Genomic DNA, 72,089 nt, shown 5'->3' with positions numbered 1-72,089 from the left:
TTGCCTGGAGAATTCCTTGGACAGAGGATCCTGACGGACTACAGGTCATAGGGTCGCAAGGAGTCGGACACAACTGAGTGACTTTCACTTTCACTCTGAGTGGCAGCCTGAAAATTCCTTTTAACAGATGTAGGTGTTTGGAACACTATCCAGAGTCAACAAAGTGAATTGGCAGGGTTAACTCCAGTGACTGGTGTGCTCCTCATCTTAAACTCCTTCTCTCATGCTAACTATGGCTTATGCTTTAGAACACTAGTCCCAACCTTTTTGGCACCAGGGACCGATTTTGCGGAAGACAATTTTTCCATGGACGAGAGGGAAGGAGATGATTTGGGGATGATTCAAGCGCATTACACTTACTGTGCACTTTATTTCTATTATTATTATATCACCTCAACCTCAGATCTTCAGGCGTTAGATCCTGGAGGTTGGGGACCCTTGTTTTAGATGATCCCAGATGCAGTCACTGAGCAGGACCCTATGAGGCCTTCCCAGAACAGACCCCCACCCATGTTCTCTACCTGCCTTCTATATGTAGAAAAACTGCTGTGCTTAGCCACTCAGTCGTGTCCAACTGTTTGTGACCCCATGGACCATAGCTTGTCAGAATCTTCTGTCCAAGGGATTCTCCAGGCAAGAATACTGGAGTAGGTTGCCATGCCCTTCTCCAGGGGATCTTGCCAGCCCAGAAATTGAACCCAGGTCTCTGACATTGCAGGTGGATTCTTTACCATCTGAGCCACCAGAGAAGCCCAAGAATACTGGAGTGGGTAGCCTATTCCTTCCCCAGGGGATCTTCCTAAGCCAGGAATCGACCCGGGGTTTCTTCACTGGATTCTTAAAATAAGATCTTCTAAAGTTTCCTTAATACCAAAGTGAACCTGCATTGCAGGCAGATTCTTTACCATATGAGCTACCAAACTTTAGTCAAAGAATAAATTTAATCATAGAGGCGAGAAAATGCAGAAAGGAAATCAGTCAAGCAAGACAAAAATAATAATTTAGGCATTCAATGAAGTCAAGGATCTTTAGTTCTTCCTCTAGAATTATAGACAGCTTTCTGAGTCATGTCTTTTGAGTTGTTGTGCAGATGCTGAAACTCCCTCCAGGAGGGAGAAAACTGTATGCTGCCCAGAAGCACATGCTTCCCAGATGGCCCGGTGGTAAAAGAATCTGCCTGCCAATGCAGGAGATGCAAGACACTCACGTTCGATCCCTGTGTTGAGAAGATCCCCTGGAGTAAGAAATGGCAACACACACCAGTATTCTTGCCTGGAAAACTTCACGGACAGAGGAAACTGGTGAGATATAATCCATTAGGTCCCAAAGAGTTGGACATGACTGAGCACCACCACCACCACCATGACACCACCCTAGATCGGTTGGAACCAGAAGCCTGATACTGATTTCCAGTGATCTCACCACCAACCATTCAGAAGAATATCTATGAGCTCATCACGACCTGCTCCTTGAAACAATACTATAAAACCCTACTGGGGCACACAGTTTTAAGGGCATTAGCCCACAGTGGCCCCCTTTGACTTAACAATAAACCTATTTCTACTTCACCCAAAACTCTTGTCTCTGAGATTCAAGTCTGTGTCAGTGCACAGAGGCTCAATTTCAGCAGCAGCATCTATAATCTTTGACAACAATACAAGATGCAAATGAAATTATTTTCATGGTCTGTTTCAGAAATATCTAAATCATATCTTCTCTGTAGAAATTAAATACCTATCGTGTTATGAATTGCTGTGTGTACATAAATTCTGCTCAGGTCTAATATCTGTCTAGTTCTCTCCATCATCCCTCCAACTCCTATTGGTACCAAAAGAGTGTCTGCGGTCCAGCTGCTCACTGCTCAAAAGTCAATAAACATGCCAGGTTAGTGGAAAGGAAAGTTTGCTTTATTTCAAATGCCGGCAACTGGGGTGGGGATGGGTGGTGGACATCTGTCCAAAGGCCTACTCCCCCACCTGACCACTGGCAACCAGTGGGGCAAGAGCTTTTATAGACAGAAGGAGGGGGCTACATGCAGAAACAGCACAATCAGTTCTGACAGTCATCTTCCAAGTTCCAGGGTCTATTTGTTCCCATTTCTTTGGAGCCAATTCTCAGAACTGTGGCAGCTCATGTTCTGGGTACAGTCGGGTCATCATGTAGTTAACTTCTCCACCTGGTGTTTTAGTATCTCTAAAACAGCTCATAGGATATGGCTCAGAATATTACCTACATCCCTTGAGAAAGAACTAAAGGTCCTCGGTTGCGGGGAACAAGGACCATACTGTCCTGCTCCATTTCACTATGACAAGATTATATCTAATTAGGTGTCAATAATAATGACTTTATATTGAGCTCCTCTAATTCTCTACACTGTGGCCACAGGTTTCCTGTGGCAAACCTTGTTTTCCCACTTCCATGCTCTGGTTCCTCATTTGGAAAAAAAAAAAAAAAATTTAAATTGTTGGGACTTCCGTGGTGCTCCGGTAGCTAAGACTCCACTGCACACCCAGCGCAGGGGGCCTGGGTCTGATCCCCAGTGAAGAAACTGGATCTCACATGCCCCAACTAAAGATTCCTTCATGCCCCAACTAAGACTCTGCACAGCCATATAAATATTTTTTTTTAAGTTACTCTTTTAATACTATTTATAAAGCCCTATTTTCCTAAGTCCCTGTTTAGCAATCCAGCCTCATTTTTTACCATGATCTCTCAACTCATCCACACTTCGCGCTCCACCCAACTGTCAGACTGGTTTTGGGCGGGGCGGGGAGATGAAGTATAGTTGATTTACAATAATATATGTTTCAGGTGTACAACATGGAGATTCAATATTTTTATAGACTACAGATTTTACCCCATTTGAATTTATTATAAAAATTTGCTATGCCCCTATGCTGTATGTACAGGGCTTTCTTGGTGGCTCAGTGGGTAAAGAATTCACCTGCAATGTAGGAGACAAAGGAGATGTGGGTTCGATCCCTGGGTTGGGAAGGTCCCCTGGAGAAGGGAATGGCAACTCCAGTATTCTTGCCTAGAGAATTCTATGGACAGAGGAGCCTGGTGGGCTATAGTCCATGGGGTCACAAAGAGTCAGACATGGCTGAAGCAGCTTAGCAGACACGCCCACAATATATCTTATTTATTTTACCCATAGTAGTTTGTACCTCTCAATCCCTCCCTATCCACACTCTTAGCTACCATTTGTTCCCTGTATCTGTGCATCTGTTTCTGTTCTATTTATTCATTTGTTTTTATGTTTTAGATTCCACATATATGTGAAGTGTACTTACTTTTTCTTTCTCTGACATTTCACTGTGGTGCTCAATAGAGGAGCTAGAGGATGGGCTGGCCAAGTATGGGCACGGTTGAGGGTATTGGATGAAGCACACGATATGGAGAAATAGAACAATGACCAGGAGCAAGTATCACTGTAACAAACTTTAGCAACTTTGTGATTGTGCTGAGCAACAAGTCTCCTGAGGCCAAACTGAGCCCAGATGTCAAACCTGCACCTCCTAAAGGGGGTTTTGTTAGGATGAAAAGTTCGAGTCCTTGCTGTCACCTCTCCCCTCTTTCACTCTCAGCCTGAAATTACAGTCCTTGAGAAGTTAATAGCTTCTCATTCAGCACCTGCTTGCAATTAGTCCAGGAGCAACAGGTGAAATTATGTTTAGAATCTTGCAAATCTCCAGAGGGTGGTTGATGTACTCATTAAGCCTAAGACTTCCGGAAAGTTCTGAGCTGTGAAACTGGACTCTCTCCTTTGGATTGTCAACAAAACCAAGTCTCCTGGAAGTTCAGATTATTGCCTGGCCCAAGAAGTTGAGTAAGTTAGGAAAGTTTTTCAAAAGTTACTCAGGCAAGCAAACAAGATAGCCTTGCAGGCTCACTGATGTAAGAAACTGAGCTCAGTTAAGAGCAGTAAAAATGAAAGTCAAACTACAGACTTCCCAGAATGTTTTATTCTTAAAAGCCTTCATAACAGGCTTTTCCTTTCTTTTTAAAAAAAAACTTTATTGAAGTGTAATACAATGTTGTGTTAATTTCTGCTATATAGCAGAGTGATTCAGATATATATATATATATGTATATATATATATATATTCAGACATATATATATATATATGATTCAGATATATATATATATCTGCATGTGTGTTTTAATGGGCTTTTTAAAAGATAACTTTAGACTTATAAAAAAACTGTGAAAATAATAGAGTTCTCATATGCCCTTTACCCAGCTTCTCCTAATGTTAATATCTTTTATAATCACAAAGTATTCATCAATAGTAAGAAATTATGGTACATAGCATGGTACTTGATAGCATTAGTACAATACTATTTACTGAATACAGAACTTATTCGAATTTCACCAGATTTTCCATTGTCTCTCTACAACAGGATCTGATGTGAGACTGAACATTATATGTAGTTTTGTCCTATCTCTTTAGTCTCTTCCAATTTGTAACAGTTCCCCTGTTCTTCCTTGTCTTTATGACTTCATACTTTTAAGGGTGCTTGTTAATTATTTTGTAGATTGTGCCTCAGTGTGGGCTCCTCTGATGATTTCTCATTAAGATGGCATGATACCCCATTAGGAAGGAGTCAAAGCTGTTATAGCCACGCTTTCCGTGAAACAAACTCACTCAGAAGGACAATGCAGATAGTGGAGTGCAGTTTATTACACCGGCGGGCCCAAGGCAGAGTCTCCTCTTAGCCAAGGACCCCAACCAGCATTTGTGAAAATCCTTTATACCCCATGTGTACATGTCTGAACCCACCACCCCAAATTCCTTGAGACTTACAAAGGAAGGGTAAATACAATCACAATAACCCCATCATTTGTGTGTTATGTGTTCAAACAGTCAATAATCAATAAGCCTGTGGTTCCATTCCAACCAGTTAATAACCGATAAGCCTGTGGTTACATTCTGATAGATATTGTCTGGAGGCAGGGGTGATTAGAGTATGTTTTCTCTTAGGCGATGAGTAACCTGGATACAATCTTCAAGGTTCCCCTGTCTGGAGGGGGTCTTATCCTTCCATTGTGGTTCCCATAGGCACTAAGCAGAGAGTTCAGAGTCCATTGGAGAGGCAGCCGAGCACGATCAGCACGGACTGGCCTCAGATGGAGTCCAGGCCCTATGAATTCCTTCTTCAAAGCCAATGTGCCTGTTGGTTGCACCCTCAGATACATTCTCCTTTCCTTCTTGATGCTCAGCCATCTAAGCAGAGGTCTCATTTTCTGATTCCTGTAATGCTTATGCTCAGTCATGTCTGACTCTTTCGGACCCCGTGGCCTGTAGCCCTCCAGGCTCCTCTCTTCATGAAATTTCCCAGTCAAAAATATTAATACTGGCACAGGTTGCCATTTTCTACTCCAGGAGATCTTCCTGACCCATCAAACCCGCGACTCTCACATCTCCTGCACTGGCGGGGAGATTCTTTACCGCTAGCACCACCTGGGGAATGCTTAAGCACAGCCATAAGACTGAGTACTTGACAATGTGTTTGTTAGTCACTCAGTCGTGTCCGACTCTGCAACCCCATGGACTGTAGCCCATGGCCCGTCCATGGAATTCTCCAGGCAAGAATACTGGAGTGGGTTGCCATTTCCTCCTCTGGGGATCTTCAGGGATCAAACCTGGATCTTCTGCATTGCAGGCAGTTTCTTTACCATCTGAGCCACCAGGGAAGCCTGAGTGAAAATGCAAATACAATTTTGACCTTGTTTTCTTAATGGGAAATTACGTGCCCTGTACTTCGTTATTTTCCCTTCCTACACATTGGACCATGAACACAGCAATGACCTACCTTTGCACTTTGAGCCAGCTTTGACCAACAGCAATGCACCAGGGCACCTTTTCTCAATATGGTTCCCAGAGAATTTCCTCCAGAGAATTATTTGAATGACCATTTTCTCAGTTCTCCCAAGGAGTACATGGTTAGGACAACTTTAGGTGCAAAGGAGATAATTAATCACCCAAAATGAATGCAATGAGGATTCATTCTCTCCCAGAACAAATGGAGAGGAGATGGTGGAATTCTAAGGTAGAGAGAACCTAAGTTTTCAAATTACCTAGAGAGTTCAGACATGCCAGATTGATATCTTAAAGAGAAATAATATAAAATAGATCACTAATGAGAACATACTGCATAACGCAGGGTACTCTACTAATGCTCTGTGGTGACCTGAATAGGAAGGAAGTCTAAAAGGGAGGAGTCCAGTGTAGTTAATTCACGTTGCTGTACAGTAGAAACTAACAAAATATTGTTAGTTTAGCAACTATACCTCAAAGAAATCAATTTTTTAAAAAAGAGAAAAAAGACTTCTATCTTAATTTGTTCTTGTATCTATGTTTATCTTTGTAGCATTTATTCTCACTACTAAACATCCCTTCTTAGTTCTTTCAGGGAAAACATATTTCATTGCACTATAGTATATTGGGCTAGGGCAGACTGACCCAGTATTAGCTCATAAATGGACGTTTTGGATATTTAGATATTTTTACCCTTAATCAAAAACTGATAAATTTTATTTATTTGTTTTTTGAGATGTCAATGGTTTAATAGGGAGAGGGATCTTGTACATCTGAGGAAAGGTCCTGGAATATAAGACATCTAACAAGCACAACACAAGAGATGGAAACAACTGAGTAAAATAAAGCAGTAAGCACATCTGAGAAAATACCATACTTGCCTGTGATTTTTGTCCTAGCCTGCAATACAGTTCAGAAAACTCAACTTCTCAAAAATACAAGAAATGTGTCTAAAATCATACAGATAAGAAATTTCCTGGTGGTCCAGTGGCTAAGACTGCACTCTTTCACTGCCTAGAGTGTGACTTCAATTCTTGGTGTGGGAACTAAGATCCCATGGGAAAAAAAAAAAAAAAAAAACATTTTTTTTTTTAATCACATATGCAACGGCCACCTAATTTTGCCTTGGATGTCTGAAACACAGCTCAGACATTTTCACTTTCAAATCCATTCACTTCCTCAATGGACAATACAGATGTATAATGCAGATCTGAAAGACAAAATAGACATTCCCTGATATGAAAATTTATGTCTTAGTCTTCTTCTTCTAAGAAGGCTAGGGTAGGTAAACTTAGACCCACCCAGCAATTAATGCTCCAATATTTTATCCTATTTGAAATGACACAGATAAAAAATTCTCTCTGTTTAACTTAGTTTACTTTCAAGTTACCAAAATCTGGAGGCGATTTTTGAGACATTCCCCAAAACAATTATTTCTGTAGCATTTGCCTCAAAGTTCTTTTCCTCCTTGACTCTTAAGAGATCACCTGAGTTCCGGAGAGCTCAGGTAGATCATTTACATCTCAAAGGCACAAGAAAAACACTGATTCCGTCTAGGAATTTAGCTTAACTAATGACAAAAGTCTCACTGAGATACAACAGCAGAGCCAGTAGAAGCCATTGTTCCCCAGATCTCTGGGTAGCCCCCATTAATCAAGGACGGCCACACAACACACTCAATAGTGGATCCACGCCCCGCCCCCCCCATACACACACACACACACACACACACACACACACGCACACCCCACCACCAGCAACCTCCACCCTGGGATTTCCCCACAACTTTTAGGATCATTCCTGGAACATTTGGGCCCCACGTGTTAATGGACAATCACCCCAGGATTATGTTAATGCAAGTTCATGTGCCCAACACACAGTGAGGCCAGACAAGCTGAAACGTGGGAGTTTGGAATAGAGCTAGGTTTATTGCAGGGCTGTGCAAGGAAACCAGGTGGCCTCATGCCCTAAAAGATCTCAAGCTTCTCAACTCAATGATTTTTGGCAAAGCATTTTTTTTAAAAAGGCAGATGAGGTAGTGGGGTTGCAGGGTCTGTGATGAGCTTGTGCACAGTTCTCTGATGGGCTGATGGTGAGACAGCAGGTGGTATCACAGGGGTGAACTTGCCCAGTCCTTAGGCTCCAGCAGGCCTGGGGCGCTGTGCTTATGACTATCAGGTAGTTAACATCTTCCGTTTGGCGGGTGAGGTGGGGTAGTGATTCCCGTTGACAATACAACTCAGGAAATTTGCATCAAATACTATAATCCAGGTACATCAGAGAGGGGTGAAAGCTGAGGATGTGGGAGAAGGCCTGTCCTGGGAAGACAATTACATTCAAAACTCAGGCACCACATACTAGAGGATGGCTCCCACAACATTCCATCCCTGTCTTGTATTTCCCTACATCTATGCGCTCACAGAGTTTTCTGGGTCTCCTAGCTGCCCTGCCAGTTGTTAGCCTGCACCCCAGAGGCTACAAGGCCTACACTTGCCCAGCATTAAGACCAATGAAAGAGCCCAGAGTCAACAACTGAGACATCAGCTGTTTAGTGGATGGGAGTGGAGCTTATGTGTCTGAAGAAAGGTCCTGGAGCGACACCCTATGGCATGTGGCAGACATGGCAGGCAGGACATGGCGGCAGTCTTTGCTCAAAACCTGATAACTTTTAAGTAAAATGGGTATTGACTCTGAATCTAACCTGTCCCCTAATGTCACAGCAGGCAGACTGAAAACAGAGGGCAGACAGACTGAAAACCACAATCACAGAAAACTAACCAATTTAATCACATGGACCACAGCCTTGGCTAACTCAATGAAACTATGAGCCATACCCTGTAGAGCCACCCAAGACAGATGGGTCATGGTGGAGAGTTCTGACAAAATGTGGTCCACTGGAAAAGGGAATGGCAATCCACTTCAGTATTCTTGCCTTGAGAACCCCATGAACAGTATGAAAAGGCAAAAATATAGGACACTGAAAGATGAACTCCCGAGGTCGGTAGGTGTCAAATATGCTATTGGAGATCAGTGGAGAAATAATTCCAGAAAATATGAAGAGATGGAGCCAAAGCAAAAATAACACCCAGTTGTGGATGTGACTGGTGATGGAAGCAAGGTCCGATGCTGTAAAGAGCAATATTGCATAGGAACCTGGAATGTTAGGACCATGAATGAAGGCAAATTGGAAGTGATCAAACAGAAGATGACAAGAGTGAACATCAACATTTTAGGATTCAGCCAACTAAAATGGACTGGAATGGGTGAGTTTAACTCAGGTGACAATTATATATACTACTGTGGGCAAGAAGCCCTTAGAAGAAATGGTGTAGCCATCATAGTCAACAAAACAGTTCTAAATGCGGTACTTGGATGCAATCTCAAGAACGACAAAACGACCTCTGTTCATTTCCAGAGCAAACCACTCAATATCACAGTAATCCAAGTCTATGCCCCAACCAGGAATGCTGAAGAAGCTGAAGCTGAATGGTTCTATGAAGACCTACAAGACCTTCTAGATTTAACACCCCAAAAAAGTTGTTCTTTTCATTATAGGGGACTGGAATGCAAAAGTAGGAAGTCAAGAAACACCTGTAGTAACAGGCAAATTTGGCTTTGGAGTACGGAATGAAGCAGGGCAAAGGCTAATAGAGTTTTGCCAAGAGAACACACTGGTCATAGCAAACACCCTCTTCCAACAACACAAGAGAAGACTCTACACATGGACATCACCATGTGGTCAGCATCAAAATCAGATTGATCATATTCTTTGCAGCCAAAGATGGAGAAGCTCTATACAGTCAGCAAAAGCAAAACCAGGAACTGACTATGGATAAGATCATGAACTCCTTATTGCCAAATCCAGACTTAAATTGAAGAAAGTAGGGAAAACCTCTAGACCACTCAGGTATGATCTAAATCAAATCCCTTACCATTATACAGTGAAAGTGAGAAATAGATTTAAGGGACTAGATCTGATAGAGTGCCTGATGAACTATGGTGGAGGTTTGTAACATTATACAGGAGATAGGGATCAAGACCATCCCCAAGAAAAAGAAATGCAAAAATGCAAAATGGCTGTCTGAGGAGGCCTTACAAATAGCTGTGAAAAGAGGAGAAGCAAAAAGCAAAGGAGAAAAGGAAATACATACCCATTTGAATGCAGAGTAATGGAGTCACAAAGAGTCGGACACGACTGAGTGACTGAACTGAACTGAATGTCACAGCAATTCAAGAGATTAAATTGTTTCTCTTGTGCTCAGTCGCTCAGTCATAGACTCTTTGCAACCCCATGGACCATAGCCTGAAAGGCTCCTCTGTCCATGAGATTTCCCAGGCAAGAATACTGGAGTGGGTTGCCATTTCCTCCTTCAGATCTTCCTGACCCAGGGATCAAACCCGAGTCTCTTGTGTCCCTTCATTGGCTGGCAGCTTCTTCACCACTAGTGCCATCTGGGAAGCCCAAATAAAGCTCAGGAAACAGCAAAAAAAAACTGTGAGAAGCTAGAAAAACTTAAAGCTTGGTAACTGTATTCAACAGGCAGATCTATGCTATGGCAGCAAACAGCCTCAGGCTTAGTGACTTAAAACCATTAAAAAATGGATTTCTCACTCACACTACATATCCTGTTGGTGCCAGTGTAAGAAAAGCAGGAGAGACTCCATTTTGAAACCTATCATCCATCTTAAAAACAGAATGCAAACTGGGCCTGAGCCCTGCCCAAGAATGAGGAAACTGTTGCTAATGAAAATCAGGTCTCCTGGAGACTTCCCTCCCTACCATGGCAAACAGATATTGTAGTTGAGGTCAGGCTGCCCCTGTGAGATTAACCATGGAGACATCCCCTTTGATGTGTAATTATTGTCCACCCACCCCCCACACACACATCAATTGTTTGTTCTCCTAGCACCTACTTGTTGTGAAACTTAGCCAAATACTACAAAAAGGTTGCTAACATGTAACTAGTCATGTAGCTGGGGGTATAAAACTGGGCCTCTCAGAAACTTTAGGGTCCTTGTTGGGAACTGATTCCCCTTGGATCCGCTGGCATAATAAACTGTACGCCTCTGTCTTGAGTGTCCTCTGGGGTGTGTTTTGCAACTCCGGATTCCACAACATTTTGACAACTGTCAGGGTGAGAAGAGTATGAAACTCTACCCTGTATAGTCATTCAAGCACCCGGGCTGACAGATGTTCTATTATCAGTTGATATTGACAGCTCAAGAGCAGGCTTCAGATTTTGCTGCAGTCAGGTAAATAAGTACCGAAGGATCTCACCAGCAATGCACTTATCTCTTCTTGGGTAAAAACCTAGGAGTGGGCGGGAGTTTCCTGGTGGTCCAGTAGCTAAGACTCCACACTCCCAAAGCAAGGGGCCTAGCTTTGACCCCTGGTCAGGGAACTAGATCCTGCATGCCACAACTAAGACACAGTGCAGCCAAAAAAATATTTTTTAAAAAGCAAAAATGAAAAAACTAGATGTGGGATGGCTTAAGCATATGTGTAAATAATTTCAAGGGTTTGTTTACATTTTTAAGAAACTATCAAATGGTTTTGCAAAGCAGTTGTATTATTGTACATCCTCAGCAACAGCATGTGAGCATTCCAGTCACTCCACATCCTTACTAATATTTGGAATAGTCAAACTTTTAAATTACACATTCTAATAGGTAAAGAGTGATCTCTCATTAAGATTTAGACTTGCATTTCTCTAACAACTAATGGTACACAGCTTCTTTTCATCTGTTTAATTGCTATTGGTCAATGTTCTTCAACGAAATGTCTGGTTCAAGTCTAATTCAAGTTTGCCCATTTTTAGAATTGTATTATTTATTTTCTTACTATTGAATTTTGAGTTCTTTGCACATATAAATATGTCTTTATCAGATATGTAATTAGCAAATGTTTTTGTCATTTAGCCGCTAAGTCATGTCCAACTCTACTGCAACCCCAAGGACTGAAGCCTCCAGGTTCCTCTGCCCATGGAATTCTCCAGGCAAGACTACTGGAGTGGGCTGCCATTCCCTTCTCAGTGGGATCTTCCCGACCCAAGGATCCAACCTGCGTCTCCTACTGCTCCTGCCTGCATTGGCAGGCAGATTCTTTACTTCTGAGCCACCAAATTAAATATTATCCAACCATAACTGTTTGGCTGAATAATAGTGGCTGAAGAAGGGATCAGCTACCCACTCCAGTTTTCTGGCCTGGAGAATTCCATGGACAGAGGAAACTGGCAGGCCATGGGATTGCAAGGAGTCAGACATGACTGAGCGACTAACGCTTTCACATTCACAGAAGTATTAGCTAATGCTTAGTGATAATCATGTTGCAATATGTAAATGTATCAGATCAACATGTCGTACACCTTAAATTTACACAATGTAATATGCCATTTATATCTCAATACAAATTACACTAAAAAAAAGTGGTGGGGCTTCCCTGGTGACTCAGTGGTAAAAAATCTGCCTTCCAATGAAGGAGACATGAGTTCAGTCCCGGATCTGGGAAGATCCCACATGTCACAGAGCAACTAAGCCTGTGCACCGCAACTATTAAGCCTGTGCTCTAGAGCCCAGGAACCACAACTACTGGGCTTCTTTGTGTTCTGCAGCAAGAGAAGCCTCTACAATGAGAAATCTGCACACCACAACTGGAGAGCAGCCCCCACTCTCTGAAACTAGAGAAAAACCCGTGCAGCAAAAAAGATGCAACACAGCCAAAAATAAACAACTAAACACAATTTTTTTAAAGTGATGTTTTGTGGAGGGATATATAATCAGAAATCTCAGAAACATCTCTTTCAAAGAAAAGAGATGGTAAATGATGATGCCAATATTTTGTAGTAACTATAAATGGAAAAGAACTTCTAAAATTGCATATAATTTAAAATTTTTTATAAAATGAACAACAATATGTTTTATATAGGATTCAAATTTATGCAAGTTTATGTCCTTTATTCACAGGATAATCTCTTTAGAAGCAGAAGCCCACAGGTTTATCAGTTCAGTTCAGTTCAGTCACTCAGTCATGTCCAATTCTTTTGCAATCCCATGGACTGTAGCAAGCCAGTCCTCCCTGTCCATCACCAACTCCCAGAGTTTTTTCAAACTTATGTCCATTGAGTCAATGATACCATCCAACCATCTCATTCTCTGTTGTTCCCTTCTCCCCCCTTCAAACTTTCTCGGCATCAGGGTCTTTTCCAGTGAGTCAGTGATTCACATCAAGTGGCCAAAGTATTGGAGTTTCAGCTTTAACATCAGTCCTTCCAATGAATATTCAGGACTAATTGGCTTAAGGATGAACTGGTTGGATCTCCTTGCAGTCCAAGGGACTCTCAAGAGTCTTCTCCAAAATCACAGTTCAAAAGCATCAATTCTGTGGTGCTTAGCTTTGTTTATAGTCCAACTCTCATATCCATACATGACTACTGGAAAAACCATAGCTTTGACTAGACAGAACTTTATTGGGCAAAATAATGTCTCTGCTTTTTAATATGCTGTCTAAGTTGGTCCTAACTTTCTTTCCAAAGAGTAAGCATCTTTTAATTTCATGGCTGTAGTCACCATCTGCAATGATTTTGGAGCCCCCCAAAATAAAGTCTGCCACTGTTTCCACTGTTTCTCCATCTACTCACCATGAAGTAATGAGATCAGATGCCATGATCTTAGTTTTCTGAATGTTGAGCTTTAAGCCAACTTTTTCACTCTCTTCTCACTTTCATCAAGAGGCTTTTTAGTTCTTTGCTTTCTGCCATAAAGGTGGTGTCATCTGCATATATGAGGTTATTGATATTTCTCCCAGCAATCTTGATTCCAGCTTGTGTTTCATCCAGCCCAGCGTTTCTTATGATGTACTCTGCATATAAGTTGAATAAGCAGGATGACAATATACAGCCTTGACATTCTCCTTTCCCTATTTGGAAACAGTGAGTTGTTCCATGTCCAGTTCTAACTGTTGCTTCCTGACCTGCATACAGGTTTCTCAAGAGGCAGGTCAGGTGGTCTGGTATTCCTATATCTTGAAGAATTTTCCACAGTTTATTGTGATCCATACAGTCAAAGACTTTGGCATAGTCAGTAAAGCAGAAATAGTTGTTTTTCTGGAACTCTCTTGCTTTTTCAATGATCCAACAGATGTTGGAAATTTTATCTCTGGTTCCTCTGCCTTTTCTAAGACCAGCTTGAACATCTGGAAGTTCACGGTTCACGTACTGCTGAAGCCTGGCTTGGAGAATTTTGAGCATTACTTTGCTAGCCTGTGAGATGAGTGCAATTGTGCGGTAGTTTGAACATTCTTTGGCATTGCCTTTCTTTGGGATTGGAATGAAAACTGACTCCAGTCCTGTGGCCCCTGTTGAGTTTTCCAAATTTGCTGGCATATTGAGTGCAGCACTTTCACGGCATCATCTTTTAGGATTTGAAATAGCTCAACTAGAATTCCATCACCTCCACTAGCTTTGCTCATAATGATGCTTCCTAAGGCCCACTTGACCTCACATTCCAGGATGTCTGGCTCTAGGTGAGTGATCACACATAATGATTATCTGGGTCATGAAGGTCTTTTTTGTACAGTTCTTCTGTATATCCTTGCCTCCTTTTCTTAATATCTTCTGCTTCTGTTAGGTCCCTACCATTTCTGTCCTTTATTGAGCCCATCTTTGCATGAAATGTTCTCTTGGTATGTCTAATTTTCTTGAAGATATCTCTAGTCTTTCCCATTCTATTGCTTTCCTCTATTTCTTCTCACTGATCACTGAGGAAGGCTTTCTTATCTCTCCTTGCTGTTCTTGGGAACGCTGCACTCAAATGGGTATGTCTTTCCTTTTCTCCTTTGCTTTTCACTTCCCTTCTTTTCACAGATATTTGTAAGGCCTCCGCAGACAACCATTTTGCTTTTTTGCATTTCTTTTTCTTGGGGATGGTCTTGATCCCTATCTCCTGTATAATGTTACAAACCTCCATCCATAGCTCATCAGGCACTCTGTCTATCAGATCTAATCCCCTAAATCTATTTCTCACTTTCACTGTATAATTGTAAAGGATTTTATTTAGGTCATACCTGAATGCCCTAGTGGTTTTCCCTACTTTCTTCAATTTAAGTCTGAATTTGGCAATAAGGAGTTCATGATCTTATCCATAGTCAGTTCCTGGTCTTGTTTTGCTGACTGTATAGAGCTTCTCCATCTTTGGCTGCAAAGAATATGATCAATCTGATTTTGATGTTGACCACATGGTGATGTCCATGTGTAGAGTCTTCTCTTGTGTTGTTGGAAGAGGGTGTTTGCTATGACCAGTGTGTTCTCTTGGCAAAACTCTATTAGCCTTCGCCCTGCTTCATTCCGTACTCCAAAGCCAAATTTGCCTGTTACTCCAGGTGTTTCTTGACTTCCTACTTTTGCATTCCAGTCCCCTATAATGAAAAGAACATCTTTTTTGGGTGTTAGTTCTAGAAGGTTTTGTAGGTCTTCATAGAACCATTCAGCTTCAGCTTCTTCAGCATTCCAGGTCAGGCATAGACTTGGGTTACTGTGATATTGAATGGTTTGCCTTGGAAATGAACAGGATTCATTTTCTTTGCATCCAAGTACTGCATTTAAGACTCTTTTGTTGACTATGATGGCTACTCCATTTCTTCTAAGGGATTCTTGCCCGCAGTAGTAGATATAATGGTCATCTGAGTTAAATTCGCCCATTCCAGTCCATTTTAGTTGGCTGATTCCTAAAATGTCGATGTTCACTCTTGCCATCTCATTTGACCACTTCCAATTTGCCTTGATTCATGGTCCTAACATTCCAGGTTCCTATGCAATATTGCTCTTTACAGCATCGGACCTTGCTTCCATTACCAGTCACATCCACAACTGGGTGTTGTTTTTTCTTTGGCTTCTCTTCATTCTTTCTGGAATTATTTCTCCACTGATCTCCAATAGCATATTTGGCACCTACTGACCTCGGGAGTTCACCTTTCAATGTCCTATCTTTTTGCCTTTTCATACCGTTCATGGGGTTCTCAACGCAATTATACTTGGTTTATAGACAGTTACTAAGTATCAGATCAGACCCAGTGCAGAGCACTGGGGTAGAGAGAAAACACCACATGTAAGAGGAACAGACTTATCAGAAAAAATATGAGTTAATATGTGCCAAAGGAAGTTTTACTGGAGAAACTTTAATTTCCTACCAACCTATCAGTGTGACTGACATTCCTACAGTTTCTTGCATTAGCCATTTGAGGTACTACACTAAATTGGACCCATAACTCTGCATCTGTAACAGTGAAGAACACCTCACCTTAGTCCATGGACACAAACCTAGAAGGGTCAGGAAGAGAGAATCAGTTGTTCTAATTTAAAGGTTTAATTTAATTTCATTTAATTGAAAGGCTTGATTTAACTGGTGATGGTTTAAAGTGATGTTCAGGACTAGGCCATAGAGTGTCGTTCCAAAGGGCAAGGCCTGCACATGGAGGCATTAGGAAGGCATAGGACAGAAATAAAGCCTCTGAGCAGGGCTAGGAAAACACATGCCAACAATCAGAAAGGGGACGGTACTGAGGACTCAAAAACAAACTTCAGCAGCTTCATCATTACGCCTCAAGAGAGGCCTCCTCTGAGAATATACTTGAGCTGAAAACAGATGCAAAATAGTTGGCCTGTGACTTCCATTGTTTTCATGGAAAATTTTTAATCACTCAGTTAACTTTACTCATTTTTTTTTTTTTCATTTACTTTCTGACAAAACTTACAGTCATTGAGAAGTTTCTGCCCTGTGAGCCTGCACCTGTCTGGAAGATTCCTCACCTCTAGAGGGAGGCAACTGAGAGGCCCAGGGAGAGATGTGAATGGGAATTCCCACTGTTCTTCAAGTTTCAACATGCCTGAAGTTTCACATTGCTGCCTCGAGGTGAATGCTGAATGAAGTCAGAATGTCAGAAAATACAAGTTCAAGGCTAAAAACTTTGAAACACTAAGCCAAAACCATGAACTCATACAATAAGTCCAGTCAAACAATGGTCAATCCAATATAGCCAAAAAAACAAACAAACAGGCAAGCACTTTTTAGACTAAATGTTTCAGCTTTACGGATTGACAAATTAACTTCAATGAAAAAAAATATTCTAGGTACTATTTCTGCTGAACCATTCTGAAAGCAGAAATGATTATAAAATAATTCTTTTTCTCTTTGAATAAGAACAAAAACTATTACTTGAGATAACCCACTTTCTCCCAACCCCTCAAAATATAAAATTGAGGAAAACCCTGTTGGTTGAGATTGTTAGTCTGTTAAGCCCAAAACTAGTAAAAACTCTGTAGGCAAAATCAGGCCCTAGGGAAACATCCTAGGCATTATTACTGGGCATGAAATAAATTTCACAGCACAAAAATATACAATTGTTATTGTATTGTTATTGTTGTTATAGGTAAGTGCTTATCTCAGTGATGAAATAGGAACTTCTGGCTGACATTATACATGCTCAATGGCCAAATGGTTAAAATATAACTGTTGAAAAAAATATAACTGTTGAAAAAGCTAACTTTTATGAAAGAAGTAAGTATCTTTGGGAAAAGATCTATTTCAGTTATGAGAGGAACTGTTAGGATGTAGCAAAATAACTGGCATCTTGAAAAATTAATGAGGAAAACTGAAAGGAGAGAAAAAAAGTTCACCCACTTCACAACTTGCCCTGAGTCTATGAAACAACTTGTGTAAAAAAGAACAATAGATCTTCTATTATGGGGACTTCAGAACATCACTCCCACATCCAGTGACATTAAGCCACATTCTTAAATTTTAGAATGTGAAAAAAAATTCTGGAAAAAACCAATTCTGCTATGAAGGAATCTTTGCTTCAGAAGGTAGTAGCCTTCATTATTACAATGAAGGAAAAATAGAAAAGCAGAAAATTGTTGTGAAGCCAATTCTTTAGGTTCAAACTTGACTGCTAAGTATGTCGAGTTAAGTAATAGAATTACCAAGGAATTCACACTCTTAGCTTCTTGGCAAAATTCTGTCGTGTGAACTAGTCAAGCATTCTTGTTGTTGTTCAATCGCCCAGTCGTGTCCGACTCTGAGACTCCATGCATGCCAGGCCTCTCATAAAAATTAAAATATGTATTAAATAAATATATATATAAATATATATTTTAATTTTTGTTGGGGTATAATTTACAATACTCTGTTGGTTTCAGATGTCCATTAAAGTGAATCTGCCATGCATGTACATATATCCACTCTTTTTTAGCTTCTTTTCTCATATAGGCCATTACAGAGTACTGAATAGAGATCCCTGTGCTAAACAGTGGGTCTTTACTTGTTATCTAATTTATAACAAAATATATTAAATAAGATGTTTTTAATAGAAAACACATAAGCCAGATTTTTATATCAACCTGTTGACAAAAATGTGACCAGAGCCTCACAGAAACCTAACCCTGTGTGTCATCACTAGGAGAGCAGTTCAGTGGTCTCCAGTTCCATGTTCCCATTGATATCACATGATATAAGGACCCTGAATAATGAGAATGAGCTGTGTACACACGTACAGATGTTCTATCACCAAGTATAGAGTGAGATGAAAGTTTAATGTGAATTTCTGCATTATAATTTAACATTACTAGACAAATACATCGAGTTTACCAGGTGGCGCTCAGTGCAGGATACATAAGAGACAAGGGTTCAATCCCTGGGTCAGCAAGATCCCTTGGAGGAGGACATGGCAACCCACTCCAGTATTCTTGTCTGGAGAATCCCAGGGACAGAGGAACCTAGCAGGTTACGGTCCATAGGGTCACACAGAGCTGGACATGACTGAAGCGACTTAGCACGCATGCAGACAAATATATCACAGCATTTCATAATAAGCACCCTGAACTCCTAAAGTAACTGAGAAATGATTTGACAGCCAGCTAGAGCCACACGAGGGCACCATTACTCCAGGAAAGAAATTATACAGAAACGAAATTTATTTAACTTATTTGCTGTTTATTCTCTCATCATTTACTTTATTTTGTTCAATTACACAGCATTCATAGTTCTTCACACATCAGTTGGTACAAGGCAGTCATTCAATAATTTCACTGGACTCAAAATTATATGAAATTTAGCTAGGGAACTTTCTGGCAGTCCCCCCTGGAGGAGCAAATGCAACCTACTCCAATATTCTTGCCAGGAAAATCCCATGGACAGAGGAACCTGGTCTGTCCATGGGTTTGCAACAAGTCAGTCACAACTGAAGCAACTGAACACATTCCTGGTGGTCCAGTGGTTAGGTCTCTGCTCGTTCACTGTTGAGGGTCAGAGTTTGATCCCTGGTATGGGAACTAAGATTCCACAAGCTGTGTGACATGGTCAAAAAGAAGAAGAAGAAATTAGGTAAAAGTGTGGATTCAGTATAATCACAGATAAATAAGTGAAAGTCACTCAGTCGTGTCCAACTCTTTGCGACCTCATGGACTGTAACCTGCCAGGGTCCTCTATCCACTGAATTCTCCTGGCCAGAATACAAGAGTGGGTAGCCATTCCTTCTCCAGGGGATCTGATGAGAATCAGTGAAATGATGATAATGACACAGACACACCCAGAAATACTGTTTAGTTAAATGTCTGGGTATCCCATGATGCAGTCAAATTGACACATCAAATTAACCATCACATTCTGTCTATCCTCAGATTTTAATAATACTAGGATTTAGATTCCCCTTGCTTATGACAGTAATAACATCCTGGCAAGTCCCTCTGCCTCTCTTTGTCTTCCTTCAGATTATTCTGAGAGTGACTATTTTTGAAACTTGAGTCAGATTGTGTCAGTCTTTTGCTCAAAACCCTGTAATCGTTCTCCATTTCAGTCTGACAAAAAAAACAGTCTTTACAATGACCGTCAGTCTCCACATGTTCCAAACACCTTATTTCTCCCTCCTCCCTTCTTCCCTCTCCCCGCTATACTCCTCCTCTGTGACCTTCTTTTTTTTTTCCTCTGTGACCTTCTTTGGTTATCATCCACATTTTGCTTGAAAGTGAAAATGTTATTCGCTCAGTTGTGTCCAACTCTGCAACCCTATGGACTGTAGCCCTCAAGGCTTCTCTCTCCATGAGATTTTCTAGGCAAGATAACTGGAGCGGGTTGCCATTTCCTTCTCCAGTAGATCTTCTCAACCCAGAGATGGAACTCACATCTCCAGTGTTGGCAGACAGATTCTTTACCTCTGAGTCACCATTTTTTCCTCAATTAAGAAAAAAAAAATTTACTGAGTATCAGTTATTTCCAATGCTTCTATTATTTGGGGTAGCCTGGCATACCACTGCAGCCACAGTTGCCCATGGCCAACTCCAAGTGAAGCTCTAGCAGTCAAAAAGTTGGAGGCACTTGCCTTTGTGCATTTTCAATTGAGAAGACCCAACAGAGGGGGGAGCCCAGTCCCTTCCCAGTCCACCTGCCTTCTCCCTTTAAAGATTTTTATGAAGGATTGATTTATTACTGAAAAATAAGAAATGACCGAGGATCCAACAGCTAAAACTCCGAGCTCCCAATGCAGGGAGCCTGGATCCCTGGTCAGGAAACTAGATCCCACACACTGCAATGAAGATCGAAGAACCTACATGTGACAACGAAGACCTGGTGCAGTCAAATAAATAAACTTTTTTAAACAAAAAAAAAAAAAGAAGAAAAAGAAGAAATCAACTGTACAAAATAATTTCTTGTCCAGAAAAATAAATAAAAAACTGAAAAACTACGTCTTCTGCATTTTGGGTAGATTCTTTACCACTGAGCCACCAGGGAAGCCCAAAAATGTCTGGACATTGCCGCATATCCTCAATGGGAAGCAAGCCAAATAATCACCAGTTTATAGCCACTAGGCTATCAGTTATTTGGTTAATTGAAACTAGATGTTATCCAACCTGTATTGAAGATTTTTAAAAAACCAAATTCTTGATATTATTTTGTTTATTCTTTCAGTAAAAAGAATATTGGGGTTTCCCCAGTGGCTCAGTGGTAAAGAATCTGCCGTCAATGCAGGAGACATGGGTTCGATCCCTGATCTGGGAAGATCCCACATACTTTGTAGCAACTAAGCCCATGTGCCACAAGTACTGAGCCTGTGCTCTAGAAGCTGGGAGCTGCAACTACTGAAGCCCAATCACCCTGGAAACTGTGCTAACAACAAGAGAAGCCACCACATGAGAAGCCGGTGCACTACAACTAGAGAATACTCCTGCCCACTGCGACTAGACGAAAGTCCATGCAGCAGTGAAGACCCAGCACAGCCAAAAATAAATAAATGTCAAAGCTTAAAAAAATTACCTAGGATGAACACCTATGATGTCTTAAGTGTTCTCTGCCCCTGGAATACAGTGATGAACAAACTAGTTAATTCTTTGTCCTCAGAGAGTTTATATTCTAATGGAGATGGTGAAGTTGTTCCTCACCACCTGAAGTTGGTGGGAAAGCTTCCCAAGTTGTTCTGGGAAAGCTTGACACATTCCCTACAATTTGGTGATAACTTATACAGACAATTTGTACCTTCTGAAGGCAAGAGACTGATGGAGTTGTATATACCAGTCAGAAGTGCTTCATGATGTAGTGTGCTTGGAAAGAAAGAGAGGGAGAAGACCCCTGGTTTCCTTGACTTCACATGAAGGAGCTCAAGAGTATAAACAAGAACAAAGGAGCTACCTGGCTCTCAGACAGCTTCCAAGGGAGGGAATTTCTTACCCTGAACTATGGGTGTAAAATTATAAATGGGGAATTTATTTCTCTGAGGCAGTACTAGGTGGTAGAGACAAAACTGAACATGCCTCCAAGAAAATGTGCCCAAACTGCACATTACACCACTAGCAGGCAGAGGAACCAAAATAAGCCTCAGCCAGTGCTCCCTCACCAGGAATCACGGGCCAAAAGCATAGCATGACTTCTCTCCTCTCTGCCCTGAAACAGAGAGACCAAATGCAGAAGCTGAAAGGAGGGGGATATTTCAAAGAGGGAAGTTATTTAAAGAGCAGAACAGAGACTTCCCTGGTGATCCAGTGGCTAATGTTCTGCCCTCCCAATGCAGGGAGTCTGGGTTGGATCCCTGGGCAGAAAACTAGATTTCACATGCTGCAACTAAAGATCCTGAATGCTATGAAGATCAAAGATCTCGAGGGCCACAACTAAGACCTGTTGCAACTAAATGTGTGTGTGTGTGTGTGTGTGTGTGTGTTAGTTGCTCATTCATATCTGATTCTTTGTGACTCCATGGATTTTAGCCCACCAGGCTCCTCTGTCCATGGAATTCTCCAGGCAAGAATGCTGGAATGGGTTGCTATTTCCTTCTCCAGGGGATCTTCTCAATCCAGGGAGTGAATCTGGGTCTCCCACCTTGTGGGCAGATTCTTTACCATCTGAGCCACCAGGGAAGCTATATGTATATAAATATATACATATTTTTTCATTTATTTTTATTAGTTGGAGACCAATTACTTTACAACATTGTAGTGTCTTTTGCCATACATTAACATGAATCAGCCATGGATTTACATGTGTTCCCCATCCTGATCCCCCCTCCCACCTCCCTCCCCATCCCAATATATATATTTTAAAAACAAAGGGCAGAACAGACTTCTTAACTCTGTGGGAGAAGGTAAGGGTGGGATGTTTCGAAAGAACAGCATGTATATTATCTATGGTGAAACAGACCACCAGCCCAGGTGGGATGCATGAGACAAGTGTTCGGGCCTGGTGCACTGGGAAAACCCAGAGGAATCGAGTGGAGAGGGAGGTGGGAGGGGGAATCGGGATGGGGAATACGTGTAACTCTATGGCTGATTCATATCAATGTATGACAAAACCCACTGAAAAAATAAAAAAAGAAAAAGAAAAAATAAAAAAAATAAAATGAGCTTTGGAAAAAAAAACAAAAAGGGCAGAATACCTTCTCCTTTCTTGACTGCAGACTCCTCAGGCCATGGCCCATGCCTGTGGCTCAGCAGGTTAGAAGATCCATTGGAGAAAAAGGAAAATAAATGTAAGATATATACAATCAGCTTTAAGACGGGTTAGACAAGTTTCACAACTTGCCTAGTGAAAGTGACCTGAAAACCAAAGGATCTGCCAAGATATTAAAATACCTGCTACTCAGCAAAAAAGAGAATTTTGACACAGCATGGTAGAGGACATTATTTGGAAATAATGAAGTCATATCATTGTACACACTGCACTGAGTTGACTGCTCAGTCACCTGGTTGGCAAGTTAATAGTGGCTCAAGTTTTTCCCTGTAAATGCACAATACCTCTCTCCATTTACAAAAAGATAGTCTGAACAAGCTACTAGCAAACACTTCAAAATTCTGATGGGTTAAACAAGTTTTTGTGTTGATTTGTATGTGCATGTGTGCTAAGTCACTTCAGTCAGGTCCAACTCTGTGTGACTCTGTGGACTGTTGCCTGCCAGGCTCCTCTGTCCATGGGATTTTCCAGGTGTTGATTTGAGAACCTATTTATTTCTATGGGAAAATATATATTCTAAATAACTTAAAGATTACTTTATTATTTTTTAAAGCTAATGCTTTGGAGGCATAAACAGTTGTAAATGGGTAACTCTTTATAACTGTCCTAACTTATGATGGTCACTTCCACTCTCCTTAAAAACTCTGAACTATTAATGTTAAATAGTAGTTATTATAAAAGTTCTTTATTTTAAAATGGTAAAATTAACAAGGAAATTGAAAGTAGGTACACTAAAATTGAAATATCTATAAATAACATTAATACAATCATTCATAAAAATTTAAATAACATACACACATTTATAAAATTTGAAAAATACAAATTCAATAGAAATTAATTATATCATAATCTAATCTTTGCAGAATACCTCTGTTAGACAAAGTGCTCTTTATTTATTTTTTTTTTATGTTTTTTTACCATTTATTTTTATTGGTTGGAGGCTAATTACTTTACAATATTGTAGTGGTTTTTGCCATACATTGACATGAATCGGCCATGGATTTACATGTATTCCCCATCCCGATCTCCCCTCCCACCTCCCTCCTCACTTCATCCCTCTGGGTCTTCCCAGTGAACCAGCACCGAGCACTTGTCTCATGCATCCAACCTGGGCTGGTGATCTATTTCACCCTTGATAATATACATGTTTCGATGCTGTTCTCTCAGAACATCCCACCCTCGCCTTCTCCCACAGAGTCCAAAATCTGTTCTGTACATCTGTGTCTCTTTTTCTGTTTTGCATATAGGGTTATCGTTACCATCTTTCTAAATTCTGTATATATGCGTTAGTATACTGTATTGGTCTTTATCTTTCTGGCTTACTTCACTCTGTATAATGGGCTCCAGTTTCATCCATCTCATCAGAACTGATTCAAATGAATTCTTTTTAAAGGCTGAGTAATATTCCATGGTGTATATGTACCACAGCTTCCTTATCCATTCGTCTGCTGATGGGCATCTAGGTTGCTTCCATGTCCTGGCTATTATAAATAGTGCTGCGATGAACATTGGGGTGCACGTGCCTCTTTCAGATCTGGTTTCCTCGGTGTGTATGCCCAGCAGTGGGATTTCTGGGTCATATGGCAGTACTATTTCCAGTTTTTTAAGAAATCTCCACACTGTTCTCCAGAGCGGCTTTACTAGCTTGCATTCCCACCAACAGTGTGAGAGGGTTCCCTTTTCTCCACACCCTCTCCAGCATGTATTGCTTGTAGACTTTTGGATAGCAGCCATCCTGACTGACGTGTAATGGTATCTCATTGAGATTTTGATTTGCATTTCTCTGATAATGAGTGATGTTGAGCATCTTTTCATGTGTTTGTTAGTCATCTGTATATCTTCTTTGGAGAAATGTCTATTTAGTTCTTTGGTCCATTTTTTGATTGGGTCATTTATTTTTCTGGAATTGAGTTGCAGGAGTTGCTTGTATATTTTTGAGATTAATCCTTTGTCTGTTGCTTCGTTTGCTACTATTTTCTCCCATTCTGAAGACTGTCTTTTCACCTTGCTTATAGTTTCTTTTGTTGTGCAAAAGCTTTTAAGTTTCATTAGGTCCCATTTGTTTATTTTTGCTTTTATTTCCAATATTCTGGGAGGTGGGTCATAGAGGATCCTGCTGTGATTTATGTCAGAGAGTGTTTTGCCTATGTTCTCCTCTAGGAGTTTTATAGTTTCTGGTCTTACATTTAGATCTTTAACCATTTTGAGTTTATTTTTGTGTATGGTGTTAGAAAGTGTTCTAGTTTAAAAATAAAATACTTTTGACACTTAATTTCTATTTAGATCTTTTAAGATGAATTCTATTTGGGAATTATTCACATATTACAAAGATAAATTAACAGCAGAATATCAATTTTGTCACCTCAAAATTTCATAAGGGAGAAAAGTTCCAAAATCTCATTCAACAAAATTCATGAAAAATCATATTTGATATAGGAAGACTGTTTCACGGTTATTCAAGAATGTGACTAAGAAAGGATTAAAGAAAAGTGAAGTAGCAAAAACATCTTCTCTACTCTCCCATAAGGAAGAGGAAGGATTTGTCTCACAAGAAAAAATTGCATTATGACTGTCACAATTCTATTGTGCTCTATTGAGTAATTAATGTTCCTATATTGTCATGTCTTTCTGTTACATTTCATGGTAAGGCTTTGACATTAAATTACAGTGAAAATAATTGACTTGAGACAAAATTTCAGGTTTATTTATTTATTGCTGCAGATATTTGGATTTTATTTTTTAAATGTTAATGATAAAGGGTTGTAAGTTCAACATTATAAAGTCAGGTATACATTATAATGAAATGAACTACATTAATCAGCAATATGCACAGTTCAGTTCAGTTCGGTTCAGTCGCTCAGTCGTGTCCAACTCTTTGCGACCCCAGGGACTGCAGCACACCAGACCTCCCTGTCCATCACCAACTCCCGGAGTTTACTCAAACTCATGTTCATTGAGTCAGTGATGCCATCCAACCATCTCATCCTCTGTTGTCCCCTTTTCCTCTCACCCTCAGTCTTTCCCAGCATCAAGGTCTTTTCAAATGAGTCAGTTCTTCACATCAGGTGGCCAAAGTGTTGGAGTTTCAGCTTCACATCAGTCCTTCCAATGAATATTCAGGACTGATTTGCAATATGCACGATATGACTTATTCTTTGATCCTGATCTTTAGAGTTCATATTATGTTTATCTATTTATATCTTACAGGTTTTTTATTTGAATACAGTTGAAAACAGGCTTCCCTGATGGTTCAGCTGGTAAAGAATCCACAATGCTGGAGACCTGGGTTCAATCCCTGGGTTGGGAAGATGCCCTGGAGAAGGGAACGGCTACCCACTCCAATATTCTGGCCTGGAGAATTCCATGAACTGTATAGTCCATGGGGTCACAAAGAATTGGACACAACTGAGTGACTTTCCCTTTCACTTTTCACAGTTAAAAGCAAAGCTATAATGAAAAGCACTATGTTTGGTGTTTTTAAATATTTATTTATTTATTTGACTGTGTGAGGTCTTAGCTGCCTGACAACATGTGGAATCTTACTTCCACTGCCAAAGATCAAACTTGTGTCTCCTGCACTGGAAAGCAGATTCTCAACCATTGGACCATCAGGGAAGTTCCCAGCACCAAGTTTTATAATCGGGATGAGCTTTCTCAATAGGCAGAGGGAAGGAATGTGACTGATTCATCTTTTACTGTCTTAAATGTGTATAAGAAAATCACTTTATACTGACACGCTTCAATATTAAAATCAGCATTATAAACTAGGCATTGTAATCCCTAATTTTCATAGTAGAGAGTCAAGATTTAAATGTTTACAAGAATTGCATTGATATAGACTTATGGTACTCCAGTTCAGTTCAGTTCAATTCAGTCACTCAGTCGTGTCCGACTCTTTGCAGCCCCATGGACTGCAGCATGCCAGGTTTCCCTGTCCAGCACCAACTCCTGAAGTTTACTCAAATTCATGTCCATCAAGTTGGTGACACCATCCAACCATCTTATCCTCATAATCAGTCCTGAATATTCATGGGAAGGACTGATACTGAAGCTGAAACTCCAGTACTTTGGGCACCTGATATGAAGAACTGACTCACTGGAAAAGACCTTGATGCTGGGAAAGATTGAAGACAGGAGGAGAAGGGGATGACAAAGGATGAGATGGTACTCCAAATAAACATCAAATTTGGGTTGCAGGCTAAGAGAGCTTATGTCATACTGCTTATGTCAGCTTCAGGAAAATGTGGTAGATTTCCAAAATCTAGCCCCTGCTCATCACAACTAGAGAAAGCCCATCTTCAGCAACAAAGACCCAGTGCAGCCAAAAATAATTAAATATTTTTTTTAATCTCTCAAAGTATGTAAAAAAAAATCATCAAATGTGATTGGCTTTAGAAGTATGGACTAAGGATAGAGGGAGGTCTTTCACTTGTCACATTTTTCTCATATTATTGAACATAAAAATACTATTTTAAAACTTGGAGAGAAGTAGTAAAACAAAGGGGATAAAATCATATTCGTATTTTAGTTGATGGAAACAGGACTATTAATCATTAATATCTAGCTAATTGTATATTCATTAAATTATTAACATAACTGTTCATTCATATTGATTCCTGCTGATTGATAATAATAAATAATGGGCTGTAGTCAGTGTGATTCACCATTTAATAATTCATATAACTCACCCACTAGACAGTTCCTCTATCTAGTGGTTCAAAGCCATTTGCTGATAGCATACATTAAAAATGTGTATGTTTATAAAATAAATGTGTAAAATTTGTAAGCATTCTGTAATCTATATAACTGTTAAATGGAAAATGTGGAGGCAATTGACCGATACATTCAAACATTAAAAAGTCCCTTTGAGAACAGGGATATTTTCTTTTTTTTTTTTTTTTTTTTTTTTTTTTTTTAATTTTTTTATTTTTCAGTGGGTTTTGTTATACATTGATGTGAATCAGCCATAGAGTTACACGAATTCCCCATCCCGGTCTCCCATCCCACCCCCCTCTCCACCCGATTCCTCTGGATCCTCCCAGCCCAACAGGCCCGAGCACTTGATACATGCTGTTCTTTCGAAACTTCCCACCCTCCCCTTCTCCCACAGAGTTCAAAAGTCTGGAGAACAGGGATATTTTCTAACACATGGGAAGTCTGTGAGTCATTGGGTGTGGGGATTACCAGGTTTTGTACATATATATATATATATATGTATATATATATATATAAAACAAATGTGAGCTTAAATCAACTGAGACCAGTTAATATTATCCTTAAGTAACAGAATATGACTATATCCAACTAATCTTCCAGAAACACACTGTATTCCAACTCTAATTGAAATTATTTCTTCCAGCACTCAAATTCATTTTTCCCATTGAGAGAAATAGGCTATAATATTAATATAAACAAAACCCCCAAGGAATTTAGAACAGTAGAATTAAACTTCCTACTGAGCCTCCTCCAGAACCTCAGAAGCTATGTTATGATGTAAGAAATTGAGATGAGTTTCAAAGTGTATAGTCATACTTCCCAAGGCTGTTCATCTGAGATGAACCTGTAAAATAGCCTAGTGGCCATCACTTGATAAAGGGCATATGTAATCCAAAGTAATAGACTGTTTAAGAGCTTCAAATGAAAGAGGAAGAAAAAGCATAAAAGGTGAAAAGAAATTCACATGGTCAAGGTATAAATACATAAACTACACGCCCAGCTCTGTGTCCAATGTGTCTCCTTTTCAGTTCAGTCTTGTCCGACTCTTTGCAACCCATAGAATGTAGCCTGCCAAGCTCCTCTGTTCATGGGATTTTCCAGGCAAGAATACTGGAGTGGGTTGCCATTTCCTTCTCCAGGGGATCTTCCTGAACCAGGAATCGAACCCAGGTCTCCCTCACTGAAGGTAGACTACCATCTGAGCCACCGGGGAAGCCCCCTTTTCCGTTAACAAATGTATAATAGTAAAGATCAAAGTGGTTTGGAAATGTAGAGGTGAGCTGCACAGATGTCAAGGAAAGATTTAAGGATAAGTGAGGTCTGGAAGAAAACACAGAAATTTATCCACCAAAATACTAATAAAACAATAATTTTTAAGCCCATCATATTTCCACAAGTTCTGTCTGTCTTGTTGATGCTTAAAACGTCTTCATTTCCCCATTTCGTTGTTTCCTGGAGTGAGGAGACTGACTGTTGTCCGGTAAACTCCCTTGTCCTCCTTATGCAACAAAGGAAATCTTGACATAAACACACAGCCACAGAACAAGTTAATTTTCTTATGTCTTAGGGTTGAGCTTCCTAAAACACAGATCAGGTATTCCTCCTTCATTTTCTTTGTCTTTTATCAACAAAGCACTCTGGGACTCAGAAACTAAGGACAGAGACAGGGAGGAGGAGAGGAGGAGGAAGAAAGAGACAGTGCGGAGGAGAGGAAAGGAAAAAAGAGAAAAGTGAAAGAATGAATTCATCCACATCACCAGCATCACAAAGCACAGGTAAGATTGGCAACTATTCCTTTTCCTTCAGTCTTCCCTAGTGGCTCAGTGGTAAAGAATCTGCCTGCCAATGCAAGAGTCACAGGAGACATGGGTTCAATCTCAGGGTTGGGAAGACTGGAGGAGGAAATGGCAACCTACTCCAGTATTCTTGCCTGGAAAATCCCATGGATAGAGGAGCCTGGTGAGCTATGGTCCATGGGGTTGCAAAGAGTAGGACACGATTGAGCACGCATGCACTTTTCTTTCATAGATTTTTCATGAAAGAGGTGATAAACATTCTGGGGACAGGACAATAAATTTAGGAATGAGTGAGGTCTGGAAGAAAGTGGAGAAATTTTATCCATCAAAATAAAATGATATTTTTAAAGCCCTTCATATCTCTCCAAGGTCAGTTTGTTTTGTTGATACTTAAAATGTCATCATTTCTCCATTTTGTTGTCTCCTGGAGTGAGGAGACTGACTTGTTGCCCAGTAAATGCCAGTAGAGTAAGAGTGGAGAGACAGAGAATGAAAGAGAGGGAAATAAAAGAGGACAGTTAGAAGGCTAGATGTTCTTCTGGAGAGATTGCAGGAGACTGAGCTCAGAGAGAGCTACCAGACTACTACCTTTTCCATTCAGTGCTTCTCTAAGTGTGGTCCCCAGGCCAACAGCATTCACAGCTCCTGGAAACTTACGGGTTCCATATCAGCTCTACTGAATTTTTAATTCTGGTGATGAGACCCCATGATCTGTTTTAGCCAACCCTTCCAATGATCTTGATGCATGCTGAAGTGTGGAATTACTCAGTATAGGTAGTACAAGTGGAAGAAAATAAGCAGGGTCAAATATGAATTTCTTTTATCTCTTTTGTAGCTTTTTAGGGAAGATTGACCACATGTATGTCTTTCTTTCTACAGAGAGAAGATGCTTCTCTTCCCAGCTGTTCTTGTGGGCCATTGCTGGCACCGCCATCCTGCTCCTAAGTGCCTGTTTTATCACCAGATGTGTTGGTGAGTTCTGAGGGTCACATTCAAGCTGCCTAGTGAACATTAGGAGTGAATTCGTCCTTGTTGACTGTGGGTTCTCTTCTCCCACAAAGGGTATTTCCATTTCCCTGGTGACTCAGATGGTAAAGAATCTGCCTGTGATGCAGGAGATGTGGGTACTATTCTTGGGTCAGGAAGATCCCCTGGAGAGGGAACTGGCAACCCACTCCTGTATTCTTGCCTGGGAAATCCCATGGACAGAGGAGCCTGGCAGGTTACAGACCATGGGTTTGCAAAGAGTCAGACACGACTGAATGACTGATGCTTTCCCCCATATTTATCTCCAGGTTACTCCCCAAGCCAGAAACCCCAACCAGCATGAAACTGGTGCTAAGTTTCAGTGACCTGTGAAACGTTCTTCATGGTACACACTTGTTATCTCCTTAGTGGCCCTGAGTCCACCCTCTCTGTAATCTTGTCATTAGTGTAAACCTCTCTGAGATCCTAGCCAGAGGCACAGGAAGTCACTTCTTGGAAACAAGTGTTGAGAGGCTAGACTTGGCAAAAGAGAGAGCCTTAGGCATTTTGTATTGTTTTTGTGGGGCCTTCCCTGGTGGCTCAGTGGTAAAGAATCTGCTGGCAATGCAGGAGACATGGGTTGGATCCCTGTGTCGGGAAGATCCTCTGGAAAAGGGAATGGCTATCCACTCCATTCTCGCCTGAAGAATCCCATGGACAGAGGAGCCTGGCAGGCCATAGTCCATTGCAAAAAGTCCATTGCAAAGTCCATTGCTAAGTCCATGACTTAGCAACTAAACAACAGCAACAAAAGAGAGTCCAAACACATTTATTATATATATTTAACAGATTATGGTATCTGGTCCCATCACTTCATGGGAAATAGATGGGGAAACAGTGGAAGCAGTGTCAGACTTTATTTTTTGGGGCTTCAAAATCGCTGCAGATGGTGATTGCAGCCATGAAATTAAAAGATGCTTACTCCTTGGAAGGAAACTTATGACCAACCTAGACAGCATATTAAAAAGCAGAGACATTACTTTGCCAACAAAAGTCTGTCTAGTCAAGGCTATGGTTTCTCCAGTGGTCATGTATGGATGTGAGAGTTGGACTCTGAAGAAAGCTGAGCGCCGAAAATTGATGCTTTTGAACTGTGGTGCTGGAGAAGACTCTTGAGAGTCCCTTGGACTGCAAGGAGATCCAACCAGTCCATCCTAAAGGAGATCAGTCCTGGGTGTTCATTGGAAGGACTGATGCTGAAGCTGAAACTCCAATACTTTGGCCACCTCATGCGAAGAGTTGACTCATTGGAAAAGACCCTGATGCTGGGAGGGATTGGGGGCAGGAGGAGAAGGGGACGACAGAGGATGAGGTGGCTGGATGGCATCACTGACTCGATGGACATGAGTTTGAGTAAATTCCGGGAGTTGGTGATGGGCAGAGGGGCCTGGCGTGCTGCAATTCATGGGATCGCAAAGAGTCGGACACGGCTGAGCAACTGAACTGAACTGAACTGAACTCACTGTTAAGTTTATTTTTCCAGATTATGCACACACTACTAGGAATACATCCAGGTAAAATATACAAGCTGCTAAATTGAATTTGGCAATTTATATGATCAGTGGCCATTCCAATAATTCATTCATTTAACATTACTGAAACCAATCTTCTGCATTATCATCATCATGTTGTTAACGAAGTTCATTCAATAAATAGATAATTCATTTTCATCTTAGACTAGAACTTATTGCTTAGGACTTACCAAGCATATTGTACCATTAATAAGACAGCTATATTGAGATACATAATTTCTACAGGTAAATTCATATGGGTGTCTTTCTTTGGTAAGAAATTGACTGAAAAGAATATTTTGTTTGTGGAATCAAGGAAAACATTAACATTTCAAAAATATTTGTCTTTTAAAATGTATTCTACCAGGTAGGTGAGGAAAAAAGTTTTCTTCTACTCTTCTGTCTCAGCTAGGGCTTTGTTACAAGAAAAAAAAAAAAAAACCATACAAATGTATTTAATGTGAGTTTCACATTTGTTTTCTTTGGGTCTTCGAACCTGAAATAAAGTACATTTATCTTCATAAATCAGGAAAAGCACGAAATGTGAATTCTCTCTTCTTTGAGTAAGCAAACCTCAGTTCCTATCCATGTTGAAGTAAAAGTAGATAGTAAGCAAATATCATAACTGCTGGTACTTTTATAACTATAAAAAAAATCTAATGTATTTGTAAAAAATTTTAATTGGAGAATAATTGCTTTACAATGTTATGCTGGTTTCTGCCATATGACAATGTGAATCAGCTATAAATATATATATGTCCCCTCCCTCTTGAATCTCCCTCCCACCCCATCCCACCCCTCTAGCTTATCACAGCCACTGGGTTGAAATCCCTGCATCATACAGCAAATTCCCACTAGCAATCGATTTTATATATGGTAATATATCTTTTTCTCAATTCATCCCACCCTCTCTCTCCCAGACTGTGTCCTCAAGCCTGTTCCCTATGTCTGCGTCTCTATTCCTGCCCTGCAGATAGCTTCATCAGTGTCAGATAAAATGTACTTTTACTAAAGTGAAAGTGAAGTCACTTAGTTGTGTCCAACTCTTTGCAACCCCGTGGACTGTAGCCTACCAGGCTCCTCCATCCATGGGCTTCTCCAGGCAAGAATACTGGAGTGGGTTGCCATTTCCTTCTCCAGGGGAGCTTCCCGACCTAGGGATCGGTCCCGGGTCTCCCACACTGCAGGCAGATGCTTTACCCTCTGAGCCACCAGGGAAGCTTTTATTAAGGGTAATGATTATTAGTTGTGCCCCTTTACCTTACAGTGACATATGGCATCTTTCAACTATGTGATGAGAAAAAGTTCCAGCCACCTGGGGATTCCATGGAACTCTCCTGCTATAATGATGGATCAGGTATGTGTGCTGTGCTTAGTCGCTCAGTCGTGTCTGACGCTTTGTGACCCTATGTAGTACACCAGGCTCTTCTGTCCATGGGGATTCTCCAAAATACTGGTGTGGGTTTCCATGCCCTCCTCCAGGGGATCTTCCCAACCCAGAGGTCAAACCCAGATCTCCAACATTGCAGATGGATTATTTACCATCTGAGCCACTAGGGAAGCCCAATGGGTCAAGTATAATAGACCTCAAACTTGAACATCTAAATTTACATAGCAACATTTTCTGGCTTTAGATTGATTTGGGGGTAAGTAAAATAATCGAGTTGGGTCCTGTTTTTCAAAAGCAAAATGCAAAATCTTGCCTGTACTGTCAAAGAATAATGAGAGAAGTTGGAAGACAAGAATAAAACTTTGAAAGTGCAACTTGTGTTCAAGCAGGAAACTTTGGGAACATTATAGCAAACCTTTAGAATAAATGTGAGGTGTATGGCTTAAGAGTCAGTCTAGAAGTTGAAGGTGTTATTCCCAGAAGTGTGCTTTTTATTTTCATCCATCACCTGCTTCCAAAATGAGGTGAAGGAGAAAAAAAATGTAGGAAGGAAATTTGAAAATATCTCAGAAATATGCTCCCTATACTCTTCCATATTGTCCTGGTCCAAGCCTTAGCAAAATGCTACTTGACAATAGAAAGTGACTTCCTTCTCTGAGCTATAATTTCCTCACCATTAAATGAAGAGGAATTGGGCTATTTATTTTTAATAAACTTCATAGGCTGAAATTCTATAGTTTTAAGAACTGTAGGACAACTGGTTTGGAGATTCTGTTGAGGGTACATTGTTTGGAAAACATGAGAGACAGTTGCTTAGTGGTCACTCAGATAAAATGCATAATTTTTCTCTGAACTTGGAAGTCTATGAACAGATAATAGGGTCCCATGTCAATAGCATAACTAAGGAAGATTGTATATATCAGGGGTTCTCAATCTCTTTGGGGATAAGTAAAGTAATTGAGTTGAGTCCTGTTTTTCAAAAGTAAAATGTAAAATCTTGCCTGTCAGAGAATAACGAGAATTTGGTAAGAGGACAAGAATAAAACTTTGGAAGTGCAATTAGCGTTCAAACAGGAAACTTTGGGGATGTTACAGCAAACCTTTAGAATAAATGTGTACCAGTCCAAAGACCGGTATCTCCTGTCAGATCAACAGTGGCATTAGATTAGAAATAAAGTGTACAATATAAATGCAATGCACTTGAATCATCCTGAAACCAGCTTCCCCACCTGGTCTGTGAAAAAATTGTCTTCCGCAAAACCTGCCCCTGGTGCCAAATGGTAGGAGACCACTTTTATACGGTTGTGTTAATATTTATTGGCACTGACATCTAGAAAGTAAGGATTATGTCTTGAAAGACAAGAACATTGCTGTTTGTGTTTGGTGACTGAGGAATTACCTAAAATCTTGGATAGTAAGATGTGAAGCATGAACAAGGGGTTCCGAGGCTTCTGACTCTAAGTGAGGAACTTATCGGCTCAGAGGAAGGTGTCTATCATCTTATCCGGTTCATGTGAGACTCTCACAGAAACTTCTCTCCTTCCAGGTTCAGTCAAGAATTGCTGTCCATTGAAGTGGGTCCATTTTCAATCCAGCTGCTACTTCTTTTCTGTTAACACCATGTCCTGGACAGCAAGTCTAAAAAACTGCTCGAGCATGGGCGCTCACCTGGTGGTTATCAACACGCAGGAAGAGCAGGTAGTTGAGTACGGCATCCTCCAGTGTCGTGAAACAGCCTCCGCGGGACCCACCTCCCTTTACCCCATACACGCTGTGTATAGTATTTGACCCACAATTTCTATGTGTCACATGAATTTATTGAAATACATGCTGTTCTTACCTTTTCTGGAAGTCATTACCAACTTCATTTTCTTTACTAGAAGAAACCAGGATAAAAAGAAATGTTCATGTTTAATTCCTTTATTAGGAAGGCAGGAAAAAAAGAGGGCTAGGACTTCATTTTATTTATTATTTATTAATTTGCAATTATTATTACCTAAAAGATGATGCTGTGAAAGTGCTGCACTCAGTATGCCAGCAAATTTGGAAAACTCAGCAGTGGCCACAGGACTGGAAAAGGTCCATTTTCATTCCAATCCCGAAGAAAGGCAATGCTAAGGAATGCTCAAGCTACTGCACAATTGCACTCATCTCACAAGCCAGTAAAGTAACGCTCAAAATTCTCCAAGCCAGGCTTCAACAAAACATGAACCGTGAACTTCCAGATGTTTGAGCTGCATTTAGAAAAGGCAGAGGAACCAGAGATCAAATTGCCAACATCCATTGCATCATCAAAAAAGCAAGAGAGTTGCAGAAACACATCTATTTCTGCTTTACTGACTATGCCAAAGTCTTTGACTGTGTGGATCACAATAAACTGTGGAAAATTCTGAAAGAGATGGGCATACCAGACCACCTGACCTGCCTCTTGAGAAACCTGTATGAAGGTCAGGAAGCAACAGTTAGACCTGGACATGGAACAACAGACTGGTTCCAAATAGGAAAAGGAGTACATTAAGGCTGTATATTGTCACCCTGCTTATTTAACTTATATGCAGAGCACATCATGAGAAATGCTGGGCTGGGTGAAGCACAAGTTGGAGTGAAAATTGCCAGGAGAAATATAAATAACTTCAGATATGCAAATGACACCACCCTTATGGCAGAAAGTGAAGAAGAACTAAAGAGCCTCTTGATGAAAGTGAAAGAGGACAGTGAAAAAGTTGGCTTAAAGTTCAACATTCAGAAAACCAGCATCATGGCATCCGGTCCCATCACTTCATGGCAAATAGATGGGAAGTGGAAACAATGGCAGACTTTATTTTGGGGGGCTCCAAAATCACTGCAGATGGTGACTGCAGCCATGAAATTAAAAGATGCTTACTCCTTAGAAAGGAAGTTATGACCAACTTAGACAGCATATTAAAAAGCAGAGACATTACTTTGCCAACAAAGGTTCATCTAGTCAAACCTATGGTTTTTCTGGTAGTCATGTTTGGATGTGAGAGTTGGACTATAAAGAAAGGTGAAAGATGAAGAATTGATGCTTTTGAACTGTGGTGTTGGAGAAAACTCTTGAGAGTCCCTTGGACTGCAAGGAGATCCAATCAGTCCATCCTAAAGGAAATCAGTCCTGAGTATTCATTGAAAGGACTGATGTTGAAGCTGAAACTCCAATACTTTGGCCACCTGATGCGAAGAGCTGACTCATTCCCTGATGTTGGGAAAGATAGAGGGCAGGAGGAGACGGGGACGACAGAAGATGAGATGGTTGGATGGCATCACCGACTCAATGGACATGAGTTTGAGTAAACTCTGGAAGTTGATGATGGACAGGGAAGCCTGCTGTGCTGCAGCCCATGGGATCACAAAGAGTCAGACATGACTGAGTAACTGAACTGAACTGAATTATTACTTTATTTATTCATGTTTAGTTTGTATTTTATATATTTTATTTTAGTTTTATTCTTATTTTATTTATTATTATTTTTATGGAGCATAATTGCTTTACAATGCTGTGTTAGTTTCTGCTGCACAACCAGATGAATCAGCCGTATGTACACATGTATCCGCTCCCTCTTGAACCACCCTCCCACCCCCTGTCCCACCCTCTAGGTCATCACAGAGCACTGAGCTGAGCTCCCTGTGTTATATAGCAGCTTCCCACTAGCCATTTATTTTACACACGATGGGGTACATATGGGGACCTCATTTTAGAATTACCAGTGTGTTTAGAAACATGTGAAAGAGGGTAAGCAGAAATTGTCCATTATATTTAAGCTAAGATTTATAATGTTTTGTGCTACCCATAACCATAGATCATCTTTGCATGAGTTATTGAGGAGCTTCTCTGTCGAAAGTTCCTTTTCACTGGCATAATTTTATGTTATCTATGCTTTACCAAAATAAATCCTCTATAATCTTTTCATTTCAGGATCATTTTTCTATCATCTCCAATCCAAATCCTACTTCTGTCTTAGTAACAATTACCTTCAACATTTGTTTGGAATTGGAATAAATGATCTCCTCTTTTGTTGTATGTGTCTTCCATAGGAATTCCTTCACCATGCAAAACCTAGAAACAAAGAGTTTTATATTGGACTGACAGACCAAGTGATTGAGGGTCAGTGGAAATGGGTAGATGGTACACCTCTCACAAAGTCTCTGAGGTAATTTCCTTCTTGTAGTAGAATTATTGGTTGTTGTTTAGTTGCTCAGTTGTGTCCAACTCTTTTGAGACCCCATGGGCTGTAGGTTCCTCTGTTCATGGGATTTTCCAAGCAAGAATACTGGAGCAAGTTGCCATTTCCTTCTTCAGGAAATCTTCCTGATCCAGGGATTGAACCTGTGTCTCCTTCATTGGCAGGTGGAGTCTTTACCACTGAGCCACCTGGGAAGCCCAGTAGAATTATAACACTAGCCCAAACTGTAAAGTTAGACCACTGTTGAGGAGAGTCCTCAGACCCTCCTTCAGGTCCAGGAGGTATATTCATGTCCATTCTTGGTGATATTAAATGCAAAAATAAACAGAGCTGATATATAAGACAGAAAAGAGAAGCACAAGGATCTGCTGCCTCCATCTCCTAGAATTACCTCAGAATAAAACGGGAAATAATAGACGAAATGAGAAGAAGCTTAAAACTGAAAGCTAATTCATGGGAAATGCAGGGGAGACAAAGTGGAATTTGAAGTCTTATGCCCCCAAACTGTAGTCAATGAGACAAAAACAATGATTTGAGAAAAACAACAGTTTCTTTCCTTAGAGCTTTGAATTTTAAAAAATTAATTATTTTTGGCTACACTGGGTCTTCGTTGCTTTGTGAGGACTTTCTCTAGATGCGGGGGCTACTCTTCATTTCAGTGCATGGACTTCTTATTGTGGTGGCTTCTCTTGTGGAGGAGCGCAGGCTCCAGAGTGCGTGGACTTGGGTAGCTGCGGCCCACAGGCTGAGAAGTTGTGGCTCTTGAGCTCTAGAGGGCTTCGGCTCAGTAGTTGTCATGCACAGGCTTAGCTGCTCCGTGGCACATAGAATCTTCCCAGATCATGGACTGAACCTGCATTGGTAGGTGAATTCATATCCACCACGCCACAAGGGAAGTCTGAGCCAACAGATTCCTATGGACTAAAAGTAGGATGCTCTGGCCCTTTAAAATATTGTTCTGTGGCCCCAGTGAAGTATGCTCCTCAGTGAATACAAACTCTATAGGATAAGGGGAGCTAAACACAATGTGAGCTATGTGTGTGAAGGAAACAAATCCACCAGGATATCCCTCTTTCCCCTAACGACTCCGTTTTGGGTCTAAAGCCATGAGCGACCACAGCAAAATAGAAAGTCAGAAAGGTCCCATTTAACTTCACTATTCACAAACTCTATGACTTAGAGAAATGGTTTAGCTCTTCTGAGATTCTTTTGCTTCATCAACAAAGTGGGGATTATAATATCTCTTTCATAAAATTGTTGTAAAATCAAACATGAATGTATTTTGCCTAGTTTATAGGGCTTCCCAAGTGGCGCTGATGGTAAAGAACCAACTTGCCCAAAGCAGGAGAGGTAAGAGAGGTAGCTTCAGTCCCTGGGTCGGGAAAATGCCCTGCAGCAGGAAATGGCAACCCACTCCAGTATTCTTGCCTGGAGAATCCCATGACAGAGGAGCCTGGTGAGCTACATACAGTCCATAAGGTCACAAAGAGTCAGATATGAATAAAGCAACTTAGCATGCATGTATAAGTCACCTTGCCTCATGTAGATCACCCCTGTTGTTCTCTTTCAGCTTCTGGGACGCAGGGGAGCCCAACAACCTGGTTACCTTGGAGGACTGCGCCACCATAAGGGACTCCTCAAATCCAAGGCAAAACTGGAATGATGTGCCTTGTTTCCTCAGTATGTTTCGGGTTTGCGAAATGCCAGAAAGAAGGATTTGAGAAAAGGAAAATCTTCAAGATACAAGGCACAACCCTAAAATGCATAAATGGAAAAAGAACAAGCGTAATCTAACCACACAACTCCAACATGAGAAAAGCAGGCATTGCACTTTTTTAGGACTTCATAAATATTTGTTGCTTTGATATAAATAAAAATAAGTCATTTTGAAGGTGTAATTCATGGTTATCAACTGAAGTGCATTTTTGTCTACATCGGTCTTGGGATTTCTCCGAATTTACCAAGCTTCTCTAGCAATGCTGCGAGAAGGACTATTCCTTTCTCCTTTTGGTATAAATGCTTCATTTATGAGTATTTATGTGAAAATACAGGGACACAAACAAGCACCAAATCCAACAAAGAAGAGAATTTTGGAAAGTGTCTTAAACAGTTCAAATTCAGGTTCTGTGTCATGTCTTCTTTATAGTTCCTGAAAAATCTGTCTTCTTGATTTCATTCTGTTTTTTACCCCCTACCCAAGCATATTGCTTCACTGTGTTCTCCTCTATAATGAGTAGGAAACTTTTCAAGTCATGAACTTATTCCTGATTAAAAGACTGGTGTGAGAGGGATGGGATGGGGAGGGAGGAGGGAGGGGGATTCAGGATGGGGAACACATGTACACCCATGGCGGATTCAAGTCAATGTATGGCAAAACCAATACAATGTTGTAAAGTAAAATAAATAAATATTTTTTAAAAATAAATAAATAAAAGACTGCTGTGGACTTTCCAGTTAAAGGCATTTACTTTGCCTACTTATTAATAGAAAGGCCATGCTAACCTTCAGCTCCAAAGAGACTGTCATCCAGGGTCTTCCCTGCTGGTCCAGTGGCTGGGACTTCACCTTCCAATGCAGAGGATTCAGGTTCAATCCCTGGTCAGGGAGCAGGAATCCCATATGCCTCATGGTCAACCAACCAAGACATAAGAAGCAGGAGCAATATAAATTATTCTAAGAGAAGAATCAATTTCACCCTTTCCTGTCACAAGCTTGTCCAGTTATTGCATAATAGTCTATCAGTGGTCTTCCCTGGTAGGTCAGCTGATAAAGAATCTACCAGCAAGAGACCCCGGTTCCATTCCTGGGTCAGGAAGTTCCCTGGAGAAGGGATAGGCTATCCAGTCCAGTATTCTTGGGTTTCCCTGGTAGCTCAGATGGTAAAGAATCTGCCTGCAAATGCAGGAGATCTGGGTTTGATCCCTGGGTGGGGAAGATCCCCTGGAGGAGGGCATGGCAACCCACTCCAGGATTCTTGCCTGGAGAATCCCCATGGACAGAGGGGCCCGGTGGGCCACAGTCCACGGGATCATAAAGAGTTGTACACGACTGAACAGCCAAGCACAGCACAGTCTGTCATTACTGATAAGGTTATTCAAGAATATGTAAATGACGCAGCAGCTTTTATAAGCATGCTTCTTGCACACAGCACCATAAACAGACCCTCAAAATCATACTTTGGAATTAATGTATAATCATTGAATGGGAAAATTCAACTAAATAAACAAATATATTAGCTTTCTTTACAAATGTTTATTTCTCATAGGTGTGACAATCTGTGTTTTTCAAATCAATATGCCTTTAAAACAAAAGTCATTCAACCTGAAAGAAATTCAATAAATATATCTTCAACTTCCTAATTTCTTTCTTCATATCATAAACATCAAATGAGGAAACATTTAAAAATATGTGGAAATGTGTTTGTTCATGGCTTTGATACTTCAGATGACTATAATATTTTAAATTTTATTTTGATATTGAAAGACACATAAAAACATTAATGCATATATTTCACTATTTACAAGTTAAGTTATGCAACTAACAGTCTTCAAAGTTTGCCCAAAAAAAAGAATTGTTAAGATTTTATTAAAGATCATTAGAACCTAAATTATTTATCAGAAAAATTCTTCTTTGAGAAGCAGATCATCCAATGGAAATTTTTTTTAAATATCATATTTTATAAATGGGGTTATATAAATACTTAGGCACCAGAAAACCCAAAAAGTCAAAAAAATGAAGAGTAATCAGTCATTCATATTCCCAAGACCATATTCTCCAAATAAACCACTGTTACAATTTAAATACTATTACCACTTGGGCCCCTAATTTTTTAAAAAAACAAAAATCCCTTTACTACATCTTTTAAAAATGTTACCTATTTATTATTAAAAATTTTTACAGAGCAACAACTGTATAAAGATGAAAGTTAAAAAAAGAATTGAATTCCAAGTTGATATAGGTTAAGATTGATAGGAATCATACAGCAATGATGTATGAAATTTCAATTTAAATTTCTTTTAAAGTATGAATTTAATTTTACTTAAATTTACCAAACAAAAAAATTGAAGTGAAATTAAAGAATTTTTGAAATTCAAGAATTTTATAGGCCTTATGCTGCTGCTGCTTAACTGCTTCAGTTGTGTCTGACTCCATGCAACCCTAGGGACTGAAGCCTGCCCGGCTCCTCTGTGCATGGGATTCTCTAGCAAAAGTACTGGAGTGGATTGCCATGCCCTCCTCCAGGTTATAGGCCTTATAGATAACCACAAAAATTTTTTTCCTAAAGGGTCCCTAACAGAAAAATAATTAGGAATCATGTAAAATGTTCTTCTTGCTCTTTTCTTTTTTAAATTGGAGGATAATTGCTTTACAATGTTGTGTTAATCTCTGCTGTTCAATAACATGAATCAGCTATATGTATATCCTCCCTCTTGAGCCTCTCTCCCACTCCTACACCCGTCCCACCCCTCTAGGTTGCCATAAGAGTACCCAGCTGAGCTCCCTGTGCTACTCAGCAGCTTCCTACTAGATATCCACTTTACACGTGGTAGTATAGATATGTCAGTGTAAATCTCTCAATTCATCCCACCTTCTCCTTCCCCCTGCTGTGTCTACAAGTTCCTTATCCATGTCTGCATCTCTATTCCTGCCCTGCAAATAGCTTCATCAGTACCATCCTTCTACATTCCATATATGTGCATTAGATACAATATTTGTGTTTCTCTTTCTGACTGACTTCTCTCCTCTTGCTCTTTTATTTCTTCCTCCTCCCAACCTGCTGTCCTCCTTTTCCTTTCTCAACAATATAGCCGCCAAATGATTCACTGGGTGGGGCAGACTTAGGGAGTTTTACATGTGCACATGTGGATGCATGCAAGGAGACATAACCATATGTGGATATAAGTATAAGAAATCAGTAATCATAGTTACGCTGAAGGGGTATTTAGAGGTTCGGAGTGGAAGAGAGAGTCACCTTATACTTTTAATAATGTTTTTTACTGTTTGCCTTTTTAACACATATACATTACTTTTTCAAAATAAAAAATGTTTAGATTTTCTTTTTAAAGACTTTCTTGATGTGGACCTTTTTTTAAGTCTGATTGAATTTGTTACAATATTGCTTCTGTTCCATGGTTTGGTTTTTTGGCCATGAGTCATGGGAGATCTTACCTTCCCAACCAGGGATCAAACCAGCACCTACTGCATTGGAAGGTGAAGTCTTAACCACTGGACTGCCAGAGAAGTCTCCAAAAAGTGCTTAGGTTTTTTGAATGTTTCAGACTTCTAGGACATTCTATTACAATGTCCTTAAGAAAGTAGCATTTATTTTTATGAAATTACTATTAGCTGTTTTAAAAAAATTGTGAAGACTATATATGAGAGGTGCCATGAGAATTGAGAATTGACTGAAAGGGACCAAGGGTGGAAACAGGGAGATCAATCAGAAGGCCATTATAATAATCCAGGTAAACAGATGTTTACTTGGTCTGGTGGAAGCCATGGAGAGAATGAAAAATGATCCGAATTGGGAGAAAAAGATTAGGGTATAGATGTAGACATAGATGTATAAAATTACAAAGAGGTCACATTTTATTGACAACTGAATCTTTAAATACAGTTTTATACAAATGAAGAATGGATAATATTAACTATACAAAGTCTATTTCAACAAGTGTTATAGATTAATGCTATGTAATTTATGGCAAACATGAAGTCCCTTGGTGCTTCTTCAGTTAAAAGCATCAGCTTTAAACACAGACGTGTAAAGACATACACATACAGTCAATCAAACACTAATATTCTGAACTTAGAAAACCACTAATTTCAGAATAAATACTATTTTTTAATATAGTAGTAAGGAAGATGAAAATGTTAGTTTTTCAGCCATGTCCGACTCTTTTTGATCCCATGGACTGAAGCCCACCAGGCTCCTCTGTCCATGAAATTTTCCAGGCAAGAATACTGGAGTGGGTAGCCGTTCCCTTCTCCAGAGCATCCTCCTGACCCAGGGATCAAATACAGGTCCTCTGCATTGCAGACAGATTCTTTACTATCTGAGTCACCAAGGAAGGTAGCTAAAAAATTGTCACTTGAAATTTTCTAGCTTGGATCCAGGAAACATCAGCAAAATAAAATGTTTTAGAAAGACCTCCATATTTTGTTGATGTTGGACATGACTGCATCACAATTAAAACTATATATATCACAAAAGCACAACTTCAGATTGTTAAAGCCGTGACTTCCTTGCTAGTTCGAACTGTAACTTTATACTTCTAAATAAACATGCTAACAATTTACATAAATGGATTGAAAATATGATTTTCTTCTGATTCAAATTAAAAATACAGAAACACTAATACAGTGTTATATGAATAATTAAGAACTATTATATATCTATTAGCCAAGAGGCCACAGTACCACCAGTAACTTTTCTGTAATACCAAAGGGAACACATTCCCCCTACTATGAAAGCTAGTTCTGGGCCACAGTCCTGTTTGCATCATAAACTAACTCTGTGAAGGTGAGCTCTTTGGCTTCCCAAAACTTTTGTTTCCTTAGCTATAGAATTAAAGGAGTTTGCTTAAGATGGGTTGTAAGGGACTTTTCCACTCAAAAATAAATTGTCAGCTTGAGACTCTTCACTATGGTAAGAATTTTAAAGTAGAGTAAATTTTTTAAAAGATAAATGGATTTTTTTTCTTGCTGGAAAGTGAAAGTCACTCAGTCATGTGCGACCCCAGGCTCCTCTGTCCTTAGGATTCTCCAGGCAAGAATACTGGAGTGGGCAGCCGTTCCCTTCTCCAGGAGATCTTCCCAACCCAGGGATAGAACCCAGGTCTACCACATTGCAGGTGGATTCTTTACCATCTGAGCCACTAAGGAAGCCCAAGAATACAGAAGTGAGTACCCTATCCCTCCTTCAACAGATCTTCCCGACCTAGCAACCCAACTGGGGTCTGCTGCGCTGCAGGCAGATTCTTTACCTACTGAGCTACCAGGGAAGCTCTTTCTTCCCGGGCAATACCATAATTCTAACTATTCTATACTGTTCTTCAGAAAATATTTTACTCATGGAATTTCAATCTAATGACTGATACTATTAAAAAGCCTGAAAACAAAGTACCAGACAATAAAAATGCTGCTTAAAATCTTTAGATTTTGTGATATTTAGGTTAAAAAAATGATATATCACTACCAGTTGGAATATCCCACCTTTGAACTTTAAGTTCTAAGAATCATCAGAGCAGAGGAAATGGTGACTTAAGAGATTTCACCATTCAAGCTATTAAATATGTAATCAATACACGCCAGTTGAAAAGTAAATACCCTGCCTCAAATACTATCAAGAAAGCAAAGTTAATGAAAACTGACTGTCACAGAAAAATATGATTCTTTCCACCAAAACACTACATAAAAATACATTATCTTGAATGAATGAAACAAAAAAATAAATAAGGCCATCATGACTGAAAATGTTCTATGACGGAAAATGTTTTCTCTGTTCCCACAATACATGTATGTTCTGCTTTAGTCACATTGTTTCTTGTTTTCTATACTCATCACAAGGCCCCCTTCGTAGGTTTTTAGTTGAATGCAGTTCCAGTTATCTTGCAAATCCAACTTGCCTTATGGTCACAAGCAAAATCATTCCAGGCCCATTTGTCTTTGTCGTTAACAAGAACAACACATATTTCTTTCTGATCATTCTTGGGTTCACGTTTGTGCCAGAATCTGAAATGAAAAAGTATATATACATGTGTGTACATGTTGTGTGTGTATAGTAGAGGTCAGAGTACAAGGCAGAGAAAATGCCCCTAGTGAAACATTTACAGTTGCACTGTCCAACACAATCAGAGCAATTGACTAGCATAGAGGTTCCAGAACAGACAGTGCACTGTTCTGAGTAGGCATTCTTATACTGGCATTGCTGTTGTTTAGTTGCTTAGTCATGTCTGACTCTTTTGCTACCCAATGGACTGTAGCCGGCAAGTCTCTGTCCATGGGACTTCTCAGGTGAGAATACTGGAGTGGGTTGCCATTTCCTTTTCCAGGGGATCTTCCCAACCTAGGGATTGAACCTGCCATCTCCTGAATTGATAGGCGGATTCTTTACCACTGGGTCACCAGGGAAGACCTACACTGATATACCCCACCCCAAAATGAATTCAGCTTGCTGTCTTCTTCCTACTTTTGCCTATAAGGCTATTTTACCCTAGTTGGTATACTCACACCATCTGTGGGTTAAATGGTGTCTTGTCCACCCAGTGCCACTGGCCATCAAGGTTCTCATTCCTAAGTCCCAGGAAATATGAAAATCGTCTATCCAAAAATTGAGTGATAAAGTTCTGTGTAAAAATGTGAATTTTATAAGTATATTTGCATTTATCAGTTGATAACCATTATTTTAGGAAAAGAGGAAAGAGATCAAATAAACTACTAGTTAAACACAAAAGCATTGGTTAGATGTTTTCAGATCCTGCCTCTGACATTTATGGTGTGATGTTAGTAAGTGCTTTAATGTCACCAAACCCCAGTTTTCTCAACTCCAAAAGGGACAACTCCACTACTTCAGAGGGTGAAGGTTAAATGAGATCAGCTTGCAAATTACTTAGCACAGCTCTTAATGGGATTGGATTTTTAGAAAATTTTATTTTTAAAATTTGCTTCATTAATTATTTGCTTATTTCATTAAATTATACTTATTTCAAAGAGCTGCTGAACCTATAGTTGCAAAGCCATGGAAACAAAGTCCTCCAGGAAACCATGTTAACCAAGAATGGAGTAGAATCTGAGTCTGGGTATATAATATATGGAAATATATTGCGTGAGGAAATAAATTTCAGCTCAGAAATGACTTTACTTTGAGATTTCTTTTTTTAGAATAACAAACGTACATCTGAATTATCTATCCTATTCTTTATCCTGAGAAGATATTTCAGTCCTGATTAACCATTCATTTATTTACTTAATCATCAAACACTTATCAAGGTCTATCTAAGTGGGCCTAGCACTGCACAGGCCATTGGAGATATAAACACAGATAAAGCATGGCTGTAACCCTCTGCAAAGAAGGAGTCATTGGAAGAGTAGCAGTAGTGAACACTGAACTAAGTGCCCTGGTCATACAATGTACAAAATACCCTGAAAGTATCTCCAGATTAGAACAAGAAGGATGGAGTGGGGAAGGTGGTCAGGGTAGTTTTCTTGAGAAAATATCACATGAGTCAGATCTGGGAAGACCAGAAGATGTTTGTCACGTGAAGAAAAATGCAAGAGGAAGAAAGTCTTTCCGGACAGATGGGAGAGATGAAGCAAAGGCATAGAGGTGGAGCAGAGCTGAGAAATTCCTCTCTCTGCAGAGATTCAAACCAGTAGAGAAACTGACATGAGCCTCTCAGCATACCTGCTCAGCCCCTGTGCTGATGGTGGCCAGGTGACCTCCCATCTCAGAGCAGTGGCTTTCACTCTGAGCCCACGTCTTGTTGTCATTAAAAGGAAAATAGCAGTTGGACTGGAAGGCTCTCCAGCCCACAGGACAGCAATTCCAGGTGCCCCCTCATGTGAAAATCGAAAGGAAAATTAAGTCCAAGGGAGCATGCCATATGTAACAAATCGTATAGCTATTTTACTAGCTAATATCCAATTAACACATAAGAGAAAAATACCAGGATTACCACAATCATTCTGTACCCCCTATAAAAATAAAAGACCCTGAAAATTACGTTTCTAAATAGCTCCTAAACAAAAGTATCTGAATCACATAATGACCATGAGAAAATTACAAGGTTTTCTCTTAGAAGACGTGATCAGTTTTCAACATCCCTACATCTATTTACAACAATATTGAAAGAGTTCTCATAACAAAGCTTTTGGCAGGACATTTTATCTGAAGGAGGCAAAGAACCTGCTAAAATGCTCATGTAATGAGACTTCACAGAATAAAAGAAATAAAGACACTTTGGCAAAGTTTACATATTCTAGGAGAGAGCAGTGCTTATATATCTGAACCAAAAGAAAATGTTATGCTTTGGATGGCAAAAAAGGCTCGTAAATGTTTTGTTCATATTCTCTGGTTAGTTATTCAACTGCTCACAATCATGAAAATAATTCTATCTCAATTTACTGATGTCTGCTCTTGTGCCAGATTCTCATCTTGTGTTCTTTTCATCTCTCTCTTTATATAATAATGTAGAAATGATATGCTTTAAATCAGGCTATGAATTTGAATGGAAATAAGGAAGAAATTATCTTCCACTCACTGTACCTTTCAGTTCTGGTTTCTCTCTGATGCATGTCACCTTTGGGTGCTGCTTTGGGAGCCTGAAGAACCCCGTTCCTTTCTTACAGGATAGAATGTTGCGGTGAGTCACTGTGAAGGAGGAAAAAAAATCTTAGTTTCCTTTTCCTGTATAACCACTTACTTTGGGGGGCGTACTGCACTAAGTAAATTTTCTTTTACCATAATAGTTAAGGTCCCCACCTTCTCTGTTCTTCCTATGCAGCTCCTTTGTTTCAGCTCCAGGTGAATTGATTGAAAAGAATTTTTGAAAATTAATATTTTCATTATTATGCATGCATGTTAAGATATTTCAGTTGTGTCTGACTCTTTGCGACCCTATGGACTGTAGCCCACCAGGCTCCTCTGTCTATGGGATTCTCCAGGCAAGAATACTGGAGTGGATTGCCATGCCCTCCTCCAGGGGATCTTCCTGACCCAGGAACTGAACCCTCATTTCTTATGTCTCCTGCATTGGCAGGTGTGTTCTTTACCACTGGGGTCACCTGGGAAGCCCTTAGTATCCATTTCATGCTTTATGGGGGTACTTTTGCAAACCTTAATGTCCATGTGCTTTTAAACATGTTTTTCTATCAATATTTGTGCTTAGAGTGGAGATTTTGGTGACCACTGGTATTCTTCTGCAAAGTCCTACACACTACACACACTAATCTTTTCAGTATTTTCACTAATATAACCAAGTCTAATGAAGTGAAAAACATAAATGTACAGTTTATCAAATTATTATAAACTGAACATTCCAACAACCCAGCTCAAAAAATGCAACATTACCAAAGCCCCAGGTGACCTTCACAGCCCAAACACAAATCCCTCACTTTCTCTTAAAGGTAATCATGTCATGGTTTTTAAAGCAATCACTTTGTGCTTTGCTTCATAATTCTACCACTTCATAACCTATCACACAACCATATAGATCAGATTTGCCTGCTTCTGAACTTTTTATGAGTGAAATCATACTTTGGGCACTGTCTTCTGCTCAGGGTTGTTTCTGAAATTTATCTATGTTGTTTCATGCAACCATAACTCATCAGTTCTCATTGCTGAAAAGTGATCCATTATCTTAATGAACAAAAATGTATTTATCCTTTCTTCTTCTGGTATATATTTGCCTTGTTTTCAGTGTTTGGCTAGTATGAGCTCTGCACCTCTGAGCATTTTTGACCATGTATCCTTAGAGCACAGAAGCATGCATTTGTGTAAGGTCCATGCACATGTATGCAACTGCTGGTAATAGGTTATACCTATTGCCAACTGTGGTTGGGGTAACCTTTTTCAAAGTGACTATACTGCTGCATGCAGTATAATCTGTATGCAGATAAATAAGCAATAGTTATAATCAGACATGGAACAACAGGCTGGTTCAAAAGGGAAAGAAGTACATCAAGGCTGTATACCGTCACCCTGCTTATTCAACTTCTATGCAGAGTACATCATGAGAAATGCCAGGCTGGATGAAGCACAAGCTGGAATCAAGATTGCCAGGAGAAATATCAATAACCTCAGATATGCAGATGACACGATCCTTATGGCAGAAAGCGAAAGAAACTAAAGAATTTCAAGATGAAAGTGAAAGAGGAGCATGAAAAAGCTGGCTTAAAACTTAACATTCAAAAAACAAAGATCATGGCATCTGATCCCATCACTTCACAGCAAATACAAAGGGAAACAATGGAAACAATGAGAGACTTTATTTTGGGAGGCTCCCAAATCACTGTAGATGGTGTCTGCAGCCCTGAAATTAAAAGACACTTCCTCCTTGGAAGAAAAGCTATGACCAACCTAGACAGCATATTAAAAAGCAAAGACATTACTTTGCCAGCAGAGGTCTGTCTAATCAAAGTTATGGTTTTCCCAGTACTCAAGCATGGATGTGAGAGTTGAACTATAAAGAAAGCTGAGTGCTGAAGAATTGATGCTTTTGAACTGTGGTATTGGAGAAAACTCTTGAGAATCCCCTGGACTGCAAGGAGATCAAACAGCCAATCCTAAAGCGAATCAGTCCTGAATATTCATTGGAAGGACTGATGCTGAAACTGAAGCGCCAATACTTTGGCCACCTGATGGGAAGAACTGACTCCTTGGAAAAGATCCTGATGCTGGGAAAGATTGAAGGCAGGAGGAGAAGGGGATGACAGAGGATGAGATGGTTGGATGGCATCACCAACTCAATGGACATGAGTTTGAACAAGCTTTGGGAGTTGGTGATGGACAAGGAAACCTGGCGTGCTGCAGCCCATGGGGTCACAAAGAGTCAGACACAACTGAGCCACCAAACTGAGTACTACTGTACACTCCCACCAGCAGAAATTCATTGAAGGTCTAGTTGCTTTGCAGTATCATCAATACTTGCTACTGCCAGACTTTAATTATTACCATCCCCAAGTTTTTTAGTGGTATCTCATTGTGAATTGAATTTGCATTTCTCTGAAAACTAATGAAGTTAAACATATTTTATATGTTTATCAGACATTTCTTTTTTTTTTTTGTCTTTTCTATTGTGCCTGTTCAGGACTTAGCCCATTTTTCTGTTGTCAGTATTTTTCCTATTGATTTGGAACAATGGTTTAAATATTCTATACTCTAATCCTTTATTAATTATATGCATTAAAACATATTCTCCTGCTTTCTCTTGTCACTCAGTGTTATTTTTGTTGGACAGTAATTCTTACTTTAACGTAGTATACTTTGGTGACAGTCTCTTTAATGGCTAGCACATTTTGTGACATGTTTCAGAAATCATTCTCTGTCTCAAGGTCATGAATATACTCTCCATGTTTTTTTCTAAAACATTAATTTGCTTTCCTATTTTAATCAATTCTCTGTCTTAGGTTGGTTTTTGAACATGATATGAGGCAGGAGAACAATTTCATTTTTGAATATGGATAATCAATCCTCTCTACTACAGTAATTGAACAAAACTGTCCTCTCCCTAAACTCTACAATATCCCCTTCTGTTCACTTTTTAATTAATTTTCATTAGAGGATAGTTGATTTATTCCCTTCAGTTTTATTTCATTTGTTGTTGTTTAGTTGCTCAGTCCTGTCCAACCCTTTATGATCCCATAGACTATAGCCAGCCAAGCTGCTCTGTCCGTGGGATTCTCGGGGCAAGAATGATGGAGTGGGTAGCCTGTTTTATATAGAGTTCATACATACAGATATGCAACAAAGCTCTCAACATTCTTTCTCTATTTGTTAATTCTTGCACCTATACTATATTACTTTATTTATAATAACTTCATACATTGTCTTGATATTAGGAAAGAAGTCTTCCAGCTGTTCTTCTTTTCAAAGCCAGACTACAGTCCATCTGAAATTTAAGGATTTTTTTCTGGTTATTCTTTTCTAAAAAGATGCAGTCCTTGTTATCATGGTCCAAAATTAAGAATGATTTACTGCAATCTCCAACCTTCCAGTGTATAGGAACAGGGCTAAGTTCCATCGTTCATTCCCTGGCTCAAGGTTGTATCATCAAAAAACAGAAGGTCAAGTATGTAACTCTGAATATTAAATCCAAGCCCTGGTATGTTGGAGAAGGTCATGATAACAAAAGGTTTAGGGCAACTTTCTGAAAGTTTTTCAAGTGAATAATTCAAGGAGCGTTCCACTTGCTAATAACTTACCCACACAATTTGCAATAAAACAGGCACTTAGAAGTGACATGAAAAAAATAGCAATGGTCCAAGGGATCAGCTGGGAATGCTGGCCTCTTTCTACTAAAACAAAAAGAAAGATAAATAGGTTATCTTCTTCTCAGCCACAAGAACTAAGGGAACTAATGCCACCAAGGAAAAAACTTAGAATAAGATCTTCCAAAATATTTTAGACCTGGAAGAGAGCTTAAAGATTTCCCCTGAATAAATCAACTTTAGAGTTCACTGATTAATTAATTAATTAAATATATTTATTTGCAAATAAAATGTATTTCTTTGGGGTTTTGGGGGGGATTAGGAACATGCTTTTTATTAACCAGACTCCAAACCCCTAAATCTTTAAAATTTGATAATTGCAGTATATAAAAATCAAAGCTCCTTTATAATGTTAAAATAAAGGAACACATGGAAGAAAAATCTTGCCACAATGCTAATATCCAGACTGTATAAAGAATTTCAAAAACCAATTTGAAAACTGAGCAAAAATTTGAGCAGAAAATTTGCTGAAAGTATTTCAAAAATCCATTAAACAAACTAACAAACAGCATGCTCAATCAGAGACATGTAAACCAAAATATTACAGCATGGTTTTGTCATATAACAAATTTTTAAAAGTAAATTGAGAATATGGAGTGTGGCAAGGCCTACGGGAAATAAACACTCAGTGAGGAAATAAATGCCACTACTGAACTATAAACTGGAAATCTTTTAGACAGATAAAGTTAGAAACACTTATCAAATTTTAAATGCATTACATTTGCCACAATTTAAATTCTAGAGATCAAGCCTATAGAAGCAATTAAACTTATTTCTATAAAATGATATTTACTGCAATAATTTTGGAAATAGAAAAAAAAAAACCTTGAAACCTAATACTTGTATGCATATCATCAAAAGCAGAGACACTAAATTATGGTGAATTCATATGATGAAATTCTATAGAGCAATTAAAATAATCATGTATTCATGTATGTATTAACAGAAAGAAGTCTCCAAAACATATTGCTACATAAAAATGTGATTTTCAGTACCATTGCACATCATGACCCCATTAAAATTTGGGTGGAGTGATGAGATGAAATGAAACATTAATTTCAAAATTAGATATTTCTGCATTCATTCTATATATTTCTCAAAATTATTTTTAATGTTCTTACAGTATAAACCCATTTATGTGTCATTGAGTAGAACTTGAGTATAAAAAGAAATAAAGTCAGAACCTCAGGTTCACTGCCGTCCCAGTCTGTGTGTTTTCTGTATCTCTCTTCTTTTTTTCCTTTAAACAATTTTCCCAAATTAGTCTCTTTCATCTTATTTTTTTTATATACTTGGTGCTCTCTCTTGTCCCTGTATACATTTTATAAAGAAGTTTCTAATACCCCAAATGTTTGAATCTATGTCCCTCCTCCTCACCAAAATCATTTTCACTGTCTTCAACTTCCTCCCCATCACCATCTTCAATCTTCATAACTACAACTATCATTCATATTTTAAAATCTTAGCCATAATTAAATATGCTTCTTTAAAACTGAAAGGAGACAAATACTCACATTTATTTTGCGGTTCTTCTTGCCCCATTGTATGTTAAATCTCTTGTGGTTCAGCAGTGGAGAGAACCAGCAGCCTCAGCAGCCTCTTAATTTTTTTCCCCACAGTTTATTTCTGTGGATAAAGAAATATATTCAGGAATTTTTGAGATTTAACATTAATCTTGCCTATTCTGGTAAGATCAGAAAGCTCTCGATATTAAAGACAGCTCAAAAGAAGAAGTCTTTCCAAACACAGGGGTTTCCTTTGATTCACTCTAGGATGGAGCAAAGAAAAAGGAAATTGAGAAAGCCGTACTCAAAAACGGTAGAAATTTTCCTAAGATCGCTACACCAGTGTGTCATGTAGAATTTCTTAGTTTATTTTCACTTGTTCAAGCAAAAAAATGTAGCCATACCCTAAAAGAATCATAACTTTACCTAATCAAAAGCAGAATAAGCATTTCCTCAAGTTTCTTTTCCTGGATATTATATTTTCAAAGGTAGTTGTGTGCTTGAACAAAACTCTGCCCTGGAAATTTCTCTGAACTAAGTTGCATGCAAGATGGTAAAAGGTAATGTGAACAATGAGCAAAAGTTTTTAATCTGCACAGCGTATGTATGTAAACACAAAAAACTTTTGTTGTAGAGTTGAGAAAAATGTGGTGGAGTTGTTGATTAAATTCCCAAGTATTCCAATGAGAGAAATTAAGCTTCTTTGCCATAGGGCAAAGAAGAGGAAATGAGAAATTCTGTGGTAAAGAACACAATGTTCAACACAGGTGAAATGTACTAAACTTGGTTAAGTTGCAAAGACTCCAAAACCAAGCTTAAATAACTTTTGTTGTTGTTCAGTCGCTCAGTCGTGTCCGACTCTTTGCGACCCCGTGGACTGCAGCACGCCAGGCTTCTCTGTCCTTCACCATCTTCCGGAGTTTGCTAAAATTCATGTCCAGTGAGTCGGTGATGCCATCCAATTATCTCATCCTCTGTCATCCCCTTCTCCTCCTGCCTTTAATCTTTCCCATCATCAGGGTCTTTTCTAAGGAGTCAGCTCTTTGCATCAAGTGGTCAAAGTACTGGAGCTTCAGCTTCAGCATCAATCTTTTCTAAGGAGTCAGCTCTCTGCATCAAGTGGTCAAAGTACTGGAGCTTCAGCTTCAGCATCAATCTTTCCAATGAATATTCAGGATTGATTTCCTTAAGAATTGACTGTTTTATCTTCTTGCAGTCCAAGGGACTCTCAAGGGTCTTCTCCAAAAAGACAATCTCTTTAACAAGTGGTGCTTGGAAAGCTGGTCAACCACTAGTAAAAGAATGAAACTAGAACAGTTTCTAACACCATACATCAAAATGGATTAAAGATCTAAACAGAAACTATAAAACTCCTAGAGGAAAACATAGGCAAAACACTTTCTGACATAAATCACAGCAGGATCCTCTATGATCCACCTCCCAGAGTAATGGAAATAAAAGCAAAAATAAACAAATGGGACCTGAAACTTAAAAGCTTTTGCACAACAAAGGAAACTATAAGCAAAGTGAAAAGACAGCCCTCAGATTGGGAGAAAATAATAGCAAATGAAGCTACTGACAAAGAATTAATCTCTAAAATATACAAGAAGCTCCTGTAGCTCAATTCAAGAAAAATAAATGACCCAATCAAAAAATGGGCCAAAGAACTAAACAGACATTTCTCCAAAGAAGACATACAGATGGCTAACAAACACATGAAAAGATGCTCAACATCACTCATTATCAGAGAAATGCAAAGCAAAACTCAATGAGGTACCATTACACCCCAGTCAGGATGGCTGCTATCCAAAAGCCTACCAGCAATAATTTCTGGAGAGGGTGTGGAGAAAAGGGAACCCTCTTACACTGTTGGTGGGAATGCAAGCTAGTACAGCCGCTATGGAGAACAGTGTGGAGATTCCTTAAAAAACTGGAAATAGAACTGCCATATGACCCAGCAATCTCACTCCTGGGCATACACACCGAGGAAACCAGATCTGAAAGAGACACGTGCACCCCAATGTTCATCACAGCACTCTTTATAATAGCCAGGACATGGAAGCAACCTAGATGTCCATCAGCAGACGAATGGATAAGGAAGCTATGGTACATATACACCATGGAATATTACTCAGCGTTTAAAAAGAATTCATTTGAATCAGTTCTAATGAGATGGATGAAATTGGAGCCCATTATACAGAGTGAAATAAGCCAGAAAGATAAAGACCAATACAATATACTAATGCATATATATATGGAATTTTAAAATATGGTAATGATAACCCTATATACAAAACAGAAAAAGAGACACAGATGTACAGAACAGACTTTGGGACTCTGTGGGAGAAGGCGAGGGTGGGATGTTTTGAGAGAACAGCATCGAGACATGTATATTATCAAGGATGAAACAGATCACCAGTCCAGGTTGGATGCACGAGATAAGTGCTCAGGGCTGGTGCACTGGAAAGACCCAGAGGGATGGGATGGGGAGAGAGGCAGGAGGGGGGATCAGGATGGGGAAGACATGTAAACCCATGGCTGATTCATGTCAATGTATGGCAAAAACCACTACAATATTGTAAAGTAATTAGCCTCCAACAAATAAAAATAAATGAAAAAAAAAAAAATCACAATGAGGTACCATCTCACACCAGTCAGAATGGCCGCTATCCAAAAGTCTACAAACAATAAATGCTGGAGAGGGTGTGGAGAAAAGGGAACCCTCTTACACTGTTGGTGGAATGCAAACTAGTACAGCCACTATGGAAAACAGTGTGGAGATTCCTTAAAAAACTGGAAACAGAATTGCCATACGACCCAGCAATCCCACTGCTGGGCATACCCACTGAGGAGACCAGAATTGAAAGAGACACATGTACCTTAATGTTCATCGCAGCACTGTTTATAATAGCCAGGACATGGAAGTAACTTAGATGTCCACTGGCAGACAAATGGATAAGAAAGCTATGGTACATATACACAATGGAATATTACTCAGCCATTAAAAGGAACGAACTTGAATCAGTTCTAACGAGGTGGATGAAACTGGAGCCTATTATGCAGAGTGAAGTAAGTCAGAAAGAAAAACACCAATACAGTATGCTGCTGCTAAGTCACTTCAGTTGTGCCTGACTCTGTGAGAACCCCACAGAGAGTAGCCCACCAGGCTCCCCTGTCCCTGGGATTCTCCAGGCAAGAATAGTGGAGTAGGTTGCCATTTCCTTCTCCAATGCGTGCATGCATGCATGGTAAGTCACTTCAGTCGTGACCAACTCTATGCGACCCCATGAACTGTAGCCTACTAGGTTCCTCCATCCATGGGATTTTCCAGGCAAGAGTACTGGAATGGGTTGCCATTTCCTTCTCCACCAATACAGTGTACTAACGCATATATATGGAATTTAGAAAGATGGTAACGATGACCCTATATGTGAGACAGCAGAAGAGACACAAATGTAAAGAACAGTCTTTTGGACTCTGTGGGAGAAGGCAAGGGTGGGATGATTTGAGAGAATAGCACTGAAACAATATTATCATATGTGAAACAGATCGCCAGCCCAGGCTCGATGCATGAGGCAGGGTGCTCAGGGCCAGTGCATGGGGAAGACCCTGAAGGATGGGATAGGGAGGGAAATGGGAGGGGGGTTCAGGATAGAGAATATATGTTCGCCCATGGCTGATTCATGTCAATGTATGGCAAAAACCACTACAATAGTCTAAAGTAATTAGCCCCCAATTAAAATAAATTAATTAATTTTTTTAAAAAGTCTTCTCCAACACCACAGCTTAAAAGCATCAATTCTTCAACACTCTGCCTTCTTTATGGGCCAACTCTCACATCCATACATGACTACTGGAAAAACCATAGCTTTGACTAGATGGACCTTGGTTGGCAAAGTAATGTCTCTGCTTTGGTGGCTGCACAGCGCTGGAGTAGCTATGAAGAGATACCCCATGTCCAAGTAAGAGAAACCCAAGTAAGACAGTAGTCACTGACAGAGGGCAGACAGACTGAAACCACAATAACAGAAAACTAGCTGATCTGATCACATGGACTACAGCTTGTCTAACTCAATGAAACTAAGCCATACCATGTGGGGCCATGCAAGATAATCGGGTCATGGAGGAGAGGTCTGACAGAATGTGGTCCACTGGAGAAGGGAATGGCAAACCACTTCAGTATTCTTGCCTTGAGAACCCCATGAACAGTATGAAAAGGCAAAAAGATAGGACACTGAAAGATGAACTCCCCAGGTCGGTAGGTGCCCAACTTGCTACCGAATATCAGTGGAGAAATAACTCCAGAAAGAATAAAGGGACAGAACCAAAGAAAAAACAACACACAGTTGTGGATGTGACTGGTGTTAGAAGCAAGGTCCGATGCTGTAAAGAGCAATAATGCATAGGAACCTGGATTGTCAGGTCCATGAATCAAGGCAATTGGAAGTGGTCACACAGGATATGGCAAGAGTGAACGTCGACATTCTAGGAATCAGCAAACTCTGATGGGCTGGAATGGGTGAATTTAACTCAGATGACCATTATATCTACTACTGTGGGCAAGAATCCCTTAGAAGAAATGGAGTAGCCATCCCAGTCAACAAGAGTCCCAAATGCAGTACTTGGATGCAACCTCAAAAATGACAGAATGATCTCTGTTCGTTTCTAAGGCAAATCATTCAATATCACTGTAATCCAAGTCTATGCCCCATCCAGTAATGCTGAAGAAGCTGAAGTTGAATGGTTCTATGAAGACCTACAAGACCTTCTAGAACTAACACACAAAAAAGATGTTATTTTCATTATAGGGAACTGGAATGCAAAAGTAGGAAGTCAAGAAACACCTGGAGTAACAGGTAAATTTGGCTTTGGAGTAAGGAATGAAGCAGGGCAAAGGCTAATACAGTTTTGCAAGAACACACCGATCATAGCAAACACCCTCTTTCAACAACACAAGAGAAGACTCTACACATGGACATCACCAGAGGGTCAACACCGAAATCAGATTGATTTTATTCTTTGTAACCAAGGATGGAGAAGATCTATAGAGTCAGCAAAAACAAGGCCAGAAGCTGACTGTGGTTCAGATCATGAACTCCGTAGTGCCAAATTCAGACTTAAATTGTTGAAAGTGGGGAAAACCATTAGACCGTTCAGGTATGATCTAAATCAAATCCCTTATGACTATACAGTGGAAGTGAGAAATAGATTTAAGGGACTAGATCTGATAGACAGAGTGCCTGATGAACTATGGACAGAAGTTCATGACATTGGACAGGAGACAGGGATCGAGACCATCCCCAAGAAAAAGAAATGCAAAAAAACCAAAATGGCTGTCTGAGGAGGCCTTACAAAATCTGTGAAAAGAAGAGAAGTGAAAAGCAAAGGAGAAAAGGAAAGATATACCCATTTGAATGCAGAGTTCCAAAGAATAGCAAGGAGAGACAAGAAAGCCTTCCTCAGCGATCAATGCAAAGAAATAGAGGAAAAGAATAGAAGGGGAAAGACTAGAGATCTCTTCAAGAAAATTAGAGATACCAATGTAACATTTCATGCAAAGATGGGCTCAATAAAAGACAGAAATGGTAGGGACCTAACAGAAGCAGAAGATATTAAGAAGCGGTGGCAAGAATATACAGAAGAACTAAAAAAAGATCTTCATGACCCAGATAATCACAGTGGTGTGCTCACTTACCTAGAGCCACACATCCTGGAATGTGAAGTCAAGTGGGCCTTAGGAAGCATCACTACGAACAAAGCTAGTGGAGGTGATTGAATTCCAGTTGAGCTGTTTCAAATCTCAAAAGATGAAGCTGTGAAAGTACTGCACTCAACATACCAGCAAATTTGGAAAATTCAACAGGGGCCACAGGACTGGAAAACGTCCGTTTTCATTCCAGTCCCAAAGAAAGGCAATTCCAAAGAACGCTCAAACTACCGCACAATTGCACTCATCTCACACGCTAGTAAAGTAATGCTCAAAATTCTCCAAGCTAGGTTTCAGCAATACATAAACTGTGAACTTCCAGATGTTCAAGCTGGTTTTAGAAAAGGCAGAGGAACCAGAGATAAAATTGCCAACATCCACTGGATCTCTGAAAAAGCAAGAGAATTCCAGAAAAACATCTACTTCTGCTCTATTGACTATGCCAAAGTCTTTGACTGTGTGGATCACAATAAACTGTGGAAAATTCTGAAAGAGATGGGAATACCGACCACCTGACCTGCCTCTTGAGATACCTGTATCCAGGTCAGGAAGCCACAGTTAGAACTGGACATGGAACAGCGCACTGGTTCCAAATAGGGAAAGAAGTACATCAAGGCTGTATATTGTTACCCTGCTTATTTAACTTATATGCAGAGTACATCATGAGAAACACTGGGCTGGATGAAACACAAGCTGGAGTCAAGATTGCCGGGAGAAATATCAATAACCTCATATATGCAGGTGACATCACCCCTATGGCAGAAGGTGAAGAAGAACTAAAGAGCCTCTTGATGAAAGTGGAAGAGGAGAGTGGAAAAGTCAGCTTAAAGCTCTACATTCAGAAAACTAAGATCATGGTATCTGCTCCGATCAGATCAGTTCAGTTCAGTCGCTCAGTCATTCTGACACTTTGCCACCCCATGAACCGCAGCATGCCAGGCTTCCCTGTCCGTCACCAACTCCCGGAGTTCACCCAAGCTCATGTCCATTGAGTCGGTGATGCCATCCAACCATCTCATCCTCTGTCGTCCCCTTCTCTTCCTACCTTCAATCTTTCCCAACACCAGGTCTTTTCCAATGTGTCAGCTCTTCGCATCATGTGGTAAAAATACTGGAGTTTCAGCTTTAACATCAGTCCTTCCAATGAACACCCAGGACCGATTTCCCTTAGGATGGACTGGTTGGATTTCCTTGCAGTCCAAGGGAATCACTTCATGGCAATTAGATGGGGAAACACTGGAAACAGTGGCTGACTTTATTTTGGGGGGCTCCAAAATCACTGCAGATGGTGACTGCAGCCATGAAATTAAAAGATACCTACTCCTTGGAAGGAAAATTATGACCAATCTAGACAGCATATTAAAAAGCAGAGACATTCCTCTGTCAACAAAGGTCCATCTAGTCAAGGCTATGGTTTTTCCAGTAGTTATGTATGGGTGTGAGAGTTGGACCGTAAAGAAAGCTGAGTGCAGGAGAATTGATGCTTTGAACTGTGGTGTTGGAGAAGACTCTTGAAAGTCCCTTGAACTACAAAAAGAGTCGGACATGAATGAGCAACTGAACTGAACTAGGTCGGTCATAGCTTTTCTTCCAAGGAGCTAGCGTCTTTTAATTTCATGGCTGCAGTCACCATCTGCAGCGATGTTGGAGCCCAAGAAAAAAAAGTCTCTCACTGTTACCATTGTTTCCCCATCTATTTGCCATGAAGGGATGGGACCAAATGCCATGATCTTAGTTTTTTGAATGTTGAGTTTTAAGCCAACTTTTTCACTCTCCTCTTTCACTTTCATCAAGAGGCTGTTTAGTTTTTCTTCACTTTCTGCCATAAGGGTGGTGTTATCCGCATATCTGAGGTTACTGATATTTCTCCTGGCAATCTTGATTCCAGCTTGTACTTCATCCAGCCTGGCATTTCACATGATGTCCTCTGCATATAAGTTGAATAAGCAGGGTGACAATATACAGCCTTGACATACTCCTTTCCCTATTTGGAACCAGTCTGTTGTTTCATGTCTGTTTCTAACTGTTGCTTCTTTACCTGCATACAGGTTTCTCAGGAAGCAGATAAAGTGACCTGATATCCCCATCTCCTGAAGAATTTTCCACATGTTGTGATACACACAATCAAAGGCTTTAGCATAGTCAAGAAGCAGAAGTAGATGTTTTTCTGGAATTCTCTTGCTTTTTCTATGATCCATTGAAGGTTGGCAATTTGATCTCTGATTCCTCTGCCTTTTCTAAATCCAGCTTGAACATTTGGAAGCTCTTGGTTCACGTGCTGTTGAAGCCTCACTTGGAGAATTTTGAGCATTATTTTGCTAGCGTGTGAGATGAGTGCAATTGCACAGTAGTTTGAACATTCTTTGGTATTGGAAGGAAAATTGACCTTTTCCAGTCTTGTGGCTACTGCTGAGTTTTCCAAGTTTGTTGGCATATTGAGTGCAACCTTTTAACCGCATCATCTTTTAGAATTTGATATAGCTCAGCTGGAATTCCATCACCCTCACTAGCTTTTTTGTAGTGATGCTTACTAAAGCCCACTTGACTTCGCACTCTAAGATGTCTGGGTGAGTGATCACACCATTGTGGTTATCTGGGTCATGAAGATCTTTTTTGTTTAGTTCTTCTGTGTATTCTTGCCGCCTCTTCTTAATATCTTCTGCTTCTGTTAGGTCCATACAGTTTCTGTCCTTTATTGTGCCCATCTTTGCATGAATTTTCCCTTGATATCTCTAATTTTCTTGAAGAGATCTCTAGTCTTTCTGCTTATATTGTTTTCCTCTGTTTCCTTGTATTATTCACTTAGAAAGGCTTTCTTATCTCTCCTTGCTATTCTTTGGAACTCTGCATTCAGATGGTTATATCTTTCCTTTTCTCCTTTGCCTTTCGCTTCTCTTCTTCTCTCAGCTATTTGTAAGGTGTCCTCAAACAACCATTTGCCTTTTCGCATTTTTTTTTTCTTGGGGATGGTCTTGATCACTGCCTCCTGTACAATGTTATGAACCCTGTCCATTGTTCTTCAGGCACTCTATCATATCTAATTCTTTGAATCTATTTCTCACTTCCACTGTATAGTCATAAGGGATCTGATTTAGGTCATACCTGAGTGACCTAGTGGTTTTCCCTACTTTCTTCATTTAAGTCTGAATTTGGTAATAAGGATTTATTATCCTTAAGTTAATAAATAACAAGGATAGATAAATAGATATTAAAATAATTTTATATATTATTTATTCATATTATAATGATAAATTAGAAATATTTGAATATATAAAAATATGAATTTATAATGATTCAAAAGGAAGCAATTCATATTTCCAACATAAAATGTGAGTATATATTATAAGACTTGCTTATTTTTTAAAAACTTTTTATTTTGTATTGGGTTATAGCCAGTTAACAACATGTTGTGATAGTTTCAAGTGAACAGCAAAGGGATTCAGCCACACATATGCATGTATCTACTCTCCCACAAACTCCCCTCCCAATCAGGCTGCCATATAACATTGAGCAGAGTTTCCTGTACTGTACAGTAGATCCTTGCTGGTTGTCCATTTTAAATATAGCAGTGTATACATGTCCATCCCAAACTCCCTAACTATCCCTTCCCCTCAACCCTTGTTTATTTTGAACTGACATTGAAAAACAAATGTATTATTATAATATGTACATCAATATTTGTCTTTTCTTTTTTCAGTAAGAGTATATGCATTTCCAAGCATAGGTGTTTCCTTGTTCTGTTTTGTAGAACTAAATAATAGATACAGAAATGGTAAGACAAGTAATTCTGGAGGAAAATTTCTGGAGGAAAAACAGGAATGACTTTTGTGCAGTGGTTGCTACATCTAGAAAACCAAGCAGAAAGAGAAACCAGGAGTTCACACAAAGTAACTGAATAGGGGATTTCCATGGCAGTAAGTAAGCCTGGTTAGGACTCCAGGCTTCCACTACAGGGGGCACAGGTTCAATCCTTGGTATGAGAACTAAGATCCCACATACCTGTGGGGTAGGTGAGAACTCCTAATGTGCTACAAAGTTATAAACTAGTCAAACATACTAAGCAAAAGAGCTAACAAGAAAGACTCCCTTATACTCTAGAAGATAAGACCCTAACATCAAAGGACAGACTTTGAAAATATAAGAATTCATGGCTTTGGAATAATGATAACAGATGAATTCAATGAGTTATGTAGCATTTAGCCAGTAAGATAGTAGTATATATATGATATTTATGGAAGAAATGTCTGGTTGCAAAAAAAGGGGGGTGTGTGTGAAAAGCACAAGATCAAAATAGACTGATGTCACAGTGAAATTTAAGAATAAAACAGCTATCAGATTCTGGTTCAAGACAGTGTTATAAGAGGCTCCTGAACACACTTCCTTCCATGGACACACCAAATCTACAGCTACACATGCAATGACTCACTCTGAAAGAAATCTAGAAACAAGCTAAGTGACTCCTACATATCAAGCAAACATGAAAAAAACATCAAAATGGGTAGGACCATGGTTGACATATTGTCAATCTCAAAGGAAAACAAACTCTGAAGTCATAATTCAGCAGGAGAATGTTCACACCTTGGTCAGACTTGAAATCGGACAAGTAATAGCACTGAGAGCCTTGATAACACGTGTGTAGGTACAGAGAGCTGCCAAAAGAATGGCTTGAAAAAAGGATAGGTACAAGTACAGATCATTTCAATCATGTCTGACTCTGCAACCCTATGGACCATAGCCTGCCAGGCTCCTCTGTTCATGAGATTCTCCAGGCATGAATACTGTAGTGGGTTGCCATACATTCCTCCAAGGGATCTTCCTGACCCAGAGATCAAACCCATGTCTCCTGCATCTCCTTCACTGGCAGATGGGTTCTTTACCATTAACACTACCTGGGAAGCCCTAGAAAGGATAGGATTATGGGTCAAATGAATAGTTTCCAGCACAGGGTCCAAAATTCAGCAAGAAACCAGAGCCAGACTCATGGGCACAAAGCCTGAGGCAGAAACCTAATCATACTAAATGGATGAAAAATGGGTGTATTGGAAAGGGTATTATGATCATAAGGTAAAGGTTTTAAAAAGTCATAGATGTTGCAAGTAACTTATACTGTAGACATCAGGCTTTTTTGCAGCAAAATTGATTTCAACCCTACAAATCAGAGGAGCTGGTGTCCTTTATGATTTTACAAGTCATCTCAGAAGTTGAGAAATACTGAGTCTATAGGACATTGACATTGGCAAATAAAATTGGAAAAGGCTGAAAAGAGGAATGGCTGACAAGTGTGGGTGCTCTGTAGACTGATTCCTCAGTCGGTCTTAAAGGTTTTCTCTGATTCATTATCCAAATCTTTTGTTTAGTTTGTCTGACACCCCAACACTCCTGACAGTGTATGTCAAAACTTGGACTTTATCCCTAAGGACAATTCTGGCCTTTCTTTTCCACTTCCTCAATGAGGGACCATGAAAATGAAATTAAGCAAGTTATTTCAAGGAACTCTGAAAACTATCATGGGCCATGCCAGTGTAAGTTGTGTTGTATGAGTGGGCACCATCTTTGTTGTTATTATTGTGTAGGAAAGCAGTTTCTTTTGCACAAATGTTCTTAAACTGAAATCATGCAAAGGAGACCAAAATGCAGGATCACTCAAGCTATTTGGAAGTAAAAAGCCAACCAAGACTAATATTTAAAATTCATGAGTTGAATCAATGCTATAAAATCTCAAATTAGCAGGTTGGTGGCATGCTCAAGTCACTGGGCAGCTCTGCACATCTTCAGGAAAGAAGAATTAGACTTCTCAACGATTGAAAAAGAGGTATAAATGTACATCATTTAAAGGAGGACAACAGGTATTCATTACAGACTAACAAACTCCATTTCAATGATGGTCAATTAAGCAAAGCAGTATTAGGTATTTTAAAATTAGCTTCCAAGAAGGATTCATATTGGTTTGGAAAATTTAAACAAAGGCATCTTACTCAAGACTCTGTTTTGAAGAAGATAGCCATTATAAACAAGGGAATGAAGCAAATTTGGCTTGTCTTACAGACTAGTTATAGCAACTCAAAACCATATGTCCCTGTTGGTGGAAATGTGAATTGATATAGCCACAATGAAAGACAGTATGGAGATTCCTTAAAAAACTAGGAATAAAACCACCATATGACCCAGCAATCCCAATCCTAGGCATATACCCTGAGGAAACCAAAATTGAAAAAGACACATGTATCTCATTGTTCATTGCAGCACTATTTACAATAGCTAGAACATGGAAGTAAACTATGTCCATCAACAGATGAATGGATAAAGAAATTGTGGTACACAATGGAATATTACTCAGCCATAAAAGGGAATGCATTTGAGTCAGTTCTAATGAGGTGGATGAACCTAGAGCCTAATACACAGAGTGAAGTAAGTCAGAAAGAGAAAGATAAATATTGTATACTAGCACATATATACAGAATCTAGAAAAATGTTTCTGAAGAATTTATTTGCAGGGCAGCAGTGGAGAAACAGACATAGAGAACAGACTTATGGAGATGGGGAGAGGGGAGGAGAGGGTGAGATGTATGGAAAGAGTAACATGGAAACTTACATTACCATATGTGAAATAGATAGCCAACAGGAATTTGCTGTATGTCTCAGGAAACTCAAACAGGGGCTCCATACCAACCTAGAGAGGTGGGATGGGGAGGGAGATGGGAGGGAGGTTCAAAAGGGAGGGGATGTATGTGTATCTACAACTGATTCGTGTTGAGGTTTGACAGAAAACAACAAAATTCTGTAAAGCAAATATCCTTCAATTAAAAAATAAATTTAGAAAATGTGCCCTCCACATTAATAAAGAAGCTAGACTGTGTCAACAGTTTCTAAAGTTGAAAATACTTCAGGGATTCTCAAACAACAAAATGCTTTATTTAAAAACACACACAAAGACTTAGACTGCTACAGAGAGTTTGTGGAGAAAGATTTTTTAAGTCCTTTGGTCGAAAAAAGAGTTAATATAAGTAACCCAAGCAGTGCACCTGGGAGAATATGAGTACCAGCTTATGGCAGCTGTAATAACCTTGGAACATTATTTTAAAATGCCTCTAAAGCAGTGATAGTTCACATTAATTGATTAGACCAGGGATTATCCTAAGTACTGAACAGAAATTAACTTCCATGATCTTCACAAAACAAAGTATGTTCTATTATCTTCCCACCATTACAAATAACACACCCATGTCTTTGAAAAGTTAAAAATTTGTCAGAGCTCCCACAGAGAGTAGGCTAGCATTCAGATCTAGATAATATGGCATGAACCCCATACTGTTAACTACTGAATTATAGCCCTCTGAGAAAAGGACATTTCATCATGTAAAAAGCCACTGATTAACAACAAATGACAGAAAAATTAAAAACATAGCCTAACAGGGAGTAAGACCGTATTTAGTATGGAAATCATAACTGGACCATACTCAAAAAAGAGTCGGCAAGAGGAAGGAAAAGAAACAATGCATACCCACGACAGTGGTGATGAAACCAGCATGGACAAACAGAAATGAAAACCACAGCAGCAATCCAGTGATTCAGTGGAGACCTACAGCTTCCTCTTTTGATGGAACAAGTAAAGAACACACCGATCTATGGCAACAGGTTTCTTAGAGTCAGACGGTCCAGAGTAAACTAGAGGTGATATCTTGTGTGTGTGTGTGTTTTGTCTTGTTTTGTTTTGTTTTTTGTAATTGTATCTTTCTAATTAAAGGATAATTGCTTTAGAGTATTGTGTTGGTTTCTACCAAACATCAACATGAATCAGCCATAGGTTTACCTATGTCCCCTCCCACTTGAACAACTCTCCCGCCTCCCTCCCCACCCCGCCCCTCCAGGTTGTTTACATTTCCATGATGATTAGTGATGTTGAGTATCTTTTCATGTGTCTATTAACCACCTGTGTGTCTTCTTTAAAAAAATATCTATTTTAAAAAAATAAAAACAAAAATATCTATTTAGGTCCTCTGCTTATTTTTTGAGTTGGTTTCTTCAATGTTGAGTTTCATGAGTTCTGTGTATATTTTGCATATTAATCCTTTATCAGATAAAAATTTTCCAAATTTCTGCCTTTTTGTCTTGTTGATAGTTTCCTTCACCATACAAAAGCTTTTTTGTTTGATATATCCTCATTGTCTATTTTTGTTTCCCTTGCTTAAAAAGACATATCAAAAATATAATGTCAACCAGTATCAAAGAGCATATTGCCTATATTTTCCTCGAGGATTTTTTACGTCTCAGGTCTTATATTTAAGCCTTTGGTCCACATTTTGAGTTTATTTTTTGTACATTTTGCTGCACTCATTATGCCAGCAAATTTGGAAAACTCAGCAGTGGTCACAGGGCTGGAAAAGGTCAGTTTTCATTCCAATCTCAAAGAAAGGCAATGCCAAATGATGCTCAAGTTCAGTTCAATCACTCAGTCGTGTCCAACTCTTTGTGACCCCATGGATTGCAGCACACCAGGCCTCCCTGTTCATCATCAACTCATGGAGTTTACTCAAACTCATGTCCATTCAGTTGGTGATGCCATCCAACCATCTCATCCTCTGTCGTCCCCTTCTCTTCCCACTTTCAATCTTTCCCAGCATCGGGGTCTTTTCAGATGAGTCAGTTCTTCAAATCAGGTGGCCAAAGTATTGGAGTTTCAGCCTCAGCATCAGTCCTTATGATGAATATTCAGTACTGATTTCCTTTAGGATGATCTGATTGGATCTCCTTGCTGTCCAAGGGACTCTCAAGAGTCTTCTCCAACACCACAGTTCAAAACCATCAATTCTTCAGTGCTCAGCTTTCTTTATAGCCCAGCCCTCATATTCATACATGACTACTGGAAAAACTATAGCCTTGACTAGATGGACCTCTGTTGGCAAAGTAACATCTTGCTTTTTCTTTCTTTTTTTTTTTTTTTCAGGAAGTACTCATTTATTTTTTAAATAAAATAATCACTTTTTAAAAGAAAATGAACCTAATTTTGCCTCTTCTTGAGTGATTATGCATCTTGCTTTTTCATATGCTGTCTAGGTTGGTCATAACTTTCCTTCCAAGGAGCAAGTGTCTTTTAATTTCATGGCTGCAATCACCATCTGCAGTGATTTTGGAGCCCAAAAAAGTAAAGTCTGCCACAGTTTCCACTGTTTCCGCATCTATTTCCCATGAAGTGATGGGACCAGATGCCATGATCTTAGTTTTCTGAATGTTGAGCTTTAAGCCAGCTTTTTCACTCTCCTCTTTCACTTCAATCAAGAGGCTCCTTAGTTCTTCTTTGCTTTCTGCCATAAGAATGCTCAAACTAGCACACAATTACAATCATCTCACATTCTAGCAAAGGAGTGCTCAAAATTCTCCAAGCCAGGCTTCAACAGTACATGAACTGTGAATTTCCAGATGTTCAAACTAGATTTAGAAAAGGCAGAGGAACCAGAGATCAAACTGCCAACATCCGTTGGATCATCAAAAAAGCAAGAGAGTTCCAGAAAAATATTTAATTCTGCTTTATTGACTATGCCAAAGCCTTTGACTGTGTGGATTACAGCAAACTGTGGAAAATTCTTCAAGAGATGGGAATACCAGACAACCTGCCTGCTTATTGAGAAATCTGTATGCAGGTCAGGATACAGTTAGAACTAGACATGGAACAACAGACTGGTTCCAAATAGGGATAAGAGTATGTCAAGACTGTATATTGTAACCCTGCTTATTTAACTTATATGCAGAGTACATCATGAGAAATGCTGGGCTGGTTGAAACACAAACTGGAATCAAGATTGCCAAGAGAAATATCAGTAACCTCAGATATGCAGATGACACCACCCTTATGGCAGAAAGTGAAGAACTAAGAGTCCCTTGATGAAAGTGAAAGAGGAGAGTGAAAAAGTTGGCTTAAAACTCAACATTCAGAAAACTAAGATCATGTCCTCTGGTCCCATCACTTCGTGGCAAATAGATGGGGAAACAATGGAAACAGTGATAGACTTAATTTTGGAGGGCTCCAAAATCACTGCAGATGGTGATTGCTGTCATGAAAGTAAAAGACACTTACTGCTTGGAAGAAAAGTTATGACCAACCTAAACAGCTTATTAGCAGAGACATTACTTTGCCAACAAAGGTCCATCTAGTCAAGGCTATGGTTCTCCCAGTAGTCATGTATGGATACGAGAGTTGGACTATAAAGAAAGCTGAGTGCTGAAGAATTGATGCTTTTGAAATGTGGTGTTGGAGAAGATTCTTGAGAGTCCCTTGGACAGCAAGGAGATCCAATCTGTCCATCCTAAAGGAAATCAGTCCGGGGTTTTCATCAGAAAGATTGATGCTGAGGCTGAAACTCCAATACTTTGACCACCTGATGCAAAGAACTGACTCGTTTGAAAAGACCCTGATGTTGGGAAAGATTGAAGGTGGGAAGAGAAGGGGACGACAGAGGATGAGATGGTTGGATGGCATCACTGACTCGGTGGACATGAGTTTGAGTAAACTCTGGGAGTTGGTGATGGAGAGGGAGGCTTGGTATGCTGCCGTCCATGGGTTCACAAAGAGTTGGACATGACTAAGCGACTGCACTGAACTGAACATGGTGTGAGAAAGTAGTCCAGTTTGATTCTTTTGCATATAGTGATTCAGTTTTCCCAACAACATTTACTAAAGAGACTGTCTTTTCTCATTGTATGCTATTGCCTCTTTTGTTCAGATTAATTTGCCATATAAGCATGGGTTCGTTTCTGGGCTTTCTGTTCTTTTCCATTGATTTCTGTGCTTGTTTTTATGCCAATATCCTACTGTTTTGATTACTATAATTTTTTAATAGAGTTTGAAATCAGGGAAATTTATACCACCCTTCTTTCTCAAGACTGTTTTGGCTATTCAGAGTCTTTTGTGCTTCCATACCAATTTTTGAACTTTGTTCTAGTTTTATGAAAAATATCATTGGCATTTCGGTAGGGTTTGTATTCAGTCTGTAGATTGCCCTGGGCATTATGGTCATTTTAACAATGGCTATTCTTCCAGTTCATGATCACAGCATATCTTTTCATCTGCTTGTTTCACCTTCAATTTCTTTCATCAGTATCTTACAGCTTTCTGAGCACAGGTCTTTTACCTCCTTGGTTAGATTTATTCCTATGGACTGTATCCTGTCAGGCTCCTCTGTTCATGGAATTCTCCAGGCAAGAATACTGGAGTGGGTAGCCATTCCCTTTTTCAGGGAACCTTCCCGGCCCAGGGATCAACCAAGGGATCAAACCCAGGTCTCCTGCATTGCAGGCAGATTCTTTACCATCTGAGCCTCCAGGGAAGGGTATATTACAATTATAAGGATCCCAAGGATCAATCCAGCCATAGCATTAGTTCGGAAAGGGAAGAAGTCTGTAGGGACTTGCCATGGCCCCAGGTGAATGTCCCTATGCATTTCTAGCCAATAGCATTGCTATCAATAGGCAAAGATCAGAAGAAAACAGGAAGTAAAGTGAGGAAAGTTGTTGATAATGATTCTTTGATTTATTATTTGAGCTCCTGTTTACATGTTGATTGAAGCCATTTACTGAAATAGGAGCACTAGAAAAAGCAGTTTTTAGTAAAAATCTAGGGCATTCAACATGTTAAGCTTGAAATGTTTGTTTAAGATCTTCAAATAAGGGAACTTTAATCAATATTCTGTAATAATCTACATGGGAACAGAATCTAAAAAGAATGATGATATGTATAACTAAATCACTTTGCAGTACCCTTAAAACGTTATAACAAAATATTATACACCAACTATACTGTTTAGTCAGTGACTCTTATGGTATCTGATTCTTGTGATCTTCATGGACTGTAGCCAGCCAGTCTCCTCTGTCCATGGGATTTCCAGGCAAGCATATTGGAGTGGGTTCCCATTTCTTACTCCAGGGTATCTCCAGTCATTCCCCTGTGGCTCAGTGGTAAAGAATCAGCCTGCAATGCAGGAGACCTGCAGAAGATGCAAGTTCGATCCCTGGGTAAGTCAACTATACTACAATACTGAAATGGGTAGCCTTTCCCTTCTCCAGAGGATCTACCCAACCCAGGGGTTGAACCCAGGTCTCCCGCATTGCAGGAGGATTCTTTACCAACTGAGTCACTAGGGAAGCCCAAGAATACTGGAGTGGGTGGCCTATCCCTTCTCCAGCAGATCTTCCTGACCCAGGTATCGACCGGGGTTTCCTGCATCACAGGTGGATTCTTTACCAACTGAGCTATCAGGGAAGCTGCCACAATATAAATAAAAATTAAATTTAAAATAAATTTTTTAAAAAAGATCTCCAAATCAGACAGCAAGACCTACTCATTTGGAACTCAGAATGAAGATTCAGTTGAACAGAAATTTAAACATTAGAACAGAAAGTTTGATTAGTCCTAGCAAAATTATATATTTCAGTAGGATTACATTTCACAAGCAAGGCATATAAAAACTTCCCATTAGGCAGACTTTTGAAGAGTCACTGGGAAAGAGGAAGGGGGTTGGTTCCTTTACACCATGTTATGTCTTTGTTAGACTACAGAGCGTCATGTTCTTACAAACCACCAGAACACAACCACCCCCTCACAGATCACTTTACCCCTGTTCTCCCACATGCATTCTCATTCATGTGCCTTAAGAATACAATTTGCCATCATGATTCCAGCCACTTAATGCTAACTTACTCCTTTTGAGAGTTTCTGAAATTTCCTGACTACTACTAACTACAAAGAATCATAAGAGATAATGTAACAGACAAGAGAAATTTTTAATGCTTTGAGATATCCTGAATTTCTTACAATAAAAACTATCTCTTTGTGTTTTGGAAAACACAGGCACAGATCTTCCAATTCCTCACTTCATTTCATCCCTCTTTTCACTCTTTTTTTTTAATGTGTGGCTACTCAACTCAGTCTGATTTTTCTGTATTTCTTAGTCAAATATGGATTTTCTAATCCACTTCCCCTTGATCAATGAAATACATATTCTTAAACCCTTCTTTCTCTAATCACTTGACCTTGAAACACTAAAATGAAGCTAACTTTAGTGATGATGTTGGGTTTGTTCTTTTTTTTTTTTTTTTGATTACACTAACATCTGAGGTTGCTTTTTTTTTTAACATAACACAATTTCAGGTTATCTAAACCAAGAAGTTCCAAATTCATATAAGGAGGCAGGTTGTGTTGTGCTCTCTCGCTCTTATCTGATTTTTTTATCATCACATCAGAAAACAGATATTTAAATCATCTGAGAAATAACAAAACAAAGTGATGAGAAATCTTTAATGTCTCTCAAAATAGAAAATCTTAGATGCCATCTTGAATCATGCTGCATGTTTTTCTTATCTTCCCAATTGCTCATAAATCTGAGTTATTTTTCTAATTTCATGTTTCCTTAGCCTGTTATTGTATATGATTTCTATTTTAGTCTTAAAATCAT

The 72,089-nt window shown here is 39.5% G+C and overlaps 2 protein-coding genes across 2 annotated transcripts; one reads left to right on the top strand and one right to left on the bottom strand.

Moving 5' to 3' along the window:
• The first annotated feature begins 29,100 nt into the window (after positions 1 to 29,100).
• Positions 29,101 to 39,717, top strand: CLEC4E (C-type lectin domain family 4 member E). Its single transcript, XM_065923067.1, has 6 exons — positions 29,101 to 29,296; positions 30,197 to 30,289; positions 33,122 to 33,211; positions 34,791 to 34,942; positions 37,298 to 37,413; positions 39,017 to 39,717. Exons 1-6 carry the CDS (start codon positions 29,260 to 29,262, stop codon positions 39,165 to 39,167), a joined length of 639 nt encoding a protein of 212 aa, XP_065779139.1. The 5' UTR covers positions 29,101 to 29,259; the 3' UTR covers positions 39,168 to 39,717.
• A 3,349-nt stretch (positions 39,718 to 43,066) lies between these two features.
• On the bottom strand, positions 43,067 to 53,072 carry CLEC4D (C-type lectin domain family 4 member D). Its single transcript, XM_065923052.1, has 6 exons — positions 52,947 to 53,072; positions 51,367 to 51,459; positions 47,711 to 47,815; positions 46,850 to 47,001; positions 45,676 to 45,791; positions 43,067 to 45,177 (listed from the first exon to the last, which is right to left on the bottom strand). The coding sequence occupies exons 1-6, from the start codon at positions 52,972 to 52,974 to the stop codon at positions 45,030 to 45,032; spliced, it is 642 nt and encodes a 213-aa protein (XP_065779124.1). The 5' UTR covers positions 52,975 to 53,072; the 3' UTR covers positions 43,067 to 45,029.
• Positions 53,073 to 72,089: the final 19,017 nt, after the last annotated feature.

Source organism: Muntiacus reevesi, chromosome 1 (genome assembly GCF_963930625.1).
Source record: "Muntiacus reevesi chromosome 1, mMunRee1.1, whole genome shotgun sequence".
In the NCBI taxonomy this organism is placed as follows: domain Eukaryota; kingdom Metazoa; phylum Chordata; class Mammalia; order Artiodactyla; family Cervidae; genus Muntiacus; species Muntiacus reevesi.
Note: the sequence above shows the minus strand (reverse complement) of the source record. Positions and strands in the feature narration are given on the sequence as shown.

Coding starts and splice junctions, on each gene's coding strand:
- CLEC4E (XM_065923067.1), top strand. CDS start 29,260: ATGAATTCATCCACATCACCAGCATCACAAAGCACAG. Junction 29,297..30,196: donor ACCAGCATCACAAAGCACAG/GTAAGATTGGCA, acceptor TTCTTTCTACAG/AGAGAAGATGCTTCTCTTCC. Junction 34,943..37,297: donor TCAACACGCAGGAAGAGCAG/GTAGTTGAGTAC, acceptor TGTCTTCCATAG/GAATTCCTTCACCATGCAAA.
- CLEC4D (XM_065923052.1), bottom strand. CDS start 52,974: ATGGGGCAAGAAGAACCGCAAAATAAAT. Junction 51,460..52,946: donor AGAAGAACCGCAAAATAAAT/GTGAGTATTTGT, acceptor TTTTTGTTTTAG/TAGAAAGAGGCCAGCATTCC. Junction 45,792..46,849: donor TCAGCACAGGGGCTGAGCAG/GTATGCTGAGAG, acceptor ATTTTTACACAG/AACTTTATCACTCAATTTTT.